This window comes from Atractosteus spatula, chromosome 24 (assembly GCF_055471065.1).
Source record: "Atractosteus spatula isolate fAtrSpa1 chromosome 24, fAtrSpa1.hap1, whole genome shotgun sequence".
Lineage (NCBI taxonomy): Eukaryota > Metazoa > Chordata > Actinopteri > Semionotiformes > Lepisosteidae > Atractosteus > Atractosteus spatula.
In genome coordinates, this window is record NC_142729.1 from 10,945,415 (window position 1) to 11,017,503 (window position 72,089).

At 38.0% G+C, this 72,089-nt stretch overlaps 2 protein-coding genes and 1 long non-coding RNA gene across 3 annotated transcripts; all 3 read left to right on the forward strand.

Annotated features, from left to right (window-relative positions):
- The first annotated feature begins 6,446 nt into the window (after positions 1-6,446).
- On the forward strand, positions 6,447-26,555 carry LOC148815887 (cytosolic phospholipase A2 gamma-like). Its single transcript, XM_088904841.1, has 12 exons — positions 6,447-6,507; positions 7,452-7,490; positions 8,150-8,282; positions 12,749-12,906; positions 13,790-13,823; positions 14,918-15,029; positions 16,853-16,999; positions 17,183-17,381; positions 17,928-18,036; positions 19,141-19,281; positions 20,325-21,471; positions 26,442-26,555. The coding sequence occupies exons 7-11, from the start codon at positions 16,908-16,910 to the stop codon at positions 20,390-20,392; spliced, it is 609 nt and encodes a 202-aa protein (XP_088760967.1). The 5' UTR covers positions 6,447-6,507; positions 7,452-7,490; positions 8,150-8,282; positions 12,749-12,906; positions 13,790-13,823; positions 14,918-15,029; positions 16,853-16,907; the 3' UTR covers positions 20,393-21,471; positions 26,442-26,555.
- A 373-nt stretch (positions 26,556-26,928) lies between these two features.
- On the forward strand, positions 26,929-29,879 carry LOC148815888 (uncharacterized). The gene is made up of 3 exons (XR_016086053.1): positions 26,929-27,069; positions 27,517-27,685; positions 29,007-29,879. It is a non-coding gene; the product is annotated as an uncharacterized LOC148815888 (long non-coding RNA).
- Positions 29,880-48,866: 18,987 nt separating this feature from the next.
- LOC148815889 (protein N-terminal asparagine amidohydrolase-like) lies at positions 48,867-58,510 on the forward strand. The gene is made up of 10 exons (XM_088904844.1): positions 48,867-49,003; positions 49,863-49,965; positions 51,022-51,087; positions 51,928-52,030; positions 52,489-52,562; positions 53,101-53,154; positions 53,272-53,325; positions 55,261-55,364; positions 56,835-56,954; positions 58,166-58,510. Exons 1-10 carry the CDS (start codon positions 48,920-48,922, stop codon positions 58,322-58,324), a joined length of 921 nt encoding a protein of 306 aa, XP_088760970.1. The 5' UTR covers positions 48,867-48,919; the 3' UTR covers positions 58,325-58,510.
- The last annotated feature ends 13,579 nt before the right edge of the window (positions 58,511-72,089 follow it).

Sequence of the window (72,089 nt, forward strand, 5' to 3'; positions counted from 1 at the left end):
ACTTTATTACGTATGCATACGGGAACCAAAGCCGATGAAGTACTGACTCAACTTATTGATACAAAAGGATGCTTTTTTATAATCAGAAAAACAGAAAACCCACCCAAAACAGTTTCAGTACAATTCCATGCCATATATGGTGTAAAGCCAAGGCTGCTAGCCTTGGTACGTGATAAACTGTAAGAATATTCTTGGGTGCCTTTTAATTATTGTTTAAGCAGACATTATGTACTTCTAGATTTTGTTAATCATGGCTTAAGCAGATATCGGGCACTCTCAGTTCTGGTCAGGCTGCCTGAAGCTGGCTCTGCCCTCATGTTTCAGGCACATAGCAGCTCACACTTAAATTGCAGTTAGTCATTTTTCATTATTCTAGCAGGATGGTTAGTAAAATGATGTTAATAAATTATTTACACAGTAAAAGCAAACTATTGAAATAAGAGAAATAAATGTTTGATCCCTCACCTACAAGAATAAATAATCTCAGAGGAGATAAGGTTACATCAAAACTAAGGTTCTCTGAATAGTGAAACTTTAGGTTACAATCTCACCGGTGCTGCATGATGACAGCACCGTGGAAAAATTAGCCAGTTACAGATCATGGTATTCCCACAGTCCTTAAACTGATCACAAAAAAATGCAAATCATCAGTCATAGGGCGCAGAAATAACACTGGAATGGTGACAATCAACTTTTTTGTGCTACACAATTCTTGATTTGAATTCTACACTGTACACAGTATATTGTGATAGTTAGGGATGTTAATTCACTACTGGCTGGGACTTTCCACCATGAGGAAAACAAGCTACACAAATGTTCTCCTAGTATTCACTAAGTGCATCATAGAATTAATTTTTCAAGTTAATTTCAAAATCTGCAAACAAAAATCCTTAACTACCCCTCCTATAGAACCTTAATTAATTTTCAATTTAAAAAAAAATCTTAATTTGTCCTCTAATCTTGCTTCAAGATCATGAACAAAACAAAAGTCTGTACTTAGCACACTCTTTTATAGGTGAAAAACATATTTTAGTTTATACAGAATAGTCAAATTTGTGGTGGATATGTTTTCACTCAGTTTATACATACAGATAATTTTAATATAAATTTAGTTTGCATTTTATTTTTAATGCATTCAGTAAGGTTGATGTGTTACTATTAATCTTAAACTGAATTTCTGTATTTGTCAATATGGCAACACATTTTATTTAGGAAGAGCTTTGCTACATTCACATGAGGTACATTCACAACATATTTAATTATAAAATGTTATTGCTTATTCCTCTTGTAACTAAACATATCATTCATGTACACCAATATAGAGCATTTCTTGTGATGTATTACCTACTGTGTCCTAGTTTGGTTTCTGTGTTGCAGAGGAATTGATATACAGTATTTAGCAGATCACTACTGAGTTACTACAATTTACTGAATTATTCAATAGATACAGTAAACAGGTGAAAACAGTAAACAGTAAAACTGCTGAACTAAATACTGGGGATCACCTTAGAGTGGGGAAGCAGCAAAGGATCAAGTGGAGATTAAATGGTAAACGGTACTAAAGCATTCGGTCAAAGTCCAACAGATTACGGAACGGCTTCTACCTCCAAGCAATAAGACTGCTAAACAGCCAACCTGCAGCTCCTTTAGCAAATCACCCGTAATGGATACATGGACATACAGTTGTCATTGTATTCAGCATACTGCACTACTTAGACATAATGTATTGGATACACCCTGGACACATAGCAGCTCTATTCATATTGAGTTTTGTCTGAGTTTATCTTAGTCAATTTCTATTGCATTTTTATCTATTATTATGTAACCTTTAATTTTGTGATTTTTATCCCCCCCAGTGAGCTTGCAGAAAAGACATTTAATTGCCAGCAACTACTGCTGCACGCTGTATTGTTGTGTATTTGATAAATCAAATTTGATTGATTGATTGAGATTAATTCCTAAAAACAGAAGATGAAATGAGTCAAGAGAAGAAATCTGGTGGAAGAATTCAAGTGGAAACATAAAAAACAGTAATCTGAAATTGAACAGAAGGATTAGAAACGTTTACATTGATTACGAGTGCTAGAGAATATGAAAACTTTGAAGGATAAACTTGACTTCTGATGTCTTTCTCATATAGGAACCTTTGAACCTACGTGAAAGGACACACTCATAAAGGTCTGTGTAAATTTCTTCATGAGAAAGAAATAAAGTGGCTTCAGTGTACAGTGTTCTGACATGGTCCTTGAAATTGTAAAACATCTTTATTCGTCTCTCACCAATGTAGATGGAAAGGCACTTTCTTACAGTACACTGTACTAGTGACAATTACATTAAATACAACGCTTACATGCAACTATAAATATGATACTGTAAGTCACAGTACTGTATAAAACAAAATATATTTTTTAATTACCTACAGTGCTCAGAATTCTTAGTGTATAAAAGTACTCAGATATTATTCACTACTAAGCTCATCAACTATATTATGATATAATTGACAACCTATAAAATGTTTTTCTAGCTCACAATGGCTGAGTGTCTTATAGATATTATGGAGAGCTTCTCCTCCACCACATCAGCTAACATTTCGCACAGTTCTCCCCCTACTTTAGAATGGATGTTGTTTTTATTTGTTTTTTTATTAAAAAGCTTTACATTACCAAGCTCAAAAGGCTTCTGTATTTCAGTTTTCTAAGGCCTAAACACTTAAAAATTAGATAAAATGTAAAAACTTTCATGAAGAACACTGTGATTTTCAATAAAGCTGAAACAACAGAATCAGCCCTTGTAGATTACACTAAAAAAGAAAACAAGCTGTTTCCAGGAAATGAAACATTAAAGTGAAAAAGAATCAGGCTGAGCAGTGACAGTAAGACAATGAGGTGTACAGATGCAGCCATTTAGAATGTGCAAGGAGTAAGGCAGTATACTGCAGTAGGAAGTATGTTATTTTAATTGTATTATTTTTTTAATAACCTGACTCAGAACTGCACTACTCTGTAAAACGCTGAAAAGAGAAGAAAAGAAATACAACATTTTTACCCGAAGAAGGCTCCACAGCCAAAACGTTGTGTTTCTTTTCTTCTCTCTTCAGTATGAAATAAACCTTTACTTGTTCCTTTGCAGCCTACGCATGCTGATGGAGCTACCGTCTTGAACTGCTCTGTAAAACTGCCAGTTGGTGGATTGAATCATTAAAGCACCATAGCTGCATGTTTTAACAGGAAATCAGCACAGTATTGAAGGTTTATTAACCCATTAATTCTTTCCTATGCTAATCATACTGTAAACATTCTGTACTAGTGACAATTTCATCAAATACAACGATTACACACAACTCTCAATAAGATCCTGCACTGTATATCATTAGACTGTATCATACAGAATTATCATTTTTTTCATTACATACAGTACAGTACACAGAATTATTAGTAATTTTGCATAAATAGTAATTAGTAATTAGAAAATCATTTTATTGTAGGTTTTAAACATGATGCCAGATGAAAATGCACTTTGATTAGTGACTTGAATGACTGTCCTGAACAATACTTTCCTGGTATTCTCCTCTATCCTGTTTGTCTCAGAGTTTTGGGTAGAGGAGGGAGAAAGACGATGCTGAGGTCATCCTCTGCTGCTCCCAGTCCCTGGTGCCTGAGTCCTCTCCTGTGTCCAACTGCAGCAGTGTGTTTTCATTGGAACCAGGCAGGCTTTTAAACCCTTCTTCACAAAGACTCATAACTCTCTCCCAGGGGGGTGAAGCTTTGTGTTGGCTGATTGTACACAGATGGCCGGTGTAATAATGCATTGATCAATTGTGCACTGTCCTTCCATAAGGCCCCCCTTGATCACAGATCCAATCAAACCGATTTGCAACCCCACACATTACCCCTCAATGGAGTGACAATTGCCTGGCACTTATGCTAAGAGCAACCTTGAACAGGGCAGAAAACAGAAAGGACATTGCATGAAGCTGAATCACCACTAAGATGTCACTGGCCCATTAATGAAACCGCCATCAACATAGCCTGTCACAATTGTAGTCCCTCCCCCTTAGGGGCGTTTCGGCTCGTTCACATTTTAGTTGATTTTGTGCACCTGCTCCCTGTTCCAGCCTTACTACAAAAGCCAGACGGTCACTCTGTCCCGGGCTCTGAATTGGAACACGGACGCCCGGAGGTTCGCCTACCACCGGGTCACCCTACGTCTGCGGCTCGGGTGGCATTCGCCTCCTAGGTGTCCTGAACCAGCCGAGTCCGGGACCTGGAGCGCCTGGTTCTGTTCCCCCTTTTTCCCCCCGACCCTTCGCCAGATCCTGCTCCGGTTTTTAACTTTTTCTCGTCTGTCTACAACCCCTCGCCGGATCCTGCTCCGACTTTTAACTTTGTCTAGTTCGTCTTGGATCGATCACCTGGCTCTGGACATCTACCTGAAGGACTTCCCTTCGGACTCCCTTTTTGGACAGTTCACCTGGACCACGCCCCTCGGAGCACCTTTTTCACGCCCCCCCCGTTCGTCTACCAGCCCTGTTCCTCGTCCCCTCCCTGTGTCTGTTCACTCCCTTCCGGATTTTGTTGTCTGCATAGGGTCCTGAAAGACTCTTCGTAACATACAGTAGCCCTCGACACCTGGTGCCCAAGCACCCATTCTTTCTCTCCTTAATAATTGTTCACTATGTTGTTTCCCCCTTATTATAGTCGGTCACTATAATGTTTCTCCCTTAATTCCCCTTGTGTTGATCTGTTGTCCTGTTTACAAGATAAAGACTCCTCTCATGCAATTTAACTGCTTCCTACTAACTCCTGGCAATGTTTTAGAGAGGCTGCTGGGAAATGAATGCTAATGATCTCTCCTTCAATAACTTATATAATACATACTCCCTTGACCCATTTTTATTTTAATGTTGTTTTTTAACTTTTTCTCACAAAAAAACAGAACACACTGTTCTCTAAAACAGATGACAAATTGTGAGAACCACATAGTCTATCTTGGGTATTAAAAGGAAATCTACGAAAAATAGGTATCTAAATTTGCCTCAAGTCTCTGCTGGGTGCATTGGCTGTGAAAAGGAGTTCCTTATAAGTGGTCAGGGATTTTCAAATTTGTTTTGTTATCCCACCACCACTGACCTCTAAGGCCACCTCCAGTTCCAGGTTTGTCTTAGCAAGAGACTTCTGACCGAGTAAAAGTGAGTAACTGCAGAAAATACACTAAACAACCTCACAGCCTCACTGGGGGCTATTCAGCCTGCACAGCTCTCTAGATGTATTGAAGACACTTACCAGGTAGTCTTCATGTAGTCTGTTTGTCCTCATGTTTACTGATAGATAAACAAACATTAAAATGTTTCCAAAATATCCAGAAGTGATATTTTTAGCTGCCAAAATGTATTTTGTTACATGATTTATATTCTAGATCAAGTGGTACTAAATCGATAGAGCTTTTTTTTACAATTTACAACAAATACAATGCTCTTATTATGTAATATCATTCTAAAAGGATAAACATTATAACTTTTCATACGCAACATACATATTAATTTAAAAATAAATGATCAATTAAAAAATCCGCTATAAAATAAATTTTAAGTTTATTATTTTAAAGTTAGCAGAAGCACATTAAGCACATTTCCCAAAATACCCACTGTAAATTATTGAGTTAAAGACTTTGGTGCATAAAATATATATGAAGAAAGTGGAATACTGTTGTGTACTTTGTTTTCTTTTTTATATTTAGCGACCACTACCATCTAACCTAGGTCCATTAGGTATATATGACGTCATACTTCTGATTTTATTTTCCACTACCAAACTTTTCTTTTACTTGTAAAATTCCATATTAATATTCCATATTAACTTGGTTGAAGCATACACAGAGAGAAACAGATTAAATGAAGCAATGGTTTCACTAAAATCTAATGTATCACAAGTGCTACCTACAGTATCAATTGTCTTTGGGCAGTAAATTACATAACGCAATGCGACACATTATTTTTAAGGAAATTGGAAGAAATACTGTGTGTTCTGAGTGCCCGGTTCTGTATGTGTTACAGAGTGTTAAAAAGCTGTATCATAATCCACATTGGTATAGCTAGCATGAACCCCATCATACAACAATGTGTGCATAAAACGCAGTGTGGGTGGGCCTTGTCAGGGCTGAAAAGTGGATTAAATTTAGGAACACTGAAAGACTGTAAGAAAGGAAAAATGGTTACACATAAACTGGATGAAATATGAAATGAAACAAAAACTTCAGACCTGGAAATGGACAGACTATTAAAGTGTCTCCAAAGCTAGTGACTGTGGTGACAGTGAGGCACAGTGTACAGTGCCTTTAATGGTTAAACATTACAATCAATACTGAAAGTGAAACTTAAACTAAGTTTTTTTTAGCTGTCATCTCCTGATTGGTCCTCTGTGTTTCCTATAAATATATGTCCTATGCATCCAAAGATTAAATCATTTGGATTTTTCTGGAACACCAAACTAGGTCACTTCTTTGAAACTGGTAAGAAAAAGAAGGATTGAATACTAATAATAAATATTGATTTCTTCTCTCTGCATTAATGCTGTACTTAAATTGTTTTGCATTGCAACAGCAGAATAACAGAGATGCCTTTGTAAAGCAGATCTACAAGTACAGTAGGTTATTATAATTATTATTATTATTTGTTGTTCTTGTTGTTGTTGTTGTTGATAATCATATAAAAAGCACACAAGGAGAGGAAAGAGCAGAATTAATGCGATTACAACTAGGGTTTGGAATGCAGTAAGAATGTAAATGGGCAGACACAGAACTAATTAAATATCTTATTTTTGGGGGATATAATTCCAAAGCTTTGGGGTATAGCAAATGAAGGCCCTGGCACCCATAGTGTGTAGGTGGGCTTGTAGGACAGGAAGGAGACAAGAATTACACTAAAAATTGGGAGGTGAACAAGTGGAAACATGTAAATGCTGAGTTGCATTATTGTTTCAATGATTTAATTGCTCAATTATTATTTCAACTGAAATGATAATAATATTAGCACCAATATCAATACCAATTATCATAATATTTGCACCAAAATGACCATGCAATTGCTAAATTACATGGAACACTGTTAGTCAGAAATTACTGTAATGGTTCTATACAAAAGTGTTACTCTCACTCTCTTATTAATCTATACATATAATAAAACTTTTAATTTTCTGTATACTTTTGATTAATACAGATGAATGCAGATATTCAGAAAGATTTCATGAGGATTATAGTTTTATTCAATTAGGCACTGGTGTTTATCCCAAATTCTTAACATGGTATTCATGTCTCTTCTAAATCGCTCAAAACAACCATGTAACTGTGTATGTAAATTTGAATTCTAAACACACATACAGCACAGATTGATCATCATAAATGTCACAATATCAATGCTGATTGAATGTAACACACATAATTGTATTTCAATACAGAGATGGGTGGTTCCAAATCAAAACCAACACCATACCAAGGTAAGATTAATCTTTCATTCATAATCTACAAAAAATATTAGAACAAGAAGTTCCCTCAACAGCCAAAATATTGTTTCTTCTTTCTACTTTTCACCATGGAGTTAATCATTATTTGTTCCCTGTTTAATAAGCACTACACTTATCCTATGTAGTGAAAGATAGGGTTCTAACTTAAATGGAATTAATTAAAAAAAAACACTTCCAATTCTTGGGATATGTTGCTCTTTTATCAGAGATCACATTAAAGGTTGTTTGGCTTGTTTGAGTGAGTGTGAGTGTCTTGGAATGCATTTTATCTGTCAAACAACTGTCTGCACATCATACTCACCCCCTTACCCAGCCAACAGTGACTACAGAGAGGAACAGGGAATGGCATTAAATACTACTATGAGTTTCATGGTGCCCTAAGAACCTTCTCATTTCCTGAAACACAAGCCGAGCTCCTGGAATTCCGTCTCACCTTGATCCACCCAAGCACTAATATACCCTAATATAGGAATATTTCTGAGACATGGAGGATATTTTGATACTCTTTGGCCTGCAATTGATAATGGTGCTTTTCCTGAGTCAACAGGACCTTAGGAATACAGGAGGTTATCTCCTTCCTCCTTAAAATCCAAGCTGACCTTGTGTAAAACCAGCTCTATTTGATCTCTTAGGTTGATTTCCAAACTGGGAAATGGAAGATATCCCTCTTGAAATTATCCACAGCTACATTGTTTCCCCAGGCCTACCACTCACAACTGTAATATTTTCATTTCTCTGGGACTCTTACTTCATGTTACAGAAAAGGTATTTGTTTTTTCATGGCCCTTAACAGCTGTAATGTCACAAATATTTAACAGAGTTATCATACTGATACAAACAGTATGATAATCACACAAATGACAATACATGCAGTTTTACTATTCTTCCTATACAATAGCAAAAAGATATTTTAATATAATTATATATTAAATATATACAGTATATTAACTATATGGTATAATAATACCATAAAAAGTGAAGTTTTATGTGGATATAATATAGAACATGAAAAAAAACAATTACTGTTATTATTTTCAGTATAAAAAAGATATAAGAGAATAAATGTCAAATGCAGTTTAACAAAATATTCTACGATAAAATTAACTTTTAACACAATATTAAAAATGAAAGGTGTCTCCTCTACTGTCAGAGGTTAATTTCCAAAAAACATACATAACAAACAACAAACAAAATAAAATAGATTTGTGAAATGATCTGCTGTAATAGAAATGGCTGATCATTCACTCACAGATTAGAGACGAGTTGACGTACTGGTGATATGCGAGAACACTTTCCAGGGAGCAATTTAATCATTTAACCATAATCAAAGCCCCTAAAATAAACTTAGAGGCATCAGATGGAATCAAATATATTAACATCACTGATAATGTACACAGCTGTCTTGTTTGCACTGGGGTGAGGATAAATATACTTAATGTTCTGAGTTCTTTCTTGCATTGTCAGACTGTGAATAAATCAAAGTATTTTATTAAACAGGCATTTGTGATTTTAATCAAGATGGGGGTAATGGGAACTCTCTATTATTCTCTCTATTATATTATAAACACCCAAAAATAAATTCAACGAAAGGCTTCGAAGAAAGAGGCGCTCTTTCCTTCTGGTTTAACAGTCTGTGCAGAAACAAAACAATCAGGTTAAACAAGAGAGTGTGGCATTACTTTTTGTCAATGAAAAAATAAAGTATTTTCATGTTGAATTAGTTGTCCTTCTTTTGGTTGGATAAACATGAATAGCATGAAGCAACACGGGGTCATTGTTATGATTTCTCTATTATTATCAAAACCCTCAAATCGTTAGATTTTGGTTATTTTGGAAACATTTTGACATGTCCCTTGTAATTGCACTGCTGTTGATATTGTAGCAATAGACAAAATGAAATGCTTGGGGTTTGTAATGTAGGGATTTCTATATTTATGTCTTAATTTAGTGGTTACATTAGTGACAAAGGCTAAACTTTCAGCTTCAGTACGCCATATGGCCGACCTTACATACATGTTTGGCCGACATTACATGTTTAAATAAACAAAAAAACAAGTCATTTATTCTTTTATCATGTCCTCTCTTTGCTAGTTAATGTTACTGATTTGATTTTTTTAGGCAAAAAACAGGCTGTTTACAGCCTGTTTCATGTTCTTCCTGAGATTGTTGAGCGCAGTGTCAAAATGTTTCCATATGAAAGGATTCATATGAAAGGCGGTGACGTCACCATGCTGGCAAGCCGGCTTTCACAACCTGTAATGTCGGCCATATGCGTTAGAATATATTTAGATCTTTAAATTAATATCGTTATTAATTTCTTTAGCATCACAACATTGTCCAATAATACCTTTCTTGTGTCTAACTTTTAGTTAAGCAGGATTTGAGCTACAGACCATAAAAAAAAAAAACAGGATTAACTTTTTTCTATCTCTTTCTCACCCGCTGCGATTCTGGTGTTAATAAAATGTGTTTACAAAGAAAGTGAAATACAGTAATACTACCAGCTATATAAATACATATACAGTATTTAGATCCTTAAATTAATATTGTTATAATTTCTTTAGATACTAGATTCCATATGTGATACTAGATCTTGTTTATATTAAAGTTATATCACTGGGCAGAGGCTAGCCTCAGGACAGCACTGCTAGAGCACCACAACTTCGTAACACATGTTTTTGCATACTGTAGTTTGAGTCTTTGTGTAAGCTGTAAGTTCTTTTAATGTATTTCTTAATAAACATTTGAAACACTTTAATTTTGTAAACTTAACACGCATTCCGTACAGAAATAAAATAATGTTTTCTACAGGTGTTAAGCAGATTAGCAGGTTACTGACAAAATAGTGCACCGTGCACCACTGTGGACGTACGGAACTCAATGTGAGTTCTGTCTTGCATTGTCAGATTGTGAATAATAAAAGCATTTTATTAAACACGCGTATGCGATTTTAATCAAGATGGGGATAATGGGGACTCTCTATTATATTATAAACACCCTTAGACTGGACAAAAGATTTTTTTAATTTTTAAAAAAGAAATAAAAAATGAGATATAATATGTTCCTGCTTAACGTAGACATTGCATGATTTTAAAAGCTATAAAAACAGGTTTCGATAGTTAATAACAACTTTTTACGTGTGAAAATGGGTGATTTTTCTTCCTTGTGATCAGCTTAGAATCTTTGTGTTTCCCTCCGTATCACATTGGGCTTAACAACACCTTTTAACTGTGACTATATCCACGATATAGCAGGGCCTCTCGTACCTTATTGCTTAAATAATTAAATTCTGAAAAGTAGTCATGTAGTTATCACTTAACTTTGAGCGTTTTGTGATATTTAGAAATACCAACAAATTCAATATAGTGTCGATGATATTTATTATCAGTTATAACGACAGCAGTAGCAGCTTCAAATTATTTGTTGTTATTAATAAATGATTTAGCTTTGAACAGTTGTGATATTTTGAAATATTAAAAATGTCAATATATAGTAGTGTCCATAACATTTGCCATTTTAGTTTTTCAAAGAAATGTGTATTTGTTAAAAGAAAACTCATAGCAACAGCTGGGTTAGATCCTCCAACCCCAGGCATAGAGGGCACATGCTTAAGCCATCATGCCACAGACGTAATCAGGTGGGAAGGAGTGAAACTGAAGCATACATATCCAAAGAAAGTGTACTATTGTGATAATTTGAGCTACAGTACATGAATATAATTATATTGCTAATTAATTTCTTTAGATACGTGATTCCATATTATATTCCCTATTAATCAAATTCTAAAACTATGCTTTTGTTTACTATGATAACGAGTGTATTCGCAGAAAAGGTTAAAACATTATAGCTTTTCACAAACTTTATAAACTAATACAGTCTGAAGGAGCATGTAAAAAGTTTCCAAAATAACCACATGTAAGACTTTGATGCTTAAACTGTTTAGGAAGAAAATGGAATACTAGTGTGTATTTTTTCTTTAAACTACCAATACCAGGCATGTGCAGTTTACATAATATGTTTATGTTCCTAAATTAATATTGTTTATGACCATCAGACGCGTTATGCTCCTCTTCTTTTTATGCTCAGCTACAGTACTAAAATTTCCCTTTAGTTGTAAAATTCCATATAAATATTCAATACTAAGCAAATTAAAACATGCTTAAATTATTGAAAATTATAATAAATTATGAAATTATTCAATCTTTTCACTAATGACCAATGCACCACGAGTGCCCCTGTCGGTCATTTTGGCCAGCCAATCACGTACCGCAGTACAACGCAGTGACTTGTGGGTAATTGCGTGTGGTACGGGTTTGTACCGTGCATTTTGAATGGTTGCATTGGTACATTTCTTAATTTAATAATAACCACATGTTTTTGTTATTATTTTTGTTATTATATTTTATAAATATGCTGCCTGCCAGTCAGTTAAGAACAGAACCAGTTAAGGACAGTACCACTGATAGACAAAAAAGTTTGCAATTTAAATAATTTTGTGTTGCTACAGTATCAAAAGCAGCATTAAGAAGCGTAAGGATATCTACTGTATAATGTAGCTCCTGAGTCTGAGGCAATAAATAAATCATTCAAAACCCTGAAAAGAGCAGTCTCAGTGCTATGATTTAAGTGGAAACCAGACTGAAATGGCTCAAACAAGTCATTGGCTATCATATAAGACTGTATTTGATGTGCAGCCACACATCTAAGGTTTTTTCTATCTAACTCCTGAGATAGAAATGGTAAATCATTTTGTCAGAATCCAAGCCTGGTGTTTTTCTATAGGAGTAATTGACATAGTCTTTAAGGCATTAAGGTATTTATACACTGTGATTTACCTAAAACATGATACACTGGAATAATCTACCGTATGTTGTACATAGCACTGATTTATAAGAAAACAATGACATCCTCTTTTTCTAAATGGTTTATGACTTTACTTCAAATTTAAAGGATACATTGCCCACTATCAGTGCCTCTACAGGGAGCAATGTGCACACTGTAAACAACAAAAAGGCTAGGAACCTCATTTTGTAATGAGCAGCTCTTGTTTTAAGTGATATTATACATGTCATGAAATGGAGAAGTATTTGAATGTATTTTTAAAGCAGTTCATGCCTCTCCTTAGTGCTGCCATTAGTCTATCACTTGTTTTTGTGTGTATGTGTGCCTCCTGCAGTTTTGTATACTGACAATGGCTGACAGTGTTACAGTATATTATCTTTTTTTAACAGATCCACTAAAAGAGGCCACCAGGAAACATTCCTTACTAGCAAAAAACAACATGGATAAGGTTTCTGAGTATTTACTGAATTAATGCATATTAGACAATCTTAAAAACATCATTACTAAAGAAAGAAGAGACTAAACAATGCTTTGTGCATGATGCATGGTATGTAGCATTAGTCCAAGTCATAAACAAGGGGCGAATGTGTAGCCAAAACTGTGTACATATAAATATAAAAAATGCAAATTATAATTTTTGAAATAGCACACTGAAAAAATATTTAAATTGGGAAAAACTTGGAAAAACTCAGTCAAAATTAAATGCTGTAAATTTGTCTAATATAACCAGCCAAAACACATTCAATAAAAATCTTAAATGTATAGATTTAAAAATATTAATGGCAATGAAATATAATGTTTATGCTTTGAAATTGTTCTTCTAAATTACATTTTCATTTAATCATTTACTTCAGTATTATCAGCAGTGAACTGACTTATAAACATTATTTGATTTCAGCTTCTATTGTAGCGTTGAAATAACAAGTTATCTTTGTTCTCTGGCACAACAAAGTAATTTTCTGGTGACAAGCTTCAGAAAAACATTTTAAAAAAAGTTGATTCCCGGGCACAACATCTATGACTATTTGTTTCACATATTAAATATTGTAAGTGTCAAGCTTCTGTATTTTACAGACTTGGAAAAATGAGAGCAAGGGCAAGCCTGATTGATGACCTGTTGCTGCTTTGCTTGTGCTGCTGAATTCTGGATCACCTTTCATTTCTTGAGAGAATTTAAGTATCGCCACATAAAAACAGTAACATACTGAATCACAAAAGTACTATAGACAATATAGAGGGCATTGGAAATGGAATAATAATTGTGGAAATGCTTTTTGATAAACGGAATTTTGAAGTGGCAAGATGTAGTTCTGTGATTCCAGAAATGTATCCCAAATGTATCCCAATGGGGCAGAAACAGTAGTACAGAAAACGGAGGGATATAGTGCTTACAAGTCTTTTACGATTTCTTGTTTTCAATTATCTTACAGACAAGCATGAGGGAAGCAATGACTATACTGGAAAGTAAGTGCTCCTTAATCTGTGTACTAAGATACAGTATAAGAAACACGTTTCTGTGTATAATTACAAAAAACAATTACACCTCTTTTCATATGTTCCAAATTATTTTCTGCTTTCTTTCCTCTTTTTTTCTCATGAGGATGTGATGAGTATAAATGTACTGATTAACTGATTCTAAGCTGTTAGATTAGTGAGGTGTTTTCTCCTTGGTTGATATGCATTTCCATGTGCATTTCCAAATCCCTTATCCCTTAATATCCCTTAAATCTATAGTTTATAGTTAGATTAGAAAGATTATAGAAAGATTATCCCCACAGGCTTGGGTATTGGCTAGGATTCAAAACCAGACACAAGGCTATCCCAATTAATAACTAATGCCTCACATTGAAGAGGTTACAATATGCAATCACAAGTTAATTCAAAACTACTGACATCTTTTTTAAAACATTTAAAGTTAAATACAATATATTTTTAGAGCCAATATATATAATATACAGATAAAAACATTCAAAACATGCATTAGAACCCGTGTTAGAGTAGCTTCCCTTTTCTTTGCTGTACCACAGTGTAGCTCATTTGTGCGATACACTGACCAAAGACACTTGTGGAGCATTTGTGTTGGTGAACAACAAGAGATCCTAAAGTCTTGAGCAGATCACACCTCAACAGTTGACCCCCTCCTCTTCTTGGGCGTCTAGCAGTATCCTTTAACCTACCAGCTGATGTCCAATAAGGCAGAAAATAAGGTGCTATATCCCAGGATATTACGAAAAGATAAATACTGACTTTAACAATGTGCCTGTTACTTGAAAACAAGAAAAATAAATACTTTTAAATGAGTAACATTAATATTAGCAATATTTTTGAAAGTTTAAAGTGGTTACAACTGTATTAGTCCCTATTCACCTTCTTGAAATTAATAAGAATACACAAAGAAATTAACAAACACATTAACACTCAAGTTACAGTGAGATCCAGTCAGCAAAGCAAATTAGAAATTATCCCAGATTCTTTCTAATATGTCTCCTTTTGCATTTTTAGGAACAGAAAGCGCCAAGGTTGCACATTCTTCATGTTCGTTTTATCTCCTTCCACAGGACATATGTACGGGTTTCACAGACTCTCTGTGAGGGGGAGACTAAGGCTGTTAAGCAGAGAAAAATGCAAATCCAGAAGGCCCTAAGTAATCTGGAAACTCCTTGTAAATTGGTATGGTTTTTATTATTTTTTATTTGTGTTGCAGAAATACATATTCAGTGTATTTTGCAAAATGCAAGTACAGTTAGTTACTGTAAGCATCATACAAAAAACTGCATTGTTACATCCAAGTGTGTGGTCTATGTGTGTTTTTGTTATGTTCCACACTGCTGACCCTTGATTATTCTCCCTCCTCCATTGACCCACCATTACACCACTGTTCCGTATGACATAATCATCAATCAGCTTCTCAGCCAATCAGAATGCATCTTATTCAGCATGTAACATGGAGGTTTTCTGAAGGAAGAGGCCTTTTGTTTGACTTCAGTCCCGTTTTGCTTTGCTTTGCTTTGCTTTGCTTTGCGTGTGTATTTTTGTATAGCTTTGGCTTTGTTGTTTTGTTTCTGTTAGTTTCTTTGTACTTTTGTTTGTTTGTGTGTTTATCCTTGTTTTGCCATTACCTTGCCCTAATGTATTATATGTTCAACTTTTGTGTTCTTTTGTACCCTGTTCCTGTTGAGTACTCTTGTTTTCCCTTATTTGTATTCCTAGTTCATTTGTGTTTTTGTGTGAACTTTTGTGTATAATGTTAGTTTAGGTTGTTGGGTACATTCTACACACTTAGTTGATTTTGTATTGGTAACACTAGTTTAGTACAGGTGAGTGCCATTTGTCTTATATGGTTGTTGGGTAGTCAGTGGAAGTTAGCTAGGGTGTAGGAGACGCCGAAGACCGTGTGTTTCGGGTTTTCTTTTGTAGTCAGGTTAGCTTTCCCTCATTTTCTTAGCCAGCTCCATTTTGTTTGTTCTTTTCTTTTCTTTGGCACCACTCTAGTTCCTTACCCCTGTGTGTTATCGTGTCTTGTCAGTCACTTATTCAACTTAAAATCATCACTTCTGCATCCACCTGTGTTATCACGCTTCCTAGTCCCTCACCAGAACCCACCTGCATCCAAAAATTATCCTAAATGTTACACCCCTTTAACCCTTTTTAGGAAAATAAAGACATTTTATTTTGTAGCAGGTGCATTGTCATGTTAGTGAAAAGATATGACATAAGAAAATTCATTATGTTAGTTAGCATTTGTCGTAGGGGTTTATTGTTACTGTGAATGCCACAGGCATGTTACTCCTTTCCAGATTACATGGATGCAGTTAATAGATGAGAGGGTGGTGAATGGACAGGCTTTGGGGAAAATGGAGAGTACATAAAGTCTAATAAAAGAGGCAGAGCAGAAAGGGAAAAAGTGTATGGGAAGACAAATGAAAAACTAAGATTTTGAAGGCTTCTGCATTGTTTGAGATAACAGTAGGCAAGGATCAGGGCTCTGAATTGTGTGCAAAACAGGCACCTTACAGGTCTTAATAGGGAAGGGACTTGTGAAATGAAGCAAAATAAGTAAATGGAAGAAGAAATAATTCAGTTTGAACCATGAAATTGTAGGTTGAGTTGGAGTGATTAAATAGCGCTGGTGGAGAGGTGACAGCCAAGATGCAGTTACAATATTTCATGCTGTTTTAATGATCCTAAGTGGTGATATTACAAATATCATAACAGGTTAAACTTTTGTTGCTGGTAAGTAGATTCTTGCACTGTTGTTATTTACGTTAGATGCTTTCATGAGAGAAACATAATAGGAGAATGTTAAATTTAAATAATTCTGAATCTTCTTCTCTTTAAGGGACACACTTGAGTGGAGTAGGGTACACGATACACAGTTGTGATATCTCAGTAACTTTGCAATTCATTTACACTATTTAATAACCTAATAATTATCTGTCAGACTCACACACTGTTTTTTATCATGCTCTTTCTCTTGCTTCTCTCTTCCTCAGTCAGGACTGTGTCCCCTCTATTGCCGTGCTGGGCTCAGGGGGGGGTCTGCGCGCCATGGTGGCTCTCATGGGGACTTTAACTGAGCTGGGGGCTCAGAACCTGCTGGACACCATCATGTACCTGTGTGGAGTGTCAGGATCTACCTGGTGAGTCTGAGAGACTGGGCTCTGGGGTCCAGGTTTGTGCCAGGTGGATCTGTGGAATCAATATGAATTCTGAAGGTTCGCATAAAGCAGCAGAACTTCTAATTCTGCTCTAATTCTGTAAGATATAAGGATTGAGCTCCGACGTTTCTCCTGGTCTCTACTCTTGTTTATGTATGAATGCAGGTGTTTGACATCTTTGTACCACAACCAGACCTGGTCCTCTGAATTAGAGAAGGCAGAGAAAGAGATGGTGCAAAGACTCACAACTGGCTCGTTTGACTGTCTAAAAGCATTGGCAAGAATTATGGAGGCAGAAAAGGATGAGAACTTTTCCATCACAGATATATTTGCATCTACAGTTGTGCACGACATGGTGAAGCAGGTCAGCAGTCCTTCCTGCCTGGGTTTCTAGCATCTTTGTCATCATGTATTTGTGTATTTCCGAAAGTCTTTCTCTCTCTTCATTGATGCTTCTGAGTAAAGCGTACAGTTTAATGTGGTAAATTGTAATTACTAAAGGTTTTATTTCCCTACAATATATCTTTGCTCAAAAATGAAATTCACTTTTTTATTTTTACTTAATTTTCATTAGTGCACACCATTGGTGTGTACAATAAAATAGGAAAGGATATAGAAACAAATTAAAGGAAATTCTGGGATATTTTATTATGATTTGATGCTTTAGCAGAAGTTTCATGCTTAAGGTGATGTGACCTTACTATTCAGGACAAGTAACTCTAAAGGGAGAACACAAGTGCTGAATCTAGATTTTTTTTTCAATTACTAGAGCTGAAAACTAACCTTTAGATAATCTCTAATTGTATACAGCTATGTGAGCCCCACTGAAGATCTCAGAGACCCTCCAAACCTGGTGGGAGTACCTGGGGCGTACCATTGCTGGGTCTTCACTACAATATATTTTTTCCAGGTGGATGAAGAACATTTTTCTAAGGAAACCGATGATGAAATGAACAACCCTTACCCCATCTTGGCAGTTGTGGACAAGGAGCAGAGACAGAAGGATGAATACGATAGAGGTAAGATACATGATGATGGATGAACATAAATCTTATTTAAAATCCTGCAGAAAGGCCATATACAGTATTACATATTTTATAGTAAATGTTAAATGTTCACAGACCGCATCGCTAGCACCTAATCTGATCTGAAAAATTATGACCAACCAGCTGCTACTGATAAAGGTAAGGAAATGATCATTAGAGCTAAACTATAAGGCTACTAACAGTCCAAAATAATTTATATTTTACGAAACTGCCAATATGTATTTAAAAAAAAAGAAGGACTTGTTTAACTTCTTTGATAATTGAACCCATGGACCTTACTTTCTGTGTAAACTATTATTTGCTCTATGAAATAATATATGAAGTCAACAGCCCTGGCAGGTTATACCAACAAATCATAAGAGTTTTCTGAAGTCTGAACTTTTCTGAAGAAAAATATATATTTTTTATTCTAGTGTTATTTACCCATGTTTTCCCTTCAACCAAATAGTGTTCCTCAATTAGTTTGCGATTAAAACTATTTTCTGTTCTCTTCAAAAAGAACTTAAACTAAAAACCAATAAATCCTTCTGTCTCCTGGTAAAACTTCCTGGTTTCTCTCACGCTACACAATATAAAAGATAACGGTGTGCCTTCTCCTCCTTAAATACCTGAGGCGGATGATTTCCTCCATTGTGTCCAAACTCCTTAATTTATTTTTCTTTTCCATTCAACCAAGGGCTGTTTAGGACTTAGAGATTCATATCCTTCAAACTAGCCATGCATACTACCATATACCTTAATTGTATAAAGGGTATAAACAATTTTTATGGACCTCCAACCAGGATGTCACAGTTCTCATTTTCAGTACATTTTTTATATACTCAACAACTACAACAAAAGTTGGACAAGGTATTACATTAAAACAACAAGAATATTAATTGTATCTATTAACTAACAATAATAATACCATTTAATATTAGAAAAATAGACACACAAGAGTGGCCTCAGTGCCTTCAAAATGGGTTTAGAGATTAGCATGGATTTAGGGATGAAAGAGTTTTTCTAGTTCTGGTATCCTTTCTCACTTCACTATTCTTCTGCTCTTCCTCCTTTTCTCCATGTCTCTTCCTCTCACAGGGGTCTGGTGTGAGATAACTCGCCATGAAGTGGGGTATTCTGGGTATGGAGCCTTTGTGGAAACACCATTCTTTGGGAGCCGTTTTGCAGGAGGGAATGAGGAGGAGCACAGAGATGAGATGGACATCCTGTACTTGCAAGGTCTTTCTTCATCTTTGTTGTTACACTATAGATGAAGAAAAAACTTTACTTGGATGCCAAAGCCTTTGATACACACAAAAGATTTTTAGGCCAATGGAGGAACTTTACCATATATTACTATTGGACTTCAGTTTATTGTGTTGGGCTTTTACATAATGTTTGGTAATGGTGATAAGACATTCCATGTGTTAGATTTGCATTAGGAAATTAGGGAAATTAATAATTGTATAGGGATGGCTGTTCCCAGGTGCTCCTAAATTATCTTGAATGGAAGAGATGCCCATGGTGACTCCACTAACCGCTGATCACATAATCTATGTAAACTTTTGGTTCACAGAGAAGGGTTTCTCAACTCTCATTGTAGAAAAACAACAGAAACAAAACTCATCCTGAAACTAGGTTCACACCTCCCCCTTTCTCTCAATGACTGACTTGTTTTCAAGTAATCTTCTCTATTCTCATGCAGGTTTTGACTTCACACCTTTCTTCACCCCTCTCCACTTTGCGCTTTCCGAGTGGCGTCTCTGCCTCTCTGCCCCACCTTCCTCCTCTCCTCTCCCAGCTTTTGTTCTTCTGTGCTATTTAATCTTTGCTGTCTGCCCTGTCTTTCTCACACCTGAAGAAGAATTCACAGCCGGAACATTGTGTTTTCTCTCTTCTCTTTTCAGCATGGAATAAACCTATTACTTGTTCCTTTGCAATTTAGGTTAAAACAACTATCCTTTTTCTGTCTCAGAAACGGCCTTGTTCATAATACCAGCCTTGTATTAACTGCTGGTAAAAAGAAAATGGCTTTGACTGAGTGAGGATTTCCACTTTTACTTATTGGGTTAAAACAGGGACCATCAGCACGGTCTGTTTGGCATGTAGGCTTCTATATATCAGGAACCACATATGTGCAGATTTTCCAGCTCCGCTACAGGAAGTGATCTACAGTATAACACACGGGAAGTGAATTAAATAGTCTGATTGTTTCCATGCTGTGATTAAGTGGCCTCAAACCATTTTCATTGCTCTCTCTCTGTTTTTTACTATTTCCTCAGGACTGTGTGGAAGTTGCTTCGCTGACTTCCAGTACGATATAGGTATAATTTTAATATCTTGTAAGTAATGAATGTGCTGTATGCTCTCCCAATCTGCATCTACAGATGCACCCATTCAGAATGTGCAAGGTATGACAAAAGTACAGTGCAACAGCTTTTTAGTTTTCCAAATAATCTAATATAGGACTGCAGCACTCTGAAGAATCCTTAATATATTCTTTGGGTCTGCTGTGTTCTTCACAGTTCATCGTATTTTAATAATAAAAATCAAATGTGTATTAACCCATTAGTGCTTTCCTGAGCTATTCATACTGTACAATAATACTAATTCGTAACATAATTTTTCTATTTAATGCAATGTAATTGTGAATAAGTAGTAATGTATTATTTATTATTAATGTATAATGAGATAATTTTATTTTAGATTTTGTCTTAACTATATTATATATTGGTTTTAAAAACTTTGTATTAAAAGCAAATAAGCATAGAAAACAGGAGCAGTTGGACAATGACTTTAACTATGCTTAATTAAAAGTATTTTAAGACAGAGGCAGTGAGTGAGCCAGACAGTAGGTAAGAGAAAGAGAGAGAAAGAGAAAGGGCAAGCGGCTGGGAACTGACCCAGGTCAGAGGCATAGCAGGTGAGAACTCCACCACTTAACCAAAACATCACCTTGCTTTACAAACTAAATTAAAAATTACAAGTGTTTCATTTTCCATTACGTTGCAAATAAGCCTTATATATAGTATATAAATATAGATTGTATAACCAACACACAATTAAAATGTACTGGAACAAGTAATAGGTTTATTCCATGCTGAAAAAAAGAAGAAAGAGAACACAACGTTTTGGCCGTGGAGCCTTCTTCAGGTGACACCTGAAGAAGGCTCCATGGCCGAAACGTTGTTCTCTTTCTTCTTTTTTTCAGCATGGAATCAACCTATTACTTGTTCCTTTGCAGCCTACGCATGCTGACGCAGCTACCCACCTGAACTATTAAAATGTACTGTTATGTACTGTACTTAGAGAACCTTAAACTGTTTAAGCATTTGTCTGATTTCTATGTTGCAGAATGGATTTACAATCAGTTGTTAAAAGGGAACACCGAAGAGACTAAACAACAGAAAGATATGAAGGCCATTCAGGGTGAGTTTTTGAACCTGGGAAGTATAGAACAATTTGAAGAATTACAGCCAAACTAAAAGGTCACGCTCACCTAAATTAACACAAGATACATTTATTAAAAATAAATTGTGCACAAAACATATACCAGTCTGCCTGAATACAGGCAGCAGACCTTACTGTGAGGGTTATCAAAATACAAGGTATATAATCCCGAAGAGAGGCAAACACAAAGAGATATACAACAGAGAATATATTTCAATATATCGTTCGGCTATACCATATCTAATCAGTGTCATTACCCACTGTTACACTAGACTCGGAAGTAAATACATTACTCATGAATTAAATTGATAACAACTTTGATTAAATTAAATTTGATTGATTAAATTGATAACAATTAAATTCTCAAGACGCAACATAGAACATGGGGTTTACTTATCCACTGTGTATGGATTTGGATTTCCTGGCACGAACACCAAAACCAGCTGACAGGCTCTGTTGCAAACTCTGTCCCAACAGTCATCCAATAGGCGTCGTCTCGGCGTCCTCTGGCTATCGGCCAACCAGTCGAGATCAGCTCAGAGTAGGACGGACGGAGGAATCTAACTGCGGCGCGCAGTGCAGTCGTTGCTCCCAGGGGTCTACTAGTAGTCTGGCTGACTGGTAGAAAGTCTCTATGCACAAAGTGTGACCGCGGGTCCTCGCAGGTCATTCTATTGCATGGGAAGAAAACTGGTTCGTTCCCGGTCCAGCGCTGCTTCTGAATAAGCTATTCAGGTTGTCGATGAGGGTCCAACTGTAGGCTGCTGTTGATCAAGCGGAGCATTCACGTTGGTCGTTGCAGAATTCTGAGTATGTCTGGGATTCTCGGCCTCACGCTTAGAACAAAGTCCAAGTCCCAGTGCAGACAACACCGGTTGTCACGTAATTGTCTCTGAGGGTGTGCGAAAATGGCCAAGGAGAGCCCTGACCTGAGCTTGTGCTACCTTTTTGACCAAGACACAGATGTGTGATGATTGGTTGAGAGTTTGGCGGGCATTGGAGACCCACGTGGTGTTACCACGCCCTGCCAGTCCCTGATTGGTTGACCAAGGTGAGAGATGAGTCACTTACTCCTGACACTTAGGAATGCAGTCCAGATTTCCTCTGGAACTCCCTAGACAGATAGGCGCCAGGGATGACCATTGATCATTAGCTAAGTGCATCCCCGTTTGGGAGTTGTTCCTTATCAAAAGAAAACACCTTAAATCGGCCTGCATGAATAACTTCTCTGTGGCTGCACCACAGAGATGAAGAGAGAGATGGGGCCTCATTTAGGAAAGCACAGCAACGCTTAATTCTGTCTTATTAACAAGCATTGCCACTACAATGTAATGAGATAAACTTTTAATTGCAGATGAACATCATTATTTATTGGATGTGAAGGTACTTCTTAAAAATTCTGAGAGAGTCAGATTTCACTGTGGATTAAATAAATAGGTTGTTTCTGCAGACCAATGGATTTGAGGTGCTGTATTGAAGATTAGAATGAGAGTCAGTAGGATTTTTTTGGATAGTGTTGTTCATGAGGAGCTTGAGAATGTGATGGAAATGTCTAAGTATGATAAACTCTTAGCTATTTGCCTTGCAAAAATATTGAGACCTTTGCACAGATTTCACGGTTTGTTGATTTTAAGCTTGCACCCACAAAACTTTGAAGTAGCAATTAATATCGTAATACTCTGCTTCACAAATTAAAAGCAATAAATGAAAAGAAATAAGTAAATAGTTAATTTTAAAGAAAATAGAAAAGTTTCAGTTTACAGAAAAATTCCACCAGAGCCTCACAACATTGTCCAATAATACTATTCTTGTGTCTAATTTTTAGTTAAGCAAGATTTGAGCCCAAAAAAAGATTCAATTTTTCTCACGCACTGCGATTCAGGCACAGAATGGTTAAAAGAGGTCAGACAGACAGGGGGGAGGGGTGAAACTGTTACCTGTACTGGATAAAGTGGTTGGATAATAGGTGGATTTACATCAGTAAAATGCTTTCCAATTTTAATGCGATATAGAAGATATTATTCATAATAAATTACCGGTCTGTAAACAGTCTGTAACCGTCTGTGGACGGTCTGTAAACTGAAAATATATAGAGCAGCCATGTTGTTTATTGCCTCTTTTTTCACTTGGAAGAACATTCCAATGTTAATGCGACACTGAAGATATTATTAATAACCTTTTAAATCTGAAGCTGTTAACTCTACTTCACACCTGCATATCAAGATCATGGTTTCAAAATAAAAAAAACCATCAAACCATAGGTTGGATGACAACGTCCTGATTGTTTCACAAGGATGTGAAATGTGACAATTTGTTGGAGTTACCATCAGGAGTAAAACGCTAATCTCCCAAAGCATTCTGGGGAATGTTGTTTTGACAAGAAACCTACATCTTGTCTCCATCTATCACTCTCTCACAATTCATCATGCATGAATGAGCCCAAATTAAAATAAAACATGTTTACAAAGTAAGTGGAATTCAGTAGTACTACCAGCTATGTAAATACATATATTTAGATCCTTAAATTAAAATCGTTATTAATTTCTTTAGATATGTGTTTCCATATTATATTCCCTATTAATCAAATTCTAAAAGAATGCTTTTGTTTACTGCGATAATGAGCGCAAGTATTCATGGAAAATGGTAATCACTTAACTCACTTAACTTTGAATGATTTGTGATATTTAGAAATACCAACAAATTCAATATAGTGTCGATAATATTTATTATCAGTAATAACAACAGTAGAAGCAGTTTGAAATTATTTGTTGTTATCAATAAATGACTTAGCTTCAAACATATTGTGATATTTAGAAATATAAAAAATGTCAATATAGTGTCCATAATATTTGCTATTTCAGTTTTTCAAAGAAACGTTTATTTGTTTCTTTGAAGCCGAATATATCCAAAGAAGGTGTACTACTTTCTTTAGTAGCACATGAATATAATTACATTATTAATTTCTTTAGATTCACAATTCCATATTATATTCCCTGTTAATCAAATTTGAAAAGTATGCTTTTGTTTACTGCTATAACGAGTGTATTCGGAAAAAAGGTTAAAACAACTTTTTACAAAGTATATAAACTTAATACAGTCAGAAAGAGCACGTAAAAACGTTTCTAAAGTAAACATGTGTAAGATTTTGATGCTTCAAATGTTTAGAAAAAAAGTGGAAAACTTTTTGTTTATGTTCCTAAATTAATATCGTTTATGAGCATGTTAAAGGCATGGTGAGATTCTCAAGACTTACTTTATATGATTGGAAAAGAATACGTGATCGGATTGACGAAATGCTGTGGTGTTATTTTTTGTCCACTACTATTGCACAATACACCATACCATACCATTGAGGCCATTAATCTAAATGTATAACTTGTCAAAATAATACTGTGTGCCTGAAATAATTTGTATTTGTAAAGCAAATTATTATGATGGCTTTACTATAAATTATTTATTTTTCTTTGCAGTTTTTACTGACATTTGACTTTTCACCCATGAAAGTTCTCAGTGTGAGCATTCAAGTTTGGATTTTAAATGTTCACTTTCATAATGCGTATATATCAATTTTAATTCAGTAAAATGAAAATGGGATTTCTAGGTACTAATATTACAAAAAATATGGATAATAAAATTTAAAAAACTCATACAGAAAAGAAAACAATAGTTATTTACAGATTTTTTTCTCTTGGCTATTATGTACACTGTCAAACATTTATGTGAAGCAAAACAGGTAAATACTGTATACAGTATATAAATCCAACAGCATTACAGTATGAACCAGTCTCAGTGAAGTCTGTAAGTGATGTTTTCTTTGACATCTCCAAGGGTAATGTATTTCCTATGCAGTATGATCATTTATCTCCTCTTTGTCACTCTCAGATTTCAGTATTTCAGTTTCATTTAGAAATTATGGAATTTTGGTAAGTCATCATGGAATTATTTTTCCCTGAGAACAGAAACACATGGCATGCAATGAAACTAAGCAGCAATTAAACCAACATTGTAGCAATTATGTTTAGCAATTGTAGGAATTTTTAACCTCTTAATCCAATACAAGGTATCCAATACAAGCCAGAACCTATCCTGGCAAGCAACAGGCTCAAGTCAGGATATACCCTGGAAAGGTATATTGCATTGCAGGAAAAACATACTCACATAAGCACCGGTTTTTCCCAGAAGCCAGATGGCTTACCACTACAGTATGTCTTTGGACTTTGGGAGGAAACTTGAACACCTGGCAGAAACCCTCACAAGCACAGGGAGAGCATACAAGCTCCATGCAGAGAGCACCCCAAGTCCAGGATTGAACTCAGGGCCCCGGCACTGAGAGGTAGCAATTTTAACCACCATTGCCACCCTTTTATACATAGCAATTATGTTCTATAAGATACTTTCTACAAATCACATTTAGAATACTGTGTTTCATAAAAAGAATGCAATAAATGTACACAGTTTGAAATACTGCAATAACAAATCTTACTTATCAGCGTCTTTAATCAAAGGATGTTCATATTCACAGTACTGATGTCAATGTGAAAAGCTGGGAACCAAGCTTTTATCATTGAATTCAACTTATTGTATTTCCTTAAGGATTAAATCATGTGTACAGGTAAAAACCAGGTTCTAATGCTGTACTTATGTAGACTTGTACTAGTAAAACTGAGTGGTACTATATGGCCCACAAATCAGAGATTAAACTTTCTACAGTCAAGTATGTAGAGACCATCTCAGGTTTGTTCAATTACTTTGAGTAGTCAGTTAAAAAGGTCAAGTAAGGGTAAGTGCTTAATTTCACGGGAAATTTCTCAGGACAGCACAAATCTGTTATTTAAACTCCTTGTTGGTTTTTGGTTTAATGCAACAAACATGCACATTGGATAGGAATAGTTTGAACTTTTTTGGCAATATAAATTCTTTTCTATGCTTGTTTCTTTCTATCCCTTCAGGTTTACTTGAAAAAATGGACCTAACACCTGATTTTTTAAAGAAAATCTTCGCTCTCATTTTAAGCTGGACATGGGGAACCAAGTACAACTTCCTGTATAAATACCCTGACACAGGTTAGAATATGAACAGCAGTGAAATACATGAAATGGTGATCAAATATTATATAGAAATATAGTATAATGTGTTAATAAAGCAGCATGCACTGACCAGTTCTCAACATTGGCTTTTCTGATGTTCTTATAGTTATAGTTATAGTACAACAGTGTTCAGTTAACTGTGGAGATCAAAAAGACATGCTTATAAATTTTTTATACTGATGTGAATCATTCTGAAACAACATTGTATAAGCAGTGTAATAGAAAATATGAAAATGATATTGTTTCTTAAGAAAAGATAAAATACAACTGTTATAAATTACATGATTATTATGAACACAAGTACCAAAGCAATGGCATCAAATATTTTTGCCTTTTATTTCCTGTCCAGCAAAAACTCTCCCTGAATATCTGGTCAATAATGAGAAGATCTACTTGGAAGATGCTGGTATTGCCAATGATTGTGGCTACCCATTGGTTTTGAGGAATGACAGGAGAGTTAAGCTCATTCTGTCATTTGAGTTTTCTTTTGGTAAGACGCTGTATTGGAAATCACAATATTTAGCAGTTCAGTATAGTGAAGTCTTATACAGTATATAGGCTTACATGCTTTGCATCAAATCATCTCCCTTAGCCAAGAATGAGATAAACTTATACAGTATGCAACACAATATATTAAAAGTTACCAACCACTTCTCACCTCTTTCAGTGTTGTGCAGTCGTGTATTTCTTAAATGGTTTTATTTTTTTCATGTTCAGAAGTGCAAGAGAAATTATGGCCTTATACAGTGTGACCGAGCATACTTTGATGAAATCATTACTAAACTAAAACAGTACAGACCTTTTGCTATCCTAGCTGGATAAAGCTGTTGATCTTCTCTCTGTGCCTTTTCCTCTCTTCTCTTTCCTTAACTCTTGACATACCCCCATCCCCTTCACAAACCTCTCTGCTGCACTCCTCTCTCTACTCCCATCCCAGACTGTCACTAAGGCAGCTAAATACTGTGAGAAGAACAACATTCCCTTCCCACCCATTCCACCAGTGACTAAGGAGGAGAAGGAGTGTCCCTTAAGCTGCTACATTTACAGTGCTGATAAAACCCCCACAGTCATGCACTTCCCTCTGTTCAACAAGGACTCCTGTGAAAGTAAGTGAATCAGACCCTAATCAAACCACTTACCTTGTCATCAGGTTTTCACCTCAGACACCTGGATATTCTGTACATCAGTTGTCAGTAGAAACATCTAATAGGTAATTATGTAATCCAGTGCAAAGAGACCAACAGAAGTAATGTGATCATGGGAAAAAATTATCTATCCAACCATCAATTTTTAATAACTTTACCCATTGTGGAGCTGGAGCCTAACCTTGCAGGCACAGGACATAAGGTGTGACTATACCTTTGAAAATGCTAGTCCAATGCTGGGCAGACACGCATTGTATTCAGGGGTAATTCAGAAGTGTCAGTTAACCTGTATAAGAATTGGCTTCTGAAGGTATCCAGTATAGCTTGTTAAAATAATTTGTGGAAACACCAGCATGTAAAGCAACACAGTGGTCTATTTGTGATGAGACTATCTTTGATTCAGACACAGGCAAGCAAAAGCTTAAACAGTTTTTGTCTTGAAAAGACAATGTATTTATTGTGATCATAATGATGTGAAGTTATTATCTTATATTTATAACTCTGTAACATTATTCTATAACATGTTTTTGTTCCAGTTTGAGTCAGAGATGCCAGTGCCTGAATTTGTCTTTTTGATTATTGTAATACAAAGCTGCTAGTATGACTAAACAAATGATCAAGTAATAGGTTTATTCCATGCTGTAAAAAAAAAGAAAGAAAACGCAACGTTTCGGCCGTGGAGCCTTCTTCAGGTGTGGGTGACATCTGAAGAAGGTTCCACGGCCGAAACATTGTGTTTACTTTCTTCTTTTATTCAGCATGGAATAAACCAATTACTTGTTCCTTTGCAGCCTATGCATGCTGACGCAGCTACCCACCTAAACAAATTATCTGTTATGAAAATGCAGAAGCATATCTCTCCTGCTTTAGCTTCCTCACAATAGATTTGTGTGGATTTTATAATAAAATTGAAAATACTGCTGCTCACCTTTTAGCTCTTTCTTTGGCTCCTGACTACATGGGTTTACTGTTACTTGTCTTTGGACTCTGGTCTCTATTTCAAAATGAGGTCCTATCCTGAGAGATTATGCTTAGTGTTTTGTCCCTCCGAGACTACAAAATGATCCCAGCCTTTATATGAGGTTACAGATCAATCAAAACTTTTACATCTGGTATTTAAACATACCTTTTTATACTAATTTTCTAATTCTTTTAACAACTTGTACTGTTTAATCTTATTTTGATGTTTCTAATGTTATTTGCTTTTGGTTGGACATATTTAAAGCACTTTAAATTGTCAAGACAAGAATGATTATTTCATCATAATTTTGTCTTCTTTCAGGCAAGGAAAAAATTGTTCAAATGAAGAACATCTACAGTACAGTCAAGCTGTCATACAATGAAAACGAGCTTGATGATCTTCTGAATTTAGCTAAGAAGAATGTCAGACTCAACAAAGATAAGATTATAACTGAGATAAAGAAGGCTGTGGGTGCAGAAAGAAAGAAGTGAAACCAATAAAACCTACACAATGAAAGAGTTGGCATTTTAGAGAACATTTTTAATCTGAGGGTTTTTTTGTTAAATCAGTAGTTTTATAGACATGGATGCAGTTAGATTGTTCATTGCTTATGATTTAGGCTTCTTATTTGCATATTTTTTAAAACAGCATTTGTGGAGTTGTATTGACAGATACAGATTAAATACACCTTTATATAGAATGTGAAATTAATGATAAACTGATGACCAACATATTAGGAGACATATAATATTTCCCTTGATGCTCCTGATTATATATTTCGAGATACGTGTTGATTTTATCTGAAACCTCTGATGCAGTTTCTTGATTTTGTTTTCAAACATAACATCACTTTATTAGCGCTATACAATTTCTTGCATTAGGAATTAGTCTTTTCTTTTCATTTTCAGACAGTATTCTGAATCTGATTATTTTTTAATCTGAAAAGATGCTTTTTGTTAGCCAATGCACCTCTCTGTTCATCATATCTGGTTTAAAAGATTAAAGAATCCTAAATCTATAGTATAGAATTATAAAAAGGTTTTGAAAAAGTGAAGCAACAAAAAGTAGACTTTAGAGGGAATTTGTAAATGGAGTTCATGGAATTTATGGGACAAAGACAACTCCCACAATCATCTGTTCACTAGTGTATAAATACTTTATACTTTCCTGTATAATATACCCCCACTGTCAACATCATTGCAGCTTTCTTTCTGTTTTTTTTTTATACGACAGGTTGTATCATCTTTCATGATAGTCGGGCTGTTATTCCTCAAGACAAGTGGTTTAAAGCAAAACATGTCCCTAAGGCTCTATTTCCTTTAACTCCTTATTGGGATATATGATGAATTAGAAAGATTTTCTAGAACCACAATTTAAGAAGATTCAGAAATGACTGGGTGTTGAATTAAAATGAGTATTTTATTTGTTGGATCATAATACTGTACATTCCTGTGTCTTCATAATATGATTGTTACATCATATCATAATACTGCCAATTCTTTAGAAAACTAGAAATATGTACCATATGATTCAGTACAATACTAAATTGACAGTGAACTGTAAAAAAGAAGATGAATTGGCTGACAATGCACACAGATTGGGTTTTAAAGAACCTGCTGCCTTATCTACAGTATTACAGCTCTTTTCATTTTCAATCCAAGCAAAATACAACATCTTTGTTTCCACACAGTACTTCTAAAGGAGATCCCTGGTTAATAGAGAGGAATACAAACATGATACAGTACATACATGAAGCCTGTCAGGGAATGTCAGAAAGTGTTAGAAAATTGTACTCTTCCTTGAATTTGTTACCAGATAAAGAACTCTCCACATCTGCTAACAAGTAAGAGCACTCTGCAATTCTGTCTCTTTCACGTGTTTAATTGTAATGCAATCTTCATTTATTAAGGGTATTGTACGTAGAAAATTGATTTTTATATGCATTACAAAATTTAACTAGCTTTGTTTTGGAACACATTCGAACATAATTTACCTAAGAAAATGTTTTCTGTTTAAGATTTGGTGAAAAGGAGAAATATAGAGATTGCCATGATGCAATAATTTCATTTCAAATATTATTTTGCAGATTTGCTAATAAGCTTTATTATGTGTAAGCTTTGACTTTTGCTGAGCATGTAATAAAGACCATCTCTCAAAGCTGACTGTATCTCTTAATGTCTGTGTCAATGTAAGATGCTCATGTCGGGCTTGACGATGCTCTAGACAAGAAAATAAGTTCAAGGTTCTATGATGAGTCTGTTGCAGCTGATTCCCTTTGGATTCGTCTAGAAATCAATAGAGAACACAGGAAAAGCTGTAAGATTAGTCTATAAAAATAACCCATATAGGTAAGAGTAGTCCCCTTGTGAGACCAAGCTAGTCTGATAGATGGCACAGAAAAGGGTCAGAGATAAAGATAAGTGCTTTTCCGTTGACTCAGGGTTAGACATAGGAAAGGTTTATCTACTGTACCACCAGTTCACTCACTCTCTGAGCACGTAATGGACTATTGGGACAGGTGGGGATATAAGGAGGAACTCTGTTAAGGTTAAGACAAAAAGGGAATAAAGACCAGTAGGTAATGGACCATGTGATTGAGACTGTTATGAATTACATCCTCAATCGATCGAACAATGTAGAGTGGTAGTGCTGAGTGTTACAAAAAATATAAACTATTAATATAAAAAAGGAATCAGATCTTTAAAGAGCTACAGATGCAGCCATTCAAAGTGCGCGTTACAGACACGTACCGCAGGTGACGTCGCTCAGTATGACGCAAGATGACGCGCAGCACCGCAGTACGTGATTGGTTGACCGACAGGGGCACTCGTGGTCCGTTGGTCTGTCGTAGAAAGACTTACAGTAAACGTCTTTGCTGTGCCCGTTGTAGGTATTGAATTTTACCACTGAAGGGAAATCTTAGTAGCTGAGCATAAAAAGAATAGGAGCATACTGTAACGCGTGTGAAAGCCATATACGATATTAATTTTGGAACATAAACATACAGTATATAGCTGGTCTTGGTACTTTAAAGAAAAAAATACACACCAGTATTCCATTTCTCCCTAAACATTTTAAGCTTCGAAGTCTTTAACTAACGTGATACCGGAGTCAACAAGCATACTTTTAGAATTTGATTAAAAGGGAATATAATATGGAATCGCGTATCTCAAGAATTTAATAACGGTATGATTATATCCGTGTACTGCGGCAGGGCTGTGTAGGGCTGTTTCGCCTGCCTGCTCCTGCGAGCTGTCGTGTAGCTGACTGGTCTAGGTGCGTGGCTACCAATGGGCAGGTTGTATGCTCGAATCCAGCTGGTGCTGGACCTTCCAGTTTTATTTATTTATTTTTTAATCGCGTAACATAAACATATTACCGTATGCAAACTGTACTGTATACAGTATGTATATGTATATTTAATGTCTTAACTGTGCCCGTTTAATTGAATTTAAAAAAAATATTTAACACGAACATTAAGCTGTTTACATCTTCCGCCTGAGAACAGTCACCCGTTGCTACCCAACGCAGAATGGTGATTGGCTGACACCATCTGACACCCCTCTGATTGGAGAAAAAAGACGTGCTGGTTTGCTATACATACTGTACCAGGAAGAGGATTTCTTTCTATTCAAAACGTGTATTTTAAAAGTTTAAGAAGTAAAAACCTTACAGCGTACACAGATTTCTAAACTGATCAGGATCGTTATCTTTGTCTTATGCATAATAATGTTCACCGCTCTGTCCAGCAAATTAATAATAAACTTTATTTTATATAGCGTTTTAAACGAATAAGTAGATTGCTCATAAACCTAATCACTTGCTTTTTCTTTTTATTTAGGCTCAGATTTCAACTATAGATCGTATTATTAATAACCATAATAACAACCAACCAACAAAAACAACCATATAAACATAATACCAACCAAAAACATAGATAACAACCACAATACAAAATCAAATATATCAAACCAATATACTCTCGCAATTCCTCCAATTATCATAATCCCGCCCCTTATGCAAAACCAAACCTTCCTCCCATCCCAGTTTATCCTGTTTATCATAAACAAAATCCACCTCAATTTTCAACATAAAGCATTACACAAAATCAATACCTCAACACTCCATACTCAACAACGATAATTCACAAACAGCCAGAACATGTAACTACACATTCCCAAACAGACCTAATTTCCATAGCCCCGCCCCTTATGGAAAACCAACATCCCTCCCCTGTTCTCTCTCTCCCCTGGCGGTTGTAATTGTTTTTATTTTCAAATAAATTTTAGCAAAGTCATGTATCTTAACAATCTTAAGATTTTTATATTTATGTCTTTATTTAGTGGTTTCATTAGTGACAAAGGCTAAACTTTCTTGGAAAAATGTCTTTTATGTAAACCATGTTTGCTATTAATTCATTCAGGGCTAAAATATGTTCATTGTATTCTAATGAAAGAAGGGTTCCTTTCGCCGTAGTCGGGAGCCTAGCCTTTAACTAGTAAGTACTGTACTTACTGGGTTTTTGAGGGGGGTGTCTTTCGCTGGAAATCTCGCCTCCTACTTTGAAAATACCCGTGAAACCGGTTCAATTCGTCACAGCAAGCACTCCTGCAGAGACTCTCATATCATTATATCTCATTTTGTATTTCTTAAAAAAAAATCGTTTTCCCAGCCTAACAGTATTGTTTTTAACCTGTAAATTTGCTGGACAGAGAGGTGAACATTATTACACAGAAGACAAAGATAGCGATTTACGTTGCATTGTGTATCGTGCTGCTTTAATACAGTTTTAAATAATTGAAAGTCTAAACAGTATCAGCTTTATTTAAGGGTTTTAAATAAAGGTGATTTAAACGCGATTTAAATCAATATAAATGTTTATATTGTAACGCATAGGTGACTATTCATTGTTATTAAAATGACTTAAATTCGATCATGTTGTGATATTTAGAAATATACATTTGTTTGGTGCGAGTGAAGTTTTATTTAATCTCTGAGCCATACTGATTCTTCTGGAAGCCAGTTTCCGCCAGGGAGTAAAAAAAAAACACACTATGGTATTCTCTCCAATGCAGTGCAGTTAAAAACATACCTCTGATGCTGCTCCTAAATGAATATCGTTTATGACCATCAGAAGCTTTATGCTCCTTTTCTTTTTTCCAGTGGATTGAACAGGGAGAGGCATTTCATGATGTACTTTTCACTGATGAAACAACAGTGGCTCTGGAACAGTTTTCAACCATGTCGTTTTATAAAAGGGGAGATATGTACACGTTACTGAAGCTAAAAGTTTAGCCTTTGTCACTAATGTAACCACTAAATAAAGACATATAGAAATCCCTACGTTACAGACTGTATATGGCTGGTATTGGTAGTTTAAAGAAAAAATACACACCTGTATTCCACTTTCTCCCTAAACATTTTAAGCATCAGAGTCTTACATGTGGTTATTTATTGCATAATTTAATTTTGAAAGCCACTGAGACATCAGGTACTACTGTTGTATTTATGAAAAAGAAACAAAACAAAAAACATACTAACAACTGTGCCATCCTACTCCTTAGTTAATACATTTTATTATTCATAAACAGTTAACATTGTTAGCAAAATATTTTGAATTATATTTAACCCTATTTTTTCTTTAGTTTTGTATTTAACTTATTATATGATAGTCAGACTTAATGTATATTTGAACAATGAAAATATATTTTTACAAGATTTTACATTAAGCACTTAAAATTAATATGGTTAATAAAAGTAAACTGTAACATGCTGTAACAAGATCGGTTAAACTGCGAAGAAAATGCTTTCAGAGAAAATGTTTCAGGTGTGAAGAACATAGATCTCCAATGCAATTTCAACCAAACCTGTTCCCACACACCCTGCCCCCACTACCATTAGAATATACACAAACATTTTAGCGTTTCATTCTGAGCAGAAGACCCTCACACCTGAAGAGTGCTGGCTGTGACGAATTAAACCGGTTTTACAGGCTTCAATCACAGACCATGTGACATGGGACTCAGTAAACTAACAGCGGCACTGGATTTGATAATACCTAACCAAAATCCGCAATATGGAAACAGAACCTGTGTGATTGTTGATAGATGATGTACTCGTAACATTTTTTCAAGACGAACTACAACATTTAAAAAATGACTTGTATGTACTTGATATCTCTAATCAATCCACGGGTCCCAGCACAAAACGAAAGTAAAATGCATACCGTTTCGCGCTTCTTATTAGTTGCTCAAAAGTAATTTGACCGTATGAAATGCATAATATAAACCTAGAAACATATACGTGAGCAGTACTTAAGCACTGTAGTATCGGTGTTAAGACATACCTCTCAAATACTGTAAATCAAGTTAAAAATATCTCAAGACCGATTCTGGTCGTAATGAAACCATGTTTCGTGTATGTTTTCTTTTTCATCTTGAAATAACTCATTTCTAAATACCTTTTTCACTGTTAACATCTTGCAGCAACTTTGCGAACAAAATATACACTCTGACAGTTCATCCTGCTACCAACATTAAATAAAACAAATCTTAAGATTTCTATATGTCTTTATTTAGTGGTTTCATTAGTGACAAAGGCTAAACTTTCTTGGAAAAATGTATTTTATATGTTGCAGAAAAAACTGACTTGCTTTAACAAAATATGTTTACAAATCCTTTCACCTGGCATTTTCGTAGTTAGAAATTATGGAACGCTCTGTTAAAAGCAAGGGAGTTTTTATGTCCGTTGCAGTTCTTTTGCAACATGAATATAATTATATCGTTATTAATTTCTTGAGATACGCGATTCCATATTATATTCCCTTTTAATCAAATTCTAAAAGTATGCTTGTTGACTCTGGTATCACGTTAGTTAAAGACTTCGAAGCTTACAATGTTTAGGGAGAAATGGAATACTGGTGTGTATGTTTTCTTTAAAGTACCGAGACCAGCCATATACTGTATGTTTATGTTAAGATTTCCCTTCAGTGGTAAAATTAGATATGAATATTCAATACTTAAATGGGCACAGTTAAGACATTAAATATACATATACATATTGTATACAGTACAGTTTGCATACGGTAATATGTTTATGTTACGCGATTAAAAAATAAATAAATAAAACTGGAAGGTCCAGCACCAGCTGGATTCAAACACACAACCTGCCCGTTGGTAGTCACGCACCTAGACCAGTAGGCTACAAGACAGCTCGCATGAGCAGGCAGGCGAAACAGCCCTACACAGCCCTGCCGCAGTACACGGATATAATCATACCGTTATTAAATTCTTGAGATACGCGATTCCATATTATATTCCCTTTTAATCAAATTCTAAAAGTATGCTTGTTTTGTCCAACTTTTGTCCAACTGAGCAATCTTGCTTTCATAAAATATACCAACATTTTAATGACTGAAGATTAACATGCTGTAATACACTGTTCAAAATTAAAGGCTCAAATGCTGTACATGAGAGGTTAAGCTCCCCCTGGCGGTTTTACAAGGTGACGCTGGATAGTTTCCGGCAGAGCGTCAAATGACGCGCGATTAACCACGTGACACTGCGTGACACCGCGTGATACCGCGACACGCCCACCGGGGTATGCCGCAAAATAACTCACCCATTTTGAATGGCTGCATCTGTATATGGCTGTATACAGTGCTTTGCCCCAAAAAGAAACGGTGTCTGAATTGCCCGACAAGCAACAGTTCGAAAGCACCTGATTTAACTTTCAAACTCTTGCCATGGGTTTAAAAATCACAGGCATATTAACAAATAAAGCTATAATGTATTAGTTGTTTTGGACTTTTAGGCCACTTAAGCCTAAACGTACGTTCGTTCAGCACTCCGTTCAATACGAAATTTCCAATGAAAGAATACCTTTCAAAAATAAAATTCACCATTCCTGACACACTCTTTTGATTTTGGCAGTGTTGTATTTTCTTTTCAGACTAATAGTTTGATTCAAAGAAGCAAATTTTCCAGTCAAATGAGTGGAATATTGAGAAAAATGTATTTGAGAAATATTTGAACCCTAACCCTAACTAGCAAAATCCGAAGCTAGGGTTAGGGTTTTATCGCCCAACAAGCAACAGTTCGAAAGAACCTGATTTAACTTTCAAACTCTTGCCATGGGCTTTAAAATCACAGGCATATTAACAAATAAGGCCAAAATGTATTAGTTGTTTCTTTTAGGCCACGTAAGCCTTAACATACATTCATTACGTTAAGGGGTGGAACGGGCAGTACGGGGATAATTACGATGGTGGAGCATCGATAGTGTTATGCCAAAATAACAGATTTGCAACTTTTTTTTTAGTCAAGAAGCAATACAAAAAAGAAAAAATCTCCCACTCCTCCTCACTGAAACATTCATCGCAGTGGAAGCTCTTCCACCTTCTTCATCTCAAAACGCGACTAACTCCACAAAAAAGATGAACGAGGTCGGATCTTGTAATTGGAATTGCATTTTCCAAATTCCCAGGTAGCAAATTTATTTTAATTTGTATTAATAATCTATACTCTCCGAGTAAAATATTTTTTTCATCCAAGCATTTGTTTTCAATTAACCTGAACGTCATTTTCACAGATTTTGTCTCATGTAGGTCACATGCTCAATCTGTAAAGTGCCACGCAGCAATCAGCGTGTCATCTCTGAACTCACAATTGCATTATTACTGAGAGAGTGACGCATTGCTCAAGGGGGTAAATTGATAGTAGTTTCTCATATGTTATTACTTTAGCTAATGTAGGGTGCTGAAAAAAACATGCATGGCAGCGACAGAGTTTTATTTTTGTGCGGTTACTGCGCATCTGCAACCCTGCAACCTGGTAAAGATCAGGCGAAGTCTATTTTCTAAATTAGACTCAGAAATCTCTGTCGATTTTCCGTTAAGACCAGCTTCAGTGAAATATCATGCAAACGGTGCCCTTTTAAGAGCTCCCATTTTACTATCCTGAAAGCAGCTAATTCGTTTGATAAAAATCGATGTGTATATCAATACAGATGTAAATTTGTTAAAGTTCAAGATTTGTAAAAACTCGTGGGAGGGCATGGGGGTGTAGAGACGCTTTCCAGCACGTGGTGAACCGATGCGACCGCCGGTGAGAGATGGGAGTCGCAAGCGCATCATTGGCCGGGGAACGGAGCAACAGAAACATTTTATAAAAGCCGCCATTTTTATAAATGGAAATACAAACATATCCAAAAACGATAAGGAGTAAAGAGTGGGGTGTGAATTCGAGCACTGGTCTTGTTACTTTTGGATGTGTGCTTACTTCATTCACCTACTGTAAGTCTGTTTCTGCACTGCTGAGTACATTTCCAGGAGCCGTTTTTTTACACCAAAACCACACATCGTATTAAGAAAATAAGTCTTTCCCACAAGACTGTCACAGAACACTATACTAAACATCTAGTAGTTCAAAACAGCAGCCAGTTCTGTCTAGTTCTTCTTGTGCCAGTTCTTCTAGAAAACGTCACCCATGTCATGAAATACATACTCTGTATGCACAATCCATATCTCTACTGAATTTCTTTATGATTTCAAAATACCTTTTTCCTTCTTATGTTTTATGGTCCCAATAAATTAATTCCCTAATCACACTGTCTTTTCTTCTAAAATAGCCAAGTTTTTGTCCTCTCTACCAGATTATGAACAGTGCATGATAAAGCTTTCTAGTAGTCTCACCTTGTAGTCTGTTTTCAGATCTTACCTTAAGACCCTGGCAGTCACATAGATCTTATGATGTATTCTTTATATTGTCTTCTGTATATTGATTTGTTTGGTAAAATTATCTCTCCTGAATGTGCACTTTCCTAAGAAACAATGTCTTCTGAAAACTGCTATGTAAAATAAAGATTAATAATTGAGAATCTCTTTTAAAAAATAAAACTGTAGACTAAATTTGTAACTTGCACAGTTCTTTAAATCAGGAGTGTCAGACTCAATTTCTGGAGGGCCTTGAGTCTTCTAATGTTTGTTCCACATGTTCTCTCAGTTATATGCTGTATACATTATACTGTTAATGCAGCTTCACAGTTATCATCACTTCCATTCAAATAGTCATATTAGTCATATTAGATTAAATAGTATTTAATCACACTGATTAGGCCTTTTTGTTTTTATTGGAATTTCTGAAATATTTCGACATATACTGTTTTTCCACCATCTCTAGCTCAAATACATACTCAAAAATCTTGAAATTAAGCTCCCAGTATTAGACAAGTCCAAAGTGGTTCATGGAGGAAATAGAAACAGATCCTATATCCTATAAAAAATGATCATGCTAGTGATTCCAATACTTATTTTTGATAGATTTTTAATGCCTTGGTATACATATCACATGGGCAATATCAATCGCCAGACAGGATTGTACTATAGGCATCTGGGTGTTTATGTTGATTCTTTATGTTCAAATTAGAACAAAATTACAAACAGAATGTTTGGGTACACCGTATAACATGAAGTGTGTAGCTTACTCCCTTCAGCATTGAAACTATACATAAGGTTTACAACACTAGTAAAATCTCATTTATAATACTGCATTCATTTTTATTCACCATACCTCTAAAATTACATTAGGTAATTAAATATTCAGACCTTTACAGTTCAGTGGATTGGTAAATCATAAAAATGAAAAAAAAGTAGTGAGAGATATTCCTTTTTATAAAAAAAACAAAGTGTAGGTAGGGTCAACCAGTTTTTTGTAGCAAAGAGCCACAACTTGAAACTAAAAGAGAATTAATTCTTGAAAGATGCCGTGGTATTGATGCTTCAATAAAATGGCTGGGCTGCTTGTTACTTTGGAGAGCTGTGGGTGCTTTCAACAGGATTCCTAGTAAGGTGTCTTAAGGCCCAATCTGGGCTCCTTGAAGTAGCAGCTCGAAATGGGATCTATATACAGTTAGGGGTGGCTTCTCTGTTCTTCAGATTACAATCTGTATGTTTCATATTGTTTTATAATCATCAAGGAGTTGACTTGAATTAACACTCCTCTTTTATAAGCATGCTTCCTATAAACTCTGCAATTACAAATCAGCAAATAGACAACGTTAGCAGTAAGTACAGCCCCCTATTACTGTGTCTCCAGTTGTAAATTATAGAATAGAACTTAGAGTTTGCTGCATTTTGGTTTATAAAATTATTAAGAAGAGATTTAGGACAGTCCATACAGGTTTGATTGTTTGTAATCCCATATTTTTCATGTTTGATTTATACAGTACATTTCATTACATCTGTTAATATGCGATGTTACTGTTGTAATACTTGAGTTGAGTACTGATAACACATCACAACACTTCAAGGAGTTTTGATTGAGTGCCAGTTTTAGTACTCGTCATTTTTAATGAAGTAAATCAGAATAGTTTGTAATGAAAACTGTGTTAAGTAAGTAGACTGGAACCAGTGATCTCTCTGTCTGAATTTTGACATTTTATTGAAATAAACAGGAGTTTACTGTTTGGACTCAGTGGAAGAAAAGGATATTGCATAAGCTTCTACTGTTCTGCATGCAGTCCTTAGGTTAATGTTCTTAAAAGAAATAAAAGAGGGATTGATGAGTCCAAGAACTGTTCTTAAAATAAACTGAAATGATCACTATATCAGCTAACTGTCAACATGGTTACTAAAACTGATCTACAGATTTAAATGTCTCTTGCTGTCTTTCTACATAAAATATGTAAGGATATTATTAAGGTTCAATTACAGTACATGGAAAAGATAAGATATGGAAATGAGTAAAACATGCATTTGCTACAAAAACTATGCCGGTTTTCTAGAAATCAAACATTAAGCATTAACAAGCACTGAGAACTTCATTGTTCCTGCCTCTCAGATGGACAGAGATCCCTGGTCTCCCCAACTGAGTGGCTCCTCTGAGAAAGACCTGCAGTTCACTAGAACAGTGAATATAAGTCAGGAAAATGCAAAACTTGCCAAAAGCTTTGGTAAGTACCTGATTTATGCTTCCTAGACTATTAATTTCAAGATGAGTAATGAGTTGAGAACTGTAGTTATCAGTGTGTATACTGTCTATTTTAAAATCTTTAGCTAATTCTGAACCCAGAGAAAAAAAGAGTAATTTAGGTTCACATTAACTCCACCAAAATCATTCCAAACATTTCTGTCCATGGTGTGGTAAAGGAAAGTGAAGTACATTTCCCTCCTTGTGTGAGGAAAAAGACATGTGCTCCTGGTAGGGAGTAGTCTGTGTCAGTAACATGCTGTATGTTGGCAGGGCTTGAGGAGATGAAGTGGGCTGTGTGTGTGCAGTGCTACAGTATATGTATGAAACACCAGGCACATTGAGAGCTCTTACATGATTATCAGTTGCTATACAAAAAGATTTTATGTGCTGTCCCTGTCAGAGCTGAGGACATGATCAAGATAAATTGGAATCAGGACTATATTAACAGAGCTTTGATGGGATTAACCTGCTTTGCCAAAGTGCACTGATTCCCATTATTGGTGTTTGTGTGGTCACCTATTGTGTTGATTCCTGGCTTTTTAATGCATCTGTCCTCTGCTGCTTCTATTTCTTCTCCCCTGTCCAAAACCCTCTCATGGCAAAACAGCAGCTTGTTCTGATCTTGCCATCAACCTAGAGAGTAAGATTGTTCCTCTTCAGAGACTGATATTTACTGATCGATCTTTTAAAGCAATGCTTCTCAACCCTGCTTCTGGAGTGTCTTTTACTTTTCCTTCTGGCTGATCTCTAAATGATTGAGGCTGAATGATTCTTTTTATTTGGTGATTTGACCTTTTCAACCTGTTTCTACTTTTACACTTTGGTTTCAAAGTCTCTGCTACGGACATGTTATGCAAAAAAAAACTGACAAATAAAATTCCACCTACTCTGCCTTCAGTTTTCTTATTAAGTGGTAGTTGCTTTATTTGTGTCTTAGCATCTCTTAACAGGAGAAAAAATGATGGTATGATGTTAATTAGTATTTGGTGATGCCACTTTGTCAAAGACTTAAACCAGGTGATTTCAATCATTGTATCATACTGTAGACTGCAATGTGAATTTAATCTCAAAAGGTCCAATCACTTCATTCAGTCCATTACTTGAAAGAAGGCAGGTGTGAAACTCAAAAACTGAGCATTGATGGTATCCAACTACTTTTGAATTACCTTAATCAAGAGCTCAGCTGGCATGGTGGTATTCCAGTACTGGGGATGAGTTTTTACTGAGTTAAAATCTGTAGAAACTTCAGTAGAATTTTCCAGGGTTCTTCCATAGTTTACAGTAATTAGGAATAACTATATGTAGATCGCTATTGCACCGGGGTTCCTAGATAAGTGTGTAGATCTGATGGGCAGCATGGTGGTACAGTGATGAGCATTGCTGTCTTGCAGCACTGGGGCTCTTGGCTCACTTCCTGGTGTGCTATCTGCAACACTAAATTAAATAAAGTGGTTAGAAAATAAATGTGATCCAGTTGCTTTTATAATTTTTTAGGAATGCCTTTCCTACTTTGTCCTTCAGGTGAAGCCCGTGAGAATTGTCCTGTGCTAACTAAAGCCACGCTTGTGCGTTCTCGCTGTTTCTCCAATGGAATCAAGCCTGTGCCACCAACACACACATTCAGAGCAATTAAAATGCTGCCCTTACAGCTCAAGACGGTTGTGGCTTTCATAAACAGTGCACTGAAGCTTGTTTTCCAAACTTGTAACTTTGTTTTTGCTTACTGCCACACAGGTAGCCTCCTACTTTTATGAACATCTTTTCTGTTTTTTTGTGGGGGCTGGAGTGAAGAGTGTTGATAAAGTTAGGTTGTTGTTCAAGCTGGCATCTTTTGTGGTTTAATGTGCTTCAAAGCAGGATTGTGAACTTGGCAAGGGAGTGAACAGAGTTGACAACACTGCTCGAACTCTGTAAAGATGACAGAGCAGTGTTAATCATTTTTCACTTTTCTCCACTGTGTCTCCATTTGTTTCTTGTCTGCAGGTCCGATAACTCCCCTCCTTTAGTAGCAAGACCTCGCTTGGTTGGAGTCCCCTCCAGAAAGCTGATGGCTGCTTCCAGAGTGGAGGACAGCCCCAACCAAGGTGCTGACAGCTGCAGCTGCTGGCCTGTCATTTGTTTGAATGAGTTTGCCTGTGTGTATGAGTGTGTGCTGAGAAACCAGCCGTGAGACTGGACAAAACTGAAAGTAACCTAGTAGCTCTAGGTTTGAACAGTATAGCACAGTAGAGATTGAAACTTCCTGTCTGCTGGGACTCATTTAGAGTTAAAGAGATAAAGAAGATAAAGACCTTGCCGATTATGCTTCTCAGTCAGTTCTTGCATTTGCCCTCCTTGTGTTGAGCTTGGTGTGTGTGTCAGTGCGTCTGCTACTGTGGGCTGTGGTGTTGTGAGATTTGTGAAAAGGGTGACAGTTCTGAAGGGTGTTGAGAAATTTTGATCTTGTTTTGTAGGGGTGACCTCAGATGTGAGTGTAGTGGGACAACAACTGACCAATTGTAACAGGCCTGCTGAGCCTGAGGAGGACAGGCTGATAGTGGTGTCCCCACCTGCTGCAAAACCCCCGGGCTGTGTGCCCCGCAGAGTTTCCAGAATCCCCACATATGAGTCGGCTGCACCATTGGTTAAGATGTCACTAATGATAATAGGGACTGGTACCAGAGTTACATGCAAAACCTCACTGGTAACAAAAACTCTCTAATGGCCTTTGAAGAGGGATTTATTACAGACTTGACACTATTCCTTTCTAACATCCCACCTTCATAACTGTACAAAATGAAAATAAACGTACCATTTTATCCATGATCCAGGATTCTCCAACATCAGGGAAATTTTTTTTTATTACTGTATACTTGGTTCTGCTCTGTCTTTTTAAACTGCCTTGCATCAAGAAAAGGCTTTTCTGCTGCTGCTGATGTGGTAAAAACATTACATTTCTAACATTAATTTTCTTGAATGTTTTTAGGAGTCCTTTGGTAAAAGTTTAGAGGATAGTAAGACTGGCCTTGGGGATCATTGTATTGTTTAATTGATTTTGAGGATCGTTTTGATTTTGGTGAGTTATTAATGGGCGGCATGTTGGCTCAGTGGTTAGCATTGCTGCCTCGCAGCACTAGTTTTTATGGGTTTCCTCCAGGTATTCCAGTTTCCTCCCACAGTCCAAAGACATGGTGGTAGGTTAATTGGCTTCTGGAACAAGTGGCTTTGATGTGAGTATATGAGCATGTCTGTGTGCCCTGTGACTCCGGCTCCCTCCCTCATGACCTTGTATTGGATAAAGTGTTTAGAAAGTGGATGGATGGATGAATGAATTGAGAATTGTCAAAATTGGTTCTTGAAAAAGAAAATTCCCTTAAGATAACTGCCCTATCAGAGGGGGTTGCAACAAATCAGTTTCAAAGACCTTCAGAACTGTATCGTGAACTCTTACTGACATGTGAACTGATCTGTAGACAATGGGCATAAATCAAGCCACGCTAGAGATAGCAGCACAACCCAGGATTTATTGAACTGTTAGGAGTGGATATGCCACTACACATTCCTGTACACATTACAGCTCCAGCTTTGGCAACACACCAACAGATAGCGTGCCAGAGTTTTAGAGTATTGGGTGTGAAGTTTTGGTTCTGTGAGGCAGTAGATCATCAGGTGATAAATGCTCACAAGGTGATGATATCTCCAGATTCACAGAGAAAACCCCAAGGAGCTCCTTCAGAGTAAGCAAACTCATTTGCAGTAGATTCTGGCCAGAATACAGGTGGTTTTAGTTTTTTGTTAACCCCAGCAACTCTCTTCCCCCACCCAGTTATCCCAGAGCCTTACCAACCCCAGGTTTCAGGGAAGAAAGGGCTCCTGAGGATGTCACAGAACAGTGGTGGAGAGGACTTGGACATGCAGTTCCTGAGCCCCACCAACCCTTCCGACAGAGAGAGGTGTGCTCACAGAGGAGGGTCAGGCCTGAAAGGGGATCTGCAGTCCCGATTTCTCAATTTTTTCACAAAGAAGTGAGAGGCTGTGAAATTCTCAAAGCAAAAAGCAAATCCTTGATGAGTAGCCCAAGAGTCACAGCTGAAACTGATTCGGGGAGTGCTGCTTACTGCTATTGACATTTCTTCTCGTCCCACCAGATTGCCTGTGCTTTGGTTGAGCCTTTGGCTCATAGATGTAACTGGACTTTTAGATAAAAAAGGATTTGATATCTCACAAGCTGTTAAATGTTTTTTTTTATTTCTCAACAGAACTTTAGTCATAGCATTAAAACTCGCAATGGATTTTGGATACACAGTTCCACTCATATGTATTAGTTAACAGCTAAGACTTGGGCTGTCTAATTATATACTTGATACTTGATGTCTAATGATATACAAATGATGGTTGGGCTGGTAATGTTAATGCTATGCTAGTTAATAATATTAATCCTTTACATCTTTCAATGTCTGGGAAAACAAAGGAATGAGCTATGTTTGGCTGGTTTTGACAGCTCCCGTCCATGGTGGGGACAATGTGCCTACAAAGACTTCCTGCCCTCTCTGCGGACACCCCAGCGTAGAGCATACCTTTCCCACAGCCCCAGGAGCTGCTGGGGGTCTGGGCTCTCAGCCAGCTTGCAGGAATGTGGACCACAATGTTGGCATGTCCAGCACCTGATCCAGCAGGAAGGAGAGCAGTCTTCTGTGCAGATCCCTCTGCCCCAGTTCCCAGAACACTGCAGGCAAGGATACACATCCATTCCTTTTCTTTCTCCTTTCTTTCATCTTGTTCAGTTTTTATGAAGTGATCATAAAAAAACGAGGAACATTGATAATGGAATCCCCAGACGTGAGTCGGCTGCACCATTGGTTAAGATGTCACTAATGATAACAAGGACTGGCTCTGAAGATAATTTATTTTTCTGAGGAAAAACAGAGGAAAATTAACTATTAAGCCTTGATTCTTTGTTAAATTATGTGTTATGTGATGCATTATGTGATAGTTAGCCCACAGAGGAATGATGATATCAGATGGGAATGCAGGCTTTAACTAATCTAATGTAGTCAATGGGACTCTGGATCATGATGATAGAGTTTTTGTAGTTAACAAATTTGTAACATAGGCAGAGATGTGATGTTTTTAAAGTTATAACAATTTGTTGGTGTAATTACTGAGCCTCAATTTGGTGAGTTGCTTTCAGTTGAATCTGGCTATTATCACATTATTATTTTAATATTGTTGCGTCCATTTCAGTGATGCCTTAAATCATATATTCCAACTCACTAACACTTTAAAAACAAAACAGGTGATGCAGTTATTAATATTGTTTTTGAAATATGTTAATATGTTCTCATGAGCTCAGTGCAGGTCTCAGCCTCAGGGCCATTGCTTTTGTCACTTTGTCTCTATAGGAGTGTTGGGGAGCTCCACTCGAGTTGCCTCTCAGCAGAGCTTGATCTCGTGCCCTGGGCAAGGCACCAGCACTGGCAACACAAGTGTCGAGCCCCTGGCGCAAGTCTATGGGCAGGCAGTCCAACACAACAGTCACCCCTACGTCGAGGAGGTGAGTAAGAGGCCTTTATTTCTCTTTGCTTTTGTTTTGAGTTTTTTACAAACAAAACTTTTGAGTTTGAAAATGCTCTGTAGGTCTTTCATTTTTGTGTTTCACCAATGTCCTAGTTTTTTATAATACCTTCTACAGTATATTTATTTATAAACATTTCACATCAAGACATCAATAACAATTTAGACATAAAAAACAATCAAGATTAGTAATAATGTCTCCATCAGTAATGTACTCTGTATACTTTAATGCCATAGCACACAAGTGTAACTAAAGTATATGATGATCAAATCCTGTCTACGTACTGACCTAATATTCACAACTATAGTATTTGAAGCCCTATACAGACAGTATTCTGGAATAGAATATTAGAGTATTTTAGATCTAAAAAATCCAGCCTGGAAAGGAATTGACCCAATAATAACAAACAGCAAAAATCTGTTCAGGGGTTCACTATATAGGAAATAACAATGATACAGGACTAATATGTTTCTTTTTCCATCTATAATATATTTGGTATTTGAGAGATTTGATCATTTTGGGAGCAGCCAGATTGCTTATAATGATCAGGCACAGTTATTTATCTCAGAAATCTCAAAAATTAAAACATTTTAAATTTTTTTGTAGACCTTGGGGTTCAGTATATAGGAAATAACAATGAAACAGGACTAATATGTTCTATTTCCATCTACAGTGGTATTTGCATCTTTGGTATTTGAGGGATTTGATCATTTTGGGACCAGCCAGATTGCCTACAATGATCAGGCACAGTTATTTATCTAAACATTTTTACATTTTTTGTAGACTCTGGTGGATAACTTGTGAAAGCCTTTAGCTTGCTTTTAGAAAACACCTATCAAATCCCTTGCATGGCACTTTCATCTATGTACTGTACTTAATTTTATCAGCAGCATTATAGAGTTGCTGTCATATGGCGAAAGAGTCAAACAGAAACCAACAAAACAACAAAGCCGAAGCTAAACTAAAAACACATAAACACAAAGCAAAACAACAAAACAACAAACCAACAAAACCAAAGCAAAACCAAAGCAAAACCAAAAGCGAAGCAAAAACCAAAGCCAAGCGGGACCGAACTCAAACAAAAGGCCTCTTCTTTCTGAAAACCTCCATGTTTTATACTGAATAAGAAGAGTTGTGATTGGTCGAGAAACTAATTGAAGATGATGTCATATGGAAACAGTGGTGTAATGATGGACCAATGGGGGAGGGAGAACAATCAAAGTCCAAAGTGTGGGACAAAACAACAAAACACACATAGACCACACACTGGGACGTAACAATGGGCTTCCTTCATGATGAGTCATGATACAGTATGTAACAGATCTGAATGCTGTAAGAGTTTATGGACTTGTAAGCCTGTTCACTGGTACCTGTATAAAAAAGGTTCAGCTACTGAGCCATTTTCAGCTACTGAGTCATTTACAACTGACAATACCTTAAACAAAACAGGGAAGGTACACTGATTTAAATTTGGTAATAATTTACAGTAATTCAGTCGGGAAAGCACAGCACAGTGAAAGTGAAAGTCTGCGTAGCTGTTCTGTGTTTGATTCCAGAGTGGGGCCCTCTGTGTGTGTGATTTGAATGGCCTCCCCAAGTTCATGTGGATTTGTACCATGTTCCACACACCCTAAGTCTCTGAATTATCTTTATGTTGTTGTGTGTGAGTGTGTCCTGTACAGGGTGTGCTCTGTACTAACTGGAAGGGCTTTGTGTCAGTATGACCCTGAGCAGGAATAAGCAGTTTTCTTAAGAGACAACTTCTCTAGGGGATTAATGAAGCTTGGATTGAATTTCTGTGAAACTGAAACTCCTTTTTCCTTATCATGTGATGTACAGATAATTTCCTGTTTTTTAGGATCCTCTATCTATATTGATGGTGCCACAATTATGCAATGAAGTTGCTGGCTGATTTTATTTTGTTGCACTTTAGGAAAAATGGCTTTACAGTACCACACAACTGCTACAACTATTGCAAAAAATACAACAAAGGTGCTTGTTGCCTAAAAAGCTTTATTACTATCTATTATATCCTCTATTAAAGCAGAGAGTGTTCAGTGTGTAACAAAAAGTGTATTTCCGATGTGCGTATTTAAAGTTTCCATCTGCTGCCACGTTATGTATTCTATGTAGTATAAAGTTGAAACCATCTTACTAATTAGGGCTAATCCTATAGTTAGTACAAAGCTTATTACCAAACGTCCTTATGCTTGTTTCATCTAATTTTCTTATCTTTCTTAAGCTGCAGCATAGTATACATTTAATATATTGACCTCCCACGTTTTTTAATATTGATTTATTTTCATTTAAATATTCTGTTGTTGGTAACAAGGACAATATATTTAAAATATAAAATCTATTAATATTTAAATACATTAAAATGTATTTAAATGCACCCTAATACTCTATAGGTAAAGAATGTTAATATATATGTTTATAACAACATTAAAACAGCTAAGAAGAAACAAAATCAGAACTAGAAATGACTAGTTTTGCTTTGGGTGTGCTGAAACATGTAGTGAATTACACAACTACCTAACAAGGAAGTAAAGTAAATTCTGAGAAACTTAAAAAAAATACCCAGCATGGATTAAGCAAGTCAGCAGGTCAGCAGGTCATATCCTCCTGTATAAAAATGAAGATTTGTGTTCTAAGTCACCATATAATCAACGATCACAGATTCACTTACAGTAACAGTCCAAATCAGCACCATGCCCCTGTCTGTGAAACACAAGTTGGTTGAGGACTTTGAAACTATTGAAGAATTTTGGGCAAAATATGGAGAAGATTTACAGGTACTTTACAATGCTTTTTTATATATCTTGCAAAAAAATAAATTATCGCAACATAAAAGTAAAATAAAACATGCATATTGGAACCTTTTACAGCATACATGGCATTGTATAGGAAGAAACGTAAAACATTTAACTTTCTGTCAAAGCTCTGGAATTAAATACATGTACTATTTTTGTTTTCCATGCTAGAATACTTTACTATTTATATATTATTCATAATTAATCAAATGCTTAATAAACGCATATAGACTCTGTTTATCCAGTATACTACATTTGAAAATATCTTGGAAATTATGCTGTGTTCACATTCATGAGATTGCCACCCAATCAGTGGTTCCAATCAATATTTAAGAATAGTCTTAAAAGATGTATTGGACAATTTGTGCTTATAAATTGTATACATATGAGCATTTCATTTGTGTAATTTAATTTGATGACAGAGTATCTGCATTAAAAACTGACCGCTGACAGATTGAATTGTGAAATGACTGCTTGTATAGTATTGTATGTATTTAATAGATAAACGATATAGTTTCATCAATCACAGTATTGATAAGCGTGAGGCATGCATGAAGCACAGTTACAAAACAGTGCTGGCAATGCAGACTATTATGTATCAAACTAATCTGTTTGAAGTGTAATCCATGTACAGAAACAGAGGTAAAGGAAGACTTTCTGCTGTCTTTCTGCTGTCTGCCGTCATGCTTTTTTCAGCAGTTTGGAAACTTTGGCATTTGCGGAGTGATTCACAAAACTTTGAAGCAGTCTCAAACTGTCTCTGGGTATTTTAAAAGTCATTCAAAATCCTTTTATACAAAAGCTGGATTTTCCATGCAGTGACATTTATTTTGTGTTACAGCCTGAAGCTGAAAAATTCAAGCAGCAACCTGAAGTGAAAGAGCAACCAAATTATGTGCTTTATGTTTCTCAGAGAGAATATGCAACGATTGACCTTAGTAAAGGTAGAATCCTGAAATATATTTTATATTAAAAAACGTTTTTTTCCATATGAGTTTACATTCCATGAATCTGCAGTTTGTTGGGAAGGAGGTAGCCTTTGTTGTTGTGTTTTCAAAGAAGTTTTGTATTGTTCCTTAGGTATTCTTAATTGCACCACTTCTGTTGAGTTATATTGAGTGATGGTGCTCTAGCTGTTATGCTTTGTAATATAAAGGAAATTACAAAACATAACAAAATAATGAATTTTTTTGACGATTTGTTTATTGTCTTTTATGAAAAAGTGTCAGAATCACTCAAAATAGGGGGATCTGATGAGGGCTTAAGCAAAAGAAATAATGTAGAACAAAAACACAAGTACAACTAAAGTTAGATGATCGTAAAGGAAAGCAAATACATACTGTATAGCCCCATTGCAGGAGAGTTGACTACAGATTTTACAGTTTAAGATGATGGGAAAGAGTTGAAAAGATGGAGATGGGGAAAAAAAGGGGAGCCGAGATGGGGTGGAGCTGGGAAGGATTTTATATCCATTGATGAATGTCATTTAAAAACAGATGACAAAACATGAAATCACTTACCAGTTACAATTTACTCAACGTTTTAATTTTGTGAATAACTTCAAACACATGAGCAGTGACCTGTGCTGTGGACTGATATGGTACTGTAGCTGGGTCATATTTTGGAATAATAATAAAGTTTCTTATAAAGTGGACATTTTGTTACATCAAAAGATGTAATGCCAACCTTGAAATATGACCCCAAAGTACAACTGAACCATCTAGGAATGTTCGTTTCTATACTGAGTCAACAGCACATATCAAGTTCTTTAAAGACAATTTAATACTATTATAGGAGACAGGAAGTGTTAACAAAACTAAAAAATAGCTATTTTTTCATGTTTATATCCATCTTGAATGGATTACAAATAGTGATAATCATTGTTTTACTATAAGGTGAAGTATTTTAAAAAAGCACATAACAAATATAGGGAGAAAAGAAGCCAAACAAAGACTGAGGGGCAAAGAACATTTTGTGACATTTCTTTTCAACTGTTACAGGACCTGTGACTAGAATCGGAAGTGATGAGGCAACCACCTGCCACATTATTGTCCTCCATTGCCCAGGTTAGTTACTGCTTAACTGGAGCAGAAAAGTAAAAGTAGCAAGACATTATTTTTAAAAAGAACTCTACAAGAACATGAAAGCAATGTTTTCTATTTCAGAAAATAGCAACGATTATCTGAAAATAGGTATAAATTAGTACTTTTCTTTATTCTTTCCTTTACATTCTGACAGGACTTTTCTGACATTTGGCTAATCTAGCCTGCCTGGTAGTGAGTACCTAACTGGTCCAAGAATCTAATCTAGCCATTTCCTGAAAGCAGGGACACTTTGTTATACAAAGAGTTTATACTAAACATAAGAATGAGATCAATTAGCTACTTGCAACTAAACAGGAGATGAATGGTTTCCTCTCATTTATAGCCTTCATAGTGTCCTTAGATTTTTTAATTACTTGCTCAGATTTACTTATACACAAGCAAGAATTTATTTTATACAAAACAATAAATATGTTGCTAAACTGCCAAGCTGAACTCTCTTCAGCAAAAAACAGTTCAGCTGTCACACATATGTAGTAGTGTTCTTGATTATTTAGTCATGAGTCACGTTTACCATCCTGCACACCACTGTGCATATTTTACTGTTGTAAGTTTTCCTATCAAAACCTCCTTGGGATATTCTTTCTGCTTTACAGGTAATTGTTTAGCAATGCTATATCTCACACAACCCAACTTCATATGGGTAAAAAACAAAACATTATCAGCATCAAGCTATATATTTTGCTTCAATAACTCACAATACTCTGTCCCTCTGATAGATAAAATAATATAATAGTTGTTTTCACACTGGACATTTCACAATGCCAACATTTACTACTAGCTGACTGCTCTGCTCTTTTTCAGGCACTGGCAAGGTCAGCTTGGCTCACATTGATGGCTCCAAAGTGGGTGTTGGAGTGAAAGCATTGGTTGAAGAGATGAAAAAACAATGCAAGGATTTCTCACAGTATGTTATTACAAATAACAATCCTTATAATAGTCCTACACATCAATATTCTAAGACTAAACAGTAACTGTAATATTATGTGTAGCTCAGGAGTAGCATACATGCAGAAAGTAAATTTCTTTGCACATTTATGGTGCTGACTATTATACTCCAGGTCTTGCTTAGTTAGAGAGATCTGATGAAAGTATCCATCCATCAATGTAGTAGTCAGGATACAACCTGGACAGGACACCAGTCCATCACAGAGTACACAAACACAGACAAACGTGCTCACACCAGAAGGAAACCCACACAGACACAGGGAGAGCATACAAACAGCACCCAGGTCCAGAACTGAATGCAGGGCCCCAGCAATACAAGCCAGCAATGCAAACCATTGTGCCACCCTCTGCTGAAACCATGCTTCACAATTTTACAACTGGTGGCCGACTTTAAAGAAAAGTTTTTTTTTACAACAGGCTGGATCTCTACATGGTTGGGGGATTCTTTGATAAGAAAGGGATTTCCCATGACAACACCATGAAACTGCTTTGTGAGTGAAATTGGCTTAACATTTGTTACAGGCTGTAACAGTGTAATTCAAATTAGAATCTTATCAGATCATAAACTTTGATGTTATGTATAAAGTCGTGGTCTCTATTATAAATTTTACTTTTGAATTTCAGACCAGAACATAAAGTTATAAATTGTTCCTATAAGCATAGCAAAACTACAGGAAATCAAAGGTGCATGTTTTTTTTTTTATTAAAACATTGTGATGGCTTGCTTATCTTCAGAGATTAATTTCATGATCCACATATCTCACAGATCTAAAAACAGGATTAGTGGAGTGGATGGTTCGAAGGTGCACAAACAAAAACAGAAATAAATCTATCAATCAATCCATTGACTATTTGCTTCACACAATGCAGGCTTACAGAGCCTTACAGCCAGCAATTCGCACAAGTTGGGGTACACCCTGGTCAGGACGCCAGTCCATCACAGGGCACACACAGACCCATAGAGGCAGAATACACATTTTAACAGACTTTCTTACAGGTATCCTTCCTTTCTCATTGGTGTAATTGCAGGTGAATTTATGAAGCAAGACTGCCAAATTGAACTTCAGCTGGCCTGTGTGTCAGGTAATACTGCAGACCCAGAAACCATGTGTAAACTTTTTCATAAGGAACATGTGGATTGGTTTCTCAGTCTCCCACAAGGTGGCTCCAGGCTTATATTTTCCTTTTTTTTTTTTCTAGAGATGAATGATGTTAACAGACAGGGGAATCACTGGCCAGTGGTATATGGTGTAGGTAAGACCATTAATGCATTTAAAGCTATGAATACAGACTCAAAAGACATGCAGAAAGAGCCTAATCAAATTATTATTCAGCATTAAATGAGGAGAAACAGAATTGAATATGTGAAGGAAGGATATGTCAAAATTGCCTAAATGTTATAACAAACTGCACAATTACTTTCAGAATTCTTGAACAGTACATATAAGGTAAGAAGACACTGTCAAGCTTGGACTGGGACTGACTTTCATCCCACCGTTGCCAATGGCAACCCCAGCACTTGCACGAGCCCACAACCAACTACTGAGCATGTGCACACAAGGCCGAGGAGCCTGTCAGTCAGACCCACATTCTAGCCATCAAAGCAGGTCTTCATCAGTTTAACAAACTGCTTATTTAAGGCAGCTCATTCCATTCTGTGTGTCTGTGCATGCCAATGCTTCACTTTTCTCCTGAAAAAAAAAATACTCCTACTGGACCACTGATACAGTGGAAATCATTTTTTTCTTTTTTTCTGCCAGTGCTCTCTGGATTCTCCAAAGGCAGTTCACCATTTGTTTGACCAGTGGTATCCCATCTTCCAGCAGTTCCATCTTTTTCCCCAATGGGAGCCTCATCCATTTTTATGACATTCCTCTCTCATTTTTACCTTATTCCCTCTTGCTTACTTTCAGACAGTCTATTACTTTAGCCCTTTACACCACATTACCTGTCTGCCCACATTTTCTCTCTCTCTTTGTTTCCAGACATGCCCAAAGTTATTCGCTTGGGCTTCAGCCAGTCCCCTGGCTGCAGCTATTTTTTTTTTAAAAAAAGCTACAGTATGACACTCTGAGTATGAGTATCTGTATAATGCCTGATAATTGAAAGACAAGATTGTCTTGAGTTTTGTTCTGATTCCAGCCACTAAAAAGGAGAACTGAGTGAAAGATCTCAGGAAATCACCTCATATTTGCTTTAGATAATAGCCAGGCTTTCTTGGCACATTAAAATGTCATGTATGGGGTAACAGTTTATTCAGAACTACTTTTTGCTTTGAATCCAAAGTACAACACCTAGCAATTATAATGGGTGTCAGGAAACTTTTCCTCCCGGCTGCAGGTTCTTTTTATCTCTCAGAACTACTAGTACATCCACAGACCAGACAAGACAGTAATCATCTAAAATATCATATTTTATTACAGTATTCTGATCTTCCCATCACATAAACATAACACCCAACACACACCCAATGCAAAGAGCACATGATATGACTCACTCATAGAGCAGTCAAGGGTTCCAGTTAGCAGAACAAATGACCCAAATGATCAGTCTGTCACTGCTTCTCTCCGGAACCTGCCTGTGTCTCCTTACACCACAGTGAACATCCCTAGAGGGATTGGATTCATCCTCAGAGGGATTGGAAGTGTGCCTGTGATGTCTTGGGTAGAGGCAGAGCTAACTGCTCAGGCCTCATTGAAGAACTGGCTGAACAAGATGGGGAGGTTTACATACATTGTGAATTTACACCCTGGTCCAGAACCCCCTTCAGGTAACAGGCACAGTCAAAGCTGCCTTGAAACCCCACCCCACTAAAGTGTGTGGTAATTACCTGGCATCTGAGCTATGTGGACCTTTGGTCAGGGTAAGAAGTTCAGAGAACAAGGTGGGAAGTTCAGAGACCAAGGCATTGCATTAACACTTAGGGCGACACTGCCCATTCAATGACCACTTATGACCAATCAGCCCCAGGCATCTTTTGTCCCACACCCATTATTTTTCACTCTGTGACAAAAATAAGGCAGAAGAACCAAACCAAGGGGAAAATTTAGGAAATTAAGGTCACACAGTGTGAAAATGACTCAACCGTCTTACCTTTATTGACATCTGCCTACAAGAAATAATTGCAGCTCTCATCACCAATCGATTTAAATAATATCTATTTTTCCTTTACCTCCATCCTCTTTCTAGGTGTGAAGATGGATGGTAACTCTTTTCACATCTATCCAGCTACATTTCCTGATAAGGGCCCTGATGCCACTCTGAGAGGAGCAAGACTGACAGTCGACAAGATGGTATAAAAAGCCGTGTCATAGTACCGTCTGGGTGATCTCAGAAGCTGCTCAAAAAGAAGCAGCAACACTTTGCGGCCCCCACACATTCTGAAACACAGAATCACAATGCACGTAGAAAAGCATTGTGTTTAAAAATACCGGAGGATATTGTGAGCGTATAGTACAGTGGGTCATGTTGACCACTGGTTACTAGAAATGATCAACTCAGGCAATATCCTTAAAGGAAAGTGTCAGTGTTTTCAGAATACCCCTTTTATATAGTCTGATGACTTATCATTTGTTTCCATTAGAGTATGACATTGGTGTTTTTTTATTTCAAAATCACTGTGCGCTGAAATGCAAATAAGATTTTAAATGAACTTGGAGGAAATTGCAGATTTACAGATATTAAATGTGGTCTTCTTTTTCAAAATAAATGAAGATTTTGCACAAAAAATACCACCATAGATACTGGTGCAGTGGGAAGTATTGCCTCCATCTTTTTTGCCTATAGGATGGTCTCAATGGCGGCTCAGAAACAGGAAACAAAATTGATTTGAAGATGCACCTGAGTTGACATGTTGGATACAGATACCGAAAAATCAGTTAATTTTGAAACCTAAATTAAAACAGATAGCAGGACTTCCAAATTTTTGGCAATTATTTTTGCCATCAAAATGCGTGTTTTGTGTGATTGGCTTTGATTTACAGTCTGGATCCTGACTATGATTCACCAGTCATTATGTACAGGCATTGTCTTACGCTGGGCAAAGCTATATCTTACACGGGTCAGCAGCCTGTGTCATTAAACAGTCTTTGTCCTCTAACACTGATTTTAAAAGTTTGTATTCTTAATATGTGGTATTATATTTGTATGAATAGAAGTTTTGACAATGTTGGGGCACTTTAGAAACTATTGGGGCAGTTAATAACTAAAACTTTGTTTTCCAACAACCTTTGCAGAAAATGTTTTAGTAACATTATACTGTTCTAAAATGCAATGAGTACAGAGGGTTTATAGATTTATTTATGTGGATCAAACATTGTTTAAGAAAGAGGAGAACACCATCTATATTTATTTTTTGCTCATTTGAGGCTTACTTAAATATCACCTAAAGCCTATTGGTAACATGCACATTTGTCTGTGTAGAAAAAGGCTTTAATGTTTTAAGTTAAAAGTTCTTTGGTATAAAAAAATGCACATCTATATATATATTTAGGTGCAACTGTTATTCATATTCATCAGCAAAATTTGTATTCATATTGATTGAACATGTATTTATAGAGGTTTTGTATAATATCTTGATAAAATACATTGTAAAATATAATGATTTAAGTAGCTACAATAAAGACTATTTCGTTGGAATCAGTAGAAATCATCAGACTTTTACAGTAAGATAGTGGTGTTGACAGAAAGGCTTGTACCAGTGCTTTGCATTTACTTGTAGTTCCAGAAGAATAAGTTGGAATTTTTTTATGTTTATTCTGTAGATGCGTAGAGTGTACGACACTGAGAAGAACATGCTGATGGTTGGACCTTACAACTTCTTTGAAAATATTTTGAAGACTGACGATGACAGCCGTGATTTGACAGATGAGGAGATACGAAGGGTACATTTGATCTGTTGATATCTGTTTATATATGATGCCAAGTCTGACATCTAGATTTGATTTCTACATGTGTCCTCACACACTTTTAATCTTTGTCATATATACATAAAATAAACTCAGAAATACTATTTCTGTGTATGTTTGGCAGTAGAAATGTGGTTTAAAAACAATAAGGTATTCATTTTTTAATCTTTGATTACAAGTATCCCTTCTGAAAATATTAAAGAGGGTATAAGTATTATCCTTATTTTGTTCTATAACAATGACTTCAATAACAATCATTCTGAAATATCAAAGTAGTAAGAAACAGCTTCACAGAAATAGGTAATAGGTTTATTCCATGCTGAAAAAAGAAAGAGAACACAACGTTTCAGCCGTGGAGCCTTCTTCAGGTGTACAGTACATTTCACTTGGGAAATTTACAGTTTCACGAAGATATGCTCAAAAGGGATCTCAATGTTAATTTAGATGATTCTATTAAAGACTATAAAGGAATGAGTTAAAAATAAATTATAGCATACAAAGTGAAATTTAAACTTAGGCATGTTATGATTAAATCTTACTATGCACTAATCAGACTTAACTTATAGTAGTAGAAAGAGTTCAAAGTGTACCAAATAAAATGGTTACTGATCTCAGGGGTCTGCTTTCCTGTCATATAAAGACAGGTAAAGAAGTTGAATATCTGTAAGTTTTTGATGCAATACCAGTTTTGTCAATAATTTGCATTCAACTACAGAAGACTAAAATTATTTGTTTTGAAATTCCAGCTCATCAGGCCATACATTTATTAACCCCTCTAAGGAGTTAACGGCTACCAAAATAGCAGGAAAGGCTTGAGTATAAAAGGAAAACAATGGGTTTCTTTAATCATCTGCTGAGTTAATCACATGAGCTACATGTGATTTGACTGACTGATTAGATGTGTGGATAAATGATTTAAGCTTGGGATTGTCTACAAAATAAGCAAGTCAGGCTCTGCAGCTACAGTATTTCACAGACAGGTGTCAGTAATATTATTTGTCTGAAAATGTTTTATATGTATTGACAAATACTACTGTACTAAATACAATAGGAGCAGACGTGTAAAGAACAGAACCAGTTAAGTAAAGGACTTGACATATCAATACAACCATAATATGACCATAATCAGAATATTATGATATAATATAATGTACATGACATTCATTCTGTTTTCATATTTTCTACAGGCTTTTTCAACCTCACCTCTTGTTGAAAGGCCAGAATTCGTCCAAATGAAAAAGGAGCAGTACAAGTATCTTGCAGACCATTTGAAGCTACAAATAATACCCAGTGTTCCTATTGGATATATAATGAACCATGGAAAATGGATTCCATGCACTAACTAAATAACACATTATCAAAGAAAATAAGTGACACGACTGCATTTACTTCCCAAGTCCCTCAACTAAAAGAATGTTACTAAAATTCAAAGAGTGATGGGTCAGATCACTTAATGCTTTTGATCACAAAAAATAAAAAGAATGTTGATTTCTTTCCTGCTACATTTACAAAAATAAAGAGGATTTTGAAAATAACTTGTTTTAATTATGAAAAACTAATTGATGGCTTCTTGATAATGATTGCTTATTGATGGTGTAGTGTGCTCTCACAAGGCACCAGTTCTGTAGGGTTTGGGCATTTACAGGGACAATTATTAATTGTAGCCGTAAATCACAAAATGATTCTTTTGATGGCCTTAGAATCCAACCATGCGATATAACTCAAACAACGCACACACATACGGGTATTAATACACGAGGATACATTTATTAATACATAAAATATGCATATAAACCTTACAGATCTTATTGTGAGGGTTCTCAGAATACAAAAGGTATATATTCATTCAGTTACAAAGAGTTACACATATCAAGAGGACATACGTTCAGTATATCATTCACTTAGACCGTTTCGTAAATTAACTTGGTTATAACTTCTACATTGGATACTCGAAACAAGTACATAACTCTTAGGAATTAAATTGATATCAACTGGTTGGGATAACAATTGAATTCTCGAGCTGTAATGCAGTGAAGTTGAATACTCATCCATTCATTGGGGGTTCAGATCTCCTGCGGGCTCTCTGGCTCCATGCCAGGCTGTGCTGTGCGGCTTGCGACGGTGCGCTGCTGATGCTCACTGACCGGCTAGTTAGTGTTGGCTTTAACTAGCAAAGTTTGTGCACAGGAGAAAAGATGACTGTGGGTCCCAGCAGGTCAGGAAGAGGACCGGTTCGTTCCTGATGAAGCGCTAGTTCTGAATAGTGATTCAGCTGTCCACAGTTCCGACCTGTTCATGAGGCTTGCTGCTGATGCTAACCTCGGGTGGATCCTCTGGTTACTCGTGGCAACCTCCGCTCTAGACTCTTAGAACAAAGGAAAGTTCTGGCACTCGGACACACTGGCCGTTCCGTGGTTGTCCGGGCTGAGTCTCAGGATGGTCAGGAGGCGCGCTGCGAGAATGTCCTGCCCTTGGGAGCCTTTCTGCTCCTGGGCCATCCTGTCCTGGAATTGTCTCAAACCCCTGGAATAGTCCTACTAGTTCTCCTTCTCCAGGCTCTCTGTTGCCTGTTTTTACCTGGAGGAACTTCAGCTCGTTCATTGGCTGAAAGTTTAATGGGCATCAGAGTCCCACATGGGTTACTCGGCCCTACCAGTCCCTGATTGGTTGATCAAGGTGAGATATGAGTCATTTACTCCTGACACTTAGGAATGCAGTCCAGATGTCCATCTGGCACTCCCTAGACAGATAGACGCCAATGGATGACCATTGATCATGATAGCCAGGCTTAGCTAAGTGCATCCCCATTTGGGAGCTGTCCCTTATCAAAAGAAAACATCTTTAAATCAGCCTGCATGAATAGCTTCTCTGTGGCTGCACCACAGAGATGAACAGAGAGATGGGGCCTCATTTGGGAAAGCACAGCAACACTTAATTCTGTCCTTAAACAAGCATTGCCGCTACATATCCCCCCTTTTTGAAGGTCACGAGGTCCTGAGGCGTTGTTGCCTTCAAAACGAAACAGAGTTAAGTGATGTCCCTTGTCATTAGAACATTAACCTTAAATGTCCACATTACTTCTCGAGAATTCATACCGGAACCAGCATTGGGAACTAACAGGATGAATAACATCTGGAGTATGTATAAACACGGTAGGAGACATTATCTCAGTCTAGGAATTACACATCAGGAAGTTCACTGTCAGTATCTGATACCTCTGTAGGCTGATATTTGGGCTAGAAGTAACTTCCTTTCTTTTGACATGCTACCTTTGACTCATTCATGCTACCCGGAGTACATCTTGATGTAAGAGTACAGCATTCAGAGTACACTGTCAGTCATGATCTAGCTTCCCAGCAGCAGTGTTACAATAACACCGGTTCCTGTTCCCAGCCCCCCTGATGAACCACAACACCTGTGTTGGGCACCTGCTAGGGTGGTTTGGAGGTTTGTTCCATTAAAGCAAACTCAACTACCTGTACCTCTTCGGGGCTTACTGTTTCTTGGATTTCTATCCAATTCAATAGTGTGGCACCTGAAGGCATCCACGACCTCAAGTTTGGTCTTATATTGTCTGGTTCCAGACCGTACAGTGTTAAGTCCAAGCTGCACTATGGCCTCCTCGGTAACTTGCAGGAAAACTGATTGGTTAGGTAGCTGGATTGTGGTAGCTGTATCATGCCTGTCACAAGTCATAGTGACAGTTAAATGTGGTGTGCTGACCAGCCATTTACTTCCCACCTGCTCTTCATGGGGTTCATTAACCTCCCTCTGCTCACTGGCAGCTTTACACCCTTCATTGGTGAATCATTTAGACACAGCCAATGGATAGCTTTGGTAGCCATACCCATCTCAAGATTTGGAACCAAATTCAATCTTGGATCGCCTTCTGGGTGAGCTATGAGCGATGGGGTGGTTAATGTCACATCCTCCTCTACTGAGAAGAGTGGCATCAAGTGGGTTGGGAATTGTGCCATGGCTAGACTGGCTACAGTGGCACTAAGCTCCCTTAACAGGTCTTGTGTCAACATTCTGGCCTGTTGCACACAAGCATAAACCCACTGTATAACACCAACAATCATGTCCACTAGGTGGGGGATAAGATTCAACCCTGTTGCATAGGAAGTTGCCTGTAGAGTTTTCCCTAGGCTTTCCAGCTTTTGCTGCTGTCGATACAGTCTGTCACTACCGTCTTGCATCTCTGACACCTGCCTTCTTGGGGCAGTCAGGGTGAGAGTGCCAATAGCACACAAACCTACCAGAAATAGCAAACGCACAACAGTGGCGGCAGCAACCAGTCCTCCCAAAAGTCTTTTAGGGTGGCTGATCCCAGTCATCTCCTTCTGAGTGACTGTCGCCTTTCTAAACTGGCGCAGCATGTACATGGTGTCTTTCTCAGGAAGCCATGTGGCATCATGGGCACCAACATCCTGGAAATCTGGGGAGATCTGACGCAGCTGCTGATGCTGCTCCTCCTTTTCCAGGGCATCTGCTTTTTCAAATTTTTCATGCCTGTGCTCTAGGAACCCTGCAGGGGGTGGTGCAGCGGTGGAGCATGCCTGACCCTCGGCTGAGTGGTCATCTGGAGAACCTGAGTGATCTGGTATTGTTACCCCATTCTCACTGTTCAGGTCCACCCTGCACACCTCCTGATTGAGGAATCCCTCTATTGGCATGTTTACAGTCGTTCGCTGGGGGTAGGTGTAGGACACCTGCTCGCTCCCCCCTTCCCTCGCTAGGGGTTCAGGGAGCTGCCCCAGCACTGGGATAGCTAGTTCATTGTCTTCGAACTAGCTATCACCCACCAGGCCCATGTCAGTGCAGGCGGGGATTCTGACACCCCACTTTTCCATGTTCTGCACTAACAGGCGGGTGGCTTGACCATCCAGCTCCAGTCTGGGTGAACCACTGTTGGTCAGACTCAGACTGACAGACTGGTGGCTGTGAGAAAACCGGCTCGGCTTTCATTCCCTGTTTCTTCCTGGGGACTGGGTGTGTTGGAAACCCTGCCGTTGAGGCAGGAACAATCAGGTCAGTCTCATTCACTACCTGGTAGTTGTGAGAAATAATGTTACCTGACTGCAGTGTTCCCTGGGTCACAGCAGAGGGAATCGGCATCTGGGATCAGGTGTGACCACAGCGCAGTAGTCCCAGTGTCCAGCTGGACCTCCTGTCTAACCTGTGAATGTTGCAACAGGGGCACCTGGCGGTGGCCCTGTGACAGCTGCTCAAGCAGATCCTCACTAATAGAGGACCTCTCAGGGCTAAGGGTGAGGGCTACATCACCAACCGGCTCTCCTGCCATCTGGATCCCTTCCACCACTGCAGGGTGGTGGTCCTGCCCCTCTTGGGTGCCAGGGTGCACAGGGAAAGCTCCTTTTCATCGCCAGGTGGGGAGATCTGCTCCTCTTTAGGGATGTAAAAGGGGTGTGCTTTACCTGGTGGATCAGGCGGCTGCTCGGAGCACCGCTCCTGTGGAAGGGAGGCTGTTGGGACCTTGGCCGGGACACAACTACCTTGAATATTTGGGAAACAAGATAATATTTTTATTTCTTGTCCAGAGGGAACAGAAGGAATCTTCGCATAGGCTTCTGTGTTCGGTGGGCACTGTGTGAGCACAGTCTGCCTCTTGGCCCCCCTTTCCTTCTGTACAGAAGGCTTAGGAGCCTTGACCTGTTTCCACGCTTTGCCTTTCTGGTGATCCACCAAAGGTTCCTCTCTGAGTTGCATGCCCTTTTCTTTTTCTACCCATTTGAGCTTGCCGTATAACATCAAACACCTTTCAACCTCAGTGTCAATCAATGTCTCACTGTGTAAGACATCTCCCATGGCAGCCTTAAGGTAAAAGCTTCCTTCTTTTCCTCTGTGTTTTACTGCCTGCTCTGTGACTTCAGGGGTGGAGTCAGCACTCGCTTGGGAGTGGCTGAATTCATCCAGGCAGGAACCCTACCGCTCAATCAGATAGACTGAGGGAGGGAGAGGGGGCGGGTCTCCGCCTCCTCCGGTGGAGAGTATCAGCTCATTCACGCTTCCGTTAGCCTTGGGGAGCGGTTGTCCCTGTCCTAATAAAACTTGTTCAAGCCTGGCCAGGCGGGCGGCTACTGAATCTTTTTGTTCAGCCTTTTCTAGCTCTTTCCCTCCCCCGGTGTTCTCATGGCATTTAGGACGCTGGGTGCGGTCCTGTGTACCTGCTTTGGAACGGGGCTTAGCCAGCTCAGGAGCCTGTGCTCCTTCGAGCAGGAGGGGATTCACCCTGCTGGCTCTGACGGCGAATGCAGTCGCTTTAACAGCTTTTTGCTCGGAGCGACTTTGGACATCATACTCCCAGGCTTTCTGCACGAATCTCTTAATATCAGTCATTTTCATGGTCTGTGCATCTGTATGCATTAAGATCATCTTTCTGACTGACGGGTGGGGATTTGCAATGAATAAACCCTTGAAATTTGTGTTCTCTTCGCAACCCTCATCATTTTGCCCTTTAAAATAAGTTCATCTAAGTCTCTCGTAATATTCACGAGGGGACTCTGCTCTCTCGTGCTTAATGTTAAGGGCGGAGGCTATTGTGGCAGACGGGTCAATAAACGCACTGTATTCTTGGATAAGTGCTTGGCAAAGCTGTTCAAAGTCATTACAGACTTTCTTCATCTGCCTAGCCATCCACTCATGTACAGCTCTGCTGGTAGTTTTCCTGACCAGAAAGATTTTCTCCTGTTCTGGGGCGTTTGGCAGGTACTGCAGGGTATACCTCAGGTCCTGAATATAACTCTCGATATTATTCTCTGACAAATCTCTCCATGTCCTTCGCTAGCTCTCTCAGAGAATGGAGGTTTATCCTCCTAGCTTCTCCGCTGACGGAGATATGGCAGAGATCTTGGTCAGACTTGTCGCTGCTAGAGAGAGTGCTTAATAGCTACTCAAATTCAGACCTTTTAGCAACCATTGTTAAACTTAAAGAGTATTACTTTTAAGTACGAAATCACAGTTTTACCACAGAAAACCACAAGATCAAGTATGTAGATATATATTCATTCAGTTACGAAGAGTTACACATATCAAGAGGACATACGTTCAGTAAATCATTCATTTAGACCGTTTCGTAAATGAACTTGGTTATAACTTCTACATTGGATACTCGAAACAAGTACATAACTCTTAGGAATTGCAGTGAAGTTGAATACTCATCCAATCTCTGGGGATTCAGATCTCCTGCAGACACAAGCAAAGAAACAGCTGCAGGCTTGTTGCTGTCCAATCCGCGCTCTCTGGCTCCGTGCCAGGCTGTGCTGTGCGGCTTGCGACGGTGCGCTGCTGGTGCTCTCTGAAGACCGGCTAGTTAGTTTTGGCTGAAACTAGCAAGAGTTTGTGCACAGGAGAAAAGATGACTGTGGGTCCCAGCAGGTCAGGAAGAGGACCGGTTCGTTCCTAATGAAGCGCTAGTTCTGAATAGTGATTCAGCTGTCCACAGTTCCGACCTGTTCACGAGGCTTGCTGCTGGTGCTAACCTCGGGTGGATCCTTTGGTTACTTGTGGCAACCTCCGCTCTCGACTCTTAGAACAAAGCAAAGTTCTGGCACTCGGACACACTGGCCGTTCCGTGGTTGTCTGGGCTGAGTCTCAGGATGGTCAGGAGGCGCGCTGCGAGAATGTCCTGCCCTTGGGAGCCTTTCTGCTCCTGGGCCATCCTGCCCTGGAATTGTCTCACACCCCTGGAATTCTCCTTAGAATTTTCCTTCTGGAATTCTCCTTTTGGAATTTCTCCTTAGAGATTCTCCTTGTTGCCTGTTTTTACCTGGAGGAACTTCAGCTCGTTCATTGGCTGAAAGTTTCATGGGCATCAGAGTCCCACGTGGGTTACTCAGCCCTACCAGGCCCTGATTGGTTGATCAAGGTGAGATATGAGTCACTTAGTCCTGACACCTAGGAATGCAGTCCAGATGTCCATCTGGCACTCCCTAGACAGATAGGCTCCAATGGATGACCATTGATCATGATAGCCAGGCTTAGCTAAGTGCATCCCCATTTGGGAGCTGTCCCTTATCAAAAGAAAACATCTTTAAATCAGCCTGCATGAATAGTTTCTCTCTGGCTGCACCACAGAGATGAAGAGAGAGATGGGGCCTCATTTGGGAAAGCACAGCAACACTTAATTCTGTCTTATTAACAAGCATTGCTGCTACAGGGCTGAACGGTGACTGATCCACTCTGTGAGTCTTAAAGTGTTTGGATCAGTGAGGCGGCACAGGTATGCAAAGCACCTACTCATGAGTCCTGAAGGATTGTGGGGATTGACAGGGATAGTGAATCCCTCCTCTTAAGGCCGCTCCGGCTCTTTCATATTTTAGTTGATTTCATGCATCTGCCCGCTATTTAGTCTGTCTTTATTTAAGCTCAGCATTGGAAGATGGACCCCCGAAAGTCAGCCTACCAGTGGGTCCAGGAGAGACCCGACGGCATAGGCTTCATCATGGTGTAGTGGCAAGGCTTATTAATAATACAGGAATTAAGTTTGCTGCTCCCTTGCCAGTCTCTCTCCCCCTCTCTCTCCCTCATCTCAGTGGTGCTGGACACAGAGGGGCCATTCCATGTGGTTCAGATTTAAGGTGTTTTTCTATCTGATAGTTTCCTGATAAGGAACAACTGCCAGGGCTGAGATTCTCCAGCCACCCTAATGAATGGTCATCTCTGGTGTCTTTCTGTCTGCGAGATTCCAAGGGAGAGTCTGATCCCAAGTTGTTTACCTTAATGTCAGAGAGCATTGTTACTCATCTTCCATCTTGATCAGCCAATCAGGAACTAGAAGTCCCACGTGGGTCTCAAATCCCCGTGAAACTTTCAACCAATGAAGGAACGTAGTTCCTCCAGATAAAAGAGGCAGCACAGGGCCCAGAAAGTGCCCCACCAAGACAGTCACAGACTCAACTTGGACAATCACGTGACAGACAGTGTGTCCGAGTGTTAGGACTTTACTTTGTTCTTAGAGTTGAGATCGGAGGTCGCCTGCACGTAACCAAAGGATCCACCTGAGGTTAGTCCAGCACCAAGCCTCGTGAACCGCTGGTACCCCACCGTGAATGCTCACCTGATCAACAAGTGAACTACGATCGGAACTGTCGACAGCTGAATCTCAGGATTCAGGACAAGTGCTACATTGGGAACGAAGCGGTCTTTGTCCCGTCTAAAGAGTGTGACTTGCTCGGACCCGCAGACACTTTTCATGTACACAAACTCTGCTAGTTCAGATTACTAGCAGTAATAACCTATTCCAGATTTTAAACGTATTGTTTTGTCCTGGATGGATCCACCGATTTTGGACTTTAGACTGCGCCCAGGATTCCCCCTTTTGGACTTCCCCGAACCTGTTTGCCATCGCCATGCCCCCCGAGCACCAGATCATTATAGTTATGTCCCCCATCTGTCAAACCGCCCTGATCCTCTTCGTCTCCTCCCCCGATGTCCTTCTCCACTTACTTCCAGATCATACCGTCTGCATAGGGGCCTGAACTATGCTTCACTGGAGCCTGGACTGGCTCCTGTTACAGATAGGAGTCTGTTGCTGTTTTCTTCTGTCAAATCAAGACGAATGCCAGGTGCTTAGTGTTTGGTATGTGTATAGAATTAAAACAATTGTAAAATTTGATTTAATTAATCTGTATAAATAACCATTCAATCATCGATTTTCAGATAAGTAAAATGTTTAACCATTCACTTCCTGTGTAATGCAGAACTCTTGCTTCCTATGGAGATGAATGTAAGCAGCCTGTCAAGGAGAGAGGTTGTTAAAAGAATGAGACGAACTGCTTCAGAAAATCTGTCTCACTGTTGAGGGTAACATTTATTCTTTTACCTCAGATGGGACATGAAGAGAAGTAGTACAAACAGTACTGAAGCAGTCCCCTTAGTTGAAGAACAAAAAGAACATGACAATATCATGGAAGGATGAAACTGCTCACCTCCCACGGTTGCCAGGGGTGAAAAGAGATCTTAGCCTCCTACCGGCCCCTTTTGAAGAAGGTCTGGCTGCTTGTATGTTGATGGAATCTTAATGACTAGATCTTCTTTCCTAAAACATGAATGCAAACATGAGAATGGGAACTAAATGATATGTATTGTATATATATAATAATTATAAGGAACAAGTAATATATTTATTCCATGCTGAAAAGAGAAGACAGAGTGTGACAGCCAAAATGTTTCTCTCTTCTCTTTTCAGCAGGGAATAAACTTATTACTACTTCCTTTGCAGCCTGTGCATGCTGACACAGCTACCCAGCTGCACTATATAATATTAGATATAATTATAAGTAATATTTCATATTACAGAATCTGACTCCAAGACAGAATTAGAAACAGGATGTCTCCCACAGTTCAGCTTAAGAGGAAGAGCAGGGAAACAGATGAGGATGATTTTCTTCTTCTCTTCCTCTTGTCTCTTTCTTTTTAAATTGACTGTTCCTTTGCTCTTCCCTGTATTTATATTCCTGGATCAACCACCTGCCTAGAAATCATCAGTCACCATTGACTGTTAATTCTTTAATATGTTGGTCATATAATTAACAATAATATTGATATTTTATACAGTGCCTTTAAACTTCCTTCTCAAAGTGCTTTACAGGAAAAGATAAGAAAACAGTTAAAACAAACAAAGTAAAAGAGATAGAAGACAACAAGATTAGCATGGAAAACCACAAGGGATTAGAAATGCAGGAGAGGATGCTAGGAGGAGACACACATTCCAAATCCGTTAAAGCCTCTCTGAAGAAGAAGATTTTGAGTCTGAATTTGAAAGAGGTGACTCTTTGATATGCTTTGGGGCATTGGGGTATTTTCTGTTCCTTCATTCTTTACAGAGACTTATGTTTAGCACGTTTGTTAAGTGTACGCAATTGTAAGTATTATGCTAATTATTGTCGTATACTAGTGCGTAACCAAGGATCCACCTGAGGTTAGCCCAGCAGCAAGCCTCGTGAACCCACTGCGATCGCTCACCTGATCAACAAGTGAACTACAAACGGAACTGTGGACAGCTGAATCTCAGTATTCAGGACTAGCGCTACATCAGGAATGAACCGGTCTTCTTCCTGTCTAAAAAGTGTGACCTGCTTGGACCCGCAGTCACTTTTCTCATGTGCACAAACTCTGCTAGTTTCAGCCAACATTAACTAGCTGGTCTTCAGAGAGCCACTACCAGTGTCGCAGCAGAAATCCTTCTCCCACATCGCACGCCGATCCAGCACTGCTTGGTACCAGGCTAGAGAACACCGATTGGACACAGCAACAAGCCTGCCACTGTTCCTTTGTGTCCGCAGGAGATCTGAATCCATGCAGATTGGATGAGTATTCAACATCCTGCATTACAGCTCAAGAATTCAATTGTTACCTTAACCCCAGTTGATATCAATTTAATTCCTATGAGTGATGTACTTGCCTTTGAGTATCTAGTGTATAAATTATAATCCAAGTTAATTTACGAAACGGTATAAATGAATAATATACTGAATGTATGTCCCTCTTGGTTTGTAACTCTTTGTGATTGAATATACCTTTGTATTCAGCTTACCTTCACTATAAGATCTATTATGTTTATATGCACATTTCATGCATTAATAAAAGGGTAATAGGTGTAAGGGAAAATATTTATCAACCGAAAGAGGCACCAGGGATAATAATAGATTTTTGCATATAGTAGAATATAAGTGTAAGTGTATAAAAAAAATAGAGAAGGAAACTGCAGAATTATATTTTGAACCATGTGTATAACTTATAAGGAACTTATTAACATTTGTGTAGGAGACAAATGTATTTGGATCACTAAACCTCTGCTGTTTAAATAATATAGGCAGTTTCTTAGTAAATATGTGAAATAATCAGAGCTCTAAAAATGTGCCAGTTCCTCAAAAGGGAACTTGCACATGATTTATATATGATAATTAGGGGCCGATAATTATGAAGGATCTTCGTAAGTGGTCAGAATTGACAGGGGAAAGTGGAATTAGGAAAAAGAAGTTTCCTGAAGATGAGATGACAGGGATAAAATAGAAATTCTAAGGGGAAACTTAGAAGAGAAGGAGAAGAAAGGAAAGAAAGTGAATTGGAAAGCTTATATGTCATGGAAAGAGGAATCACAGAAATGATGGGAAGCTTCAAAAAAGGCTAGTCTTGAAAATAAAGAACAGCAAGCTGCAGCTAAAGTCATGGCTATGCGTACTAGAAAGAAAGTCTCCACCGAAATTAGAAAGCGGTCCGGAGCCGGAGCCTTTTTTCCTTTGAGCATGATCATGATGACTGGAACCCTCACTATTATAAACCATATCGTCCACCTCCACAGGCTTCTCCCAGTGCACCTCCACCAGCCTATTCTGTTGGCAAATGGGGAGTTGTAATTGATCCTCCATCTGCAAATATGCGCTCACAAACGGGGCACTGTCAAATTCAACAATTGCAGCAACTTCCACCAGCACAATCAGACAGAGGACCGGTACCTGGTGCAGTGGGAGAACACCCACTGGGTTCAGGGTTTTCAGGGGCAAGTGGCTTTGTTCGTGAAATGCCAATGTGTGCTTTTCCAGGTCCAGAAGGAACTCCAGCATATGTACATTGACCTTGGTCTCCTAGTGAATTATTTGCATTACTCAAGTCTTTTCCTAAATTGCCTGATGATCGTAAAGAATTTAAAGGAAATTTAAGCCTCGTTATTGATTGTTATAAGCCTAATTACAGTGACATAACCTTGTTGCTAGATCATATCAGTCCTAAAGGTTTACAACATCCTCAAAAAAAAGAGGCAGATTGGCCGATACATGACCCAAATGATGAAGGTGCCTTTGGATGAGGCGGTGTCAATGAAAATAATTTCCTTAATGACTGACTTGATCAGTATTTGGTTCAGTTAAACCAGTGGTTCTCAAACTGTGGTACGCGTACCAGCAGTGGTACGCGGAGCGCCGCCAGCTGGTACGCCATATGATCCATAGAACTTTGTTGTGTGCGCTGAAAAATCGGGACGGTTTTCATATTTTCTATTTTCACGAGGAATGACGGCAGCCGAAAGCTTGGGAGAAATTAGAATCGTTTATTGTGATGTGGAGATTTGGCGTAACCCGCTTGGCTGAGGGCCAACCTCCCGGCCGTTGGACGGAGAGGATAGGACCCCCGTGCGACCAATGGGGTAGCTGCAAAGGTGGAGAGGGGGTGGAGGAGGGATGCAGAAAACGAATGAGGAAGAGGAGAGGGTGAAGTTTGATATATATGGAGACCGGTTGCTTACGTCAGTACTAGTGAGAATTGCGGCAGCTGTGTCGAATGAGCTCGGCTGCTTTCATTCCTCCCGAACTTTCATTAAAAACTCCATTTCACGAGGAATGACGGCAGCCGAAAGCTTGGGAGTAATTAGAATTATTTATTGAGATGTGGAGATTTGGCGTAACCCGCTTGGTCGAGGGCTGACCTCCTGGCCGTTGGACGGGGAGGATAGGATCCCCCAAAAAGAACCAAGCGGGACCCCCAGTCACCAGTGCAGAAAAACAAAAACAAAAACCAAATGATTATTAAACTAATTCAGCCAAGGAGAGAAAGTGCCTGCTTGAGGGTACCGGGGTTAGTTTTGATGTATGCATGATAAGCCTCGGAGGACCAACGGCCGAGTTGCTTAATGAGATACTCGGGTATGCCTTGGCGAGCGGCAGAGGACGGGGCCCCTGATCTGAAGGAGTGACCGGAGAATTGTTCAGGGGGGTATCTGGCGGTTAGAAGGATGTCGTAGAGGTGAGAGAGGAACCAGTCGCGGGTCGCGATACGGCCCTTCTCGTTTACGAACAGGGTCAGTGGGCAAAGCTCCTGCAGAGGTGCAAAGATGTGCGTAATGGGATAGAGGCTCGTATGGGCTTAAGTATGAACAGAGTTTGAAATAATAGATGAGAGTGCCAGACCCGAGTTGGTCGGTTTTGCTTTTCTTGAGATAGAAGGTCAGTGTATCGGAAGATAAGATGGAGATGTCAGATAAGCAGGGTTGAGGAGAAGGATCGAAGGATGTGGAAGCAGCGGTAATTTCAGAGCATCTTAGGAAGCCGAAGAAGGCTAACAAGAATAAAGATTCGAGAGTGCGGTAGACCCAGGGTGAGTGGTAACCCGACCTGAGAATGTAGATGCAGGATTCGAGGATGTCCGAAGTAAGTGGTGCGCATTGGTTCGGAAGTGTTTTTTCAAGCCGCTGAAAGCCTTTAAGCAGGAGACTAATTTAAGGGTGGATAAGGGAGGGACAGGTCGTGCCGAAAAGGAGTTTATGGAAGAAGTGGATGCCGCACAGGTATACTTTGGTGGTGGATGCTCGTACCTTGAGTGAGTTTCTACAATAGCAAATGAAGGATGATACGGTGAGAATATCGAAAGAAGGGAATTTTATGTTCGTGGAGAGGTGGAAGGATTGGAAGCCCTTCCAGGCAGTCCAGTAAGAGTTGAGAGTCCGAGGGTTAATCCCTAAGAGGATAGTTTGCTGGGCCAGCTGGACGTAGTGATGGAAAGGATAATTCAGAGGAATGTGAGTTCCGAATAGGGAGGTACTGTGCATGGGTTCGGTCTTGCATCTGGTGCCAAGTTCCTGAATTTCTGAAATTGAAAGCGAGAGAGAGTCAGCTATCTCATTAAGGTGACCTGGAATGTGAGCAGCTACGAGGACGAATTGATGTGTGAGAGAAATCCATTTAAGGCGGCGGAGAAATTTCATGATAGATCGGGATAAAGACCTTACTTTTTTGATTATATGGACTACTTCATAGTTGTCTGAATGGATAAGGATGGATTTTTGTTTCCAATTGTGGCCCCAAAGAGAAGCTGCAACGACAATTGGAAATATTTCGAACAGGGCCGATGACTGGTCGGCGAGAGGGATCGAAGAGAGTTCAGAAGGCAAAGAGGCCGCAAACCACTGGCCTTTGTAATAGCCTCCAAAACCGACTGAGGGGGCTGCATCTGTGAAAAGCTGGATATCCTCGGCGTCGGAGAGGAGGTCATCGTAGAAAAGAGATATGCCATTCCAGTTGGCCAAGAAAAGCTGCTAGAGCCTGAGCTCGGATTTGCAGTCGGCTGAAAGGCTTACGTGGTGGTAAGAAGAGGACA

Excerpts from the sequence above, each read along its gene's own strand:
- LOC148815889 (XM_088904844.1), top strand. The coding sequence starts at position 48,920 with ATGCCCCTGTCTGTGAAACACAAGTTGGTTGAGGACTTTGAAACTATT. Across the intron at positions 53,155-53,271 it reads TCAGCTGGCCTGTGTGTCAG|AGATGAATGATGTTAACAGA; the intron begins GTAATACTGCAG and ends TTTTTTTTCTAG. Across the intron at positions 56,955-58,165 it reads CAGATGAGGAGATACGAAGG|GCTTTTTCAACCTCACCTCT; the intron begins GTACATTTGATC and ends TATTTTCTACAG.
- LOC148815887 (XM_088904841.1), top strand. The coding sequence starts at position 16,908 with ATGGTGGCTCTCATGGGGACTTTAACTGAGCTGGGGGCTCAGAACCTG. Across the intron at positions 18,037-19,140 it reads GAAGGATGAATACGATAGAG|GGGTCTGGTGTGAGATAACT; the intron begins GTAAGATACATG and ends TTCCTCTCACAG. Across the intron at positions 19,282-20,324 it reads GGACATCCTGTACTTGCAAG|GACTGTGTGGAAGTTGCTTC; the intron begins GTCTTTCTTCAT and ends CTATTTCCTCAG.